Below are 66,532 nucleotides of genomic sequence, written 5' to 3'. Positions count from 1 at the left end.
CTCCACCCTCAGGACCTCATTATCCCCCAAAGGCCCCACCTCCAGATACCATCTCACCGGGAATTAGGTTCCAACATATGACTTTGGGGGGACACAGACATTAAGTCTGGAACACATTCTAATCAAGAATGGACAGTCTAGGGCTTCCCTGGTGGCGCAGTGGTTGAGAGTCCGCCTGCCGATGCACGGGACACGGGTTCGTGCCCTGGTCCGGGAAGATCCCACATGCCGCGGAATGGCTGGGCCCGTGAGCCGTGGCCGCTGAGCCTGCGCGTCCGGAGCCTGTGCTCCGCAATGGGAGAGGCCACAACAGTGAGAGGCCTGCGTACCACAAAAAAAAAAAAAAAAGAATGGACAGTTCTAAGGTTGGTGCACTGGTGTCCTTATCAGGAGAACCACAGCCCACGGGAACTTCTATCTGTATTTCGATTGCAATGGATACTTAATTAGCATCCTGAATTAAAGAAAATAGATTTTGTTGGTGCAAATGGTAACGTGTGCAACACGAGTTAGACGGGGGCCTCGTTGAAATTGTGTGTATTGGCTGAGACGTTTTAGGGACCCCCCCTCCCCACCAAATGACCAGTAAAGGGTCTAGAGAGACCGGCCTCCATCCTCGGGGTGCTGCTGGCCGACACTCGTCTCTCTAACAGCCCTCCATCCAGCCGTGGGATTGGGAGGCCCTCTGGTTGCTCCTTGCTGACTGTAAAGGAAGAGAACCCTTCCTTTGGAACATTTGCCTGGAGGAGGGAAGCCTTCCTGCGAGGTGGTGGTGGAGGCAGAGCCGCACAATGTGGCGGAAGATTCCGGGTCCCAGTCCCAGCCTGACCCTTGCTGCGAGCTGTGTGTCCCTCGAGTCACTCGGCTACAAGACGAGGCGTCAGGTTCATCGGGGGTCGTTAGGGTCATGAGACGCTTGTGAAAGCTCTTTGAAGATTGCACTTAGCTGCTAAGAAGTCTCCCTCATCTCAGAGCTTAGGCTGGCGGTATTGAGTGGCTAAACCATCGATACCTGTCTGGAAAATGAACTTTTGAAAAGACTGAATTAGGTGCCTCTCTCACACTCCGCTTTATTTATTTATTTTTTAACTTTTTATCTTATATTGGAGTATAGCCGATTAACAATGTTGTGACAGTTTCAGGTGCACAGCAAAGCGACTCAGCTGTACACATATATGTATCCATTCTCCCCCAGAATCCCCTCTCATCCAGGCTGCCACATAACATTGAGCAGAGTTCCCTGTCCTGTACGGTAGGTCCTTGTTGGTTATCCTTTTTAAATATAGCAGTGTGTACATGTCAATCCCAAACTCCCTATCCCTTCCCTGCACCCTTCCCCCACTGTTAACCATAAGTTCATTCTCTAAGTCTGTGAGTCCGTTTCTGTTTTGTAAATACGTTCATTTGTATCATTTCTTTTTAGAGTCCACATATAAGCGATATCATATGATATTTCTCTTTCTCTGTCTGACTTACTTCACTCAGGATGACAATCTCTAGGTCCATCCACGTCTCCACAAATGACCCAATTTCGTTCCTTTTTATGGCTGAGTGATATTCCATTGTATATATGTACCACATCTTCTTTATCCATTCCTCTGTCGATGGACATTTAGGTTGCTTCCATGTCTTGGCTCCTGTAAGCAGCGCTGCAATGAACATTGGGGTGCATGTATCCTTTTGGACCATGTTTTTCTCCAGATATATGCCCAGGAGTGGGATTGCTGGGTCGTACGGTAGCTCTATTTTTAGTTTCTTATGGAGACGCCATACTGTTCTCCATAGTGGCTGCACCAATTTATCACACTCCGCTTCAACCTTGACAATGGCTAACGTTTATCAAGCTCTGGCTCTGTGCCAGGCACCGTGGACGTGTTAAAATGAGTAACTCAGGAGGTACTGTGAGCGTTGGACCCCATTTCAAAGATGAAGAGACCGAGTCATGGAGGGGCTCAGCAGTGATGCCCAAGGTTACGCAGCCAGTGGGTGGTCCAGGGGTGGGAGGGGAAGGGGGGGAAGAGGGGATCCCAGAGCAGGCACTTGTGTTCGTTACCACTGCATGAAATAGCAGCCGTCCTGTGACTCCTTGTCTGTTTCTGCAGGGAGTGCAAAGACATCGTACCTGGAACACTAGGTGCCGGAGACACATTTGTCGAATGGGGTGTTTGGTGCAGGATATGCCCGGCCCATGACCAGCCCTCACTTATTGAATGAACAAACAGTGCCCGAGAGCCCCACGCGTAGGAAGGGGTGGCGAGAAGTCATCATTGTTGATGGTTGGGATGACTGAAACAGTCTTGGGATTTGTACTTTTCAACAGATCCAAAAATCTCACAGGTTTATCTTCTTATGGGGTGAATATAGTGGTAGGAGAATTGAAAGTGGCTCCCCAAACAAGCAACAGAGAAAAAGCTGATCTTTAAGCTGGAGCACCTGCAGACCTCAGTGTGGGCTGACTCGGGGGTCTCAGAGGAAGTTCAAGAATCTGGCCCAGCTCCTGGTTATCTGGTAACTAATAGCCCATGAAGAGATAACAGAGCAGAGATGACAAAGCCTAATGAGGAACGCAGGTCTTTTTCACTTGGGGTAGAAAAGTAAAGGGAGGGTCCCAAGCCTGCTCTGCTCCCCCTGGGACTTATGGGGGTCCTGTTTCATAGCTGGAGGTGGGACAGGCCGCAGAGCTGCAGACTTCTTGGGGGACAGGCGGCTGACGTCAGTGAGGGCAGCAGGTTCCACCGGGGTGGGGGGGGAAGGGGTCAGACTGTCTTCAGCAGCAGCCCTGACTGCCTCGCAGGCCTGTCTTTTGCCAGAAATGTATTTCCCAAGAGGAGTTAAAATCCTTACTTTTACGGGAAAGTTCTCATCTCATATTGGCCCGTAAGTCATGATGAGAGTCAAACTGAACACGCCCGCAGGCTGGACTTGGTTTACAGGCCGCCGTTTCTATCTCTGAATTAGACACTGAAAAGAATGGCAAGAAGTCACGAATGGCACCAGCCCCTCCCAGGTGGAGTCAGGATGTGGCAGTGCTGACAGGTGCAGGAGAGGGAGCTGCCGTCCCGCTCACCTGCGGGAGGTAGGAGCCACCCTACACCTGGCTGCCCCCCTTCTCTCTGTTGAGTTGCTCCCGCCTGTGGCATTAGCGCCACCTACTGGACTTTCCAGGAAGTGCTCTATGTTGACACCCACCAAGGCCAGAGGGAGGAAGGAGATGGGGTTCCAGGGCAAGTCGCCAGCAATGAAATGGAAGCTGTGTTTTGGATAAGCATAAACGCCAAGCTCCCGTGGGATGCTGAGGCACGGTCCGAGGGAAATCCGCGGGGCTGTCTTGCTGTGTCCTCAGGCCGCCCAGTTTTGCTTGCCCACCCGATGGGATCTGACCCTCCACGGCAGCAGGAGGCCTCCAAGCCCAAGCCATCGGCTCAGAACGGCCAGACGTATTTCTCAGGAGGAATTAGGCACGTGGGAATCGACGTCTGTGGCCAAGTTCATCCCGTTTCACGAGGATAACATCTGTGTTCATGGTGTTTAAAATCCGTTATATTATGCATACTCTTCAAGCTCTGAGTATTTTCCCGTCACTTTTAAAATCACTTCCCATCCCCTTATTTTTGGAAAAAAGTCAAACTCTGTTTCCAAACTCGCCTGCATCTTTCCACACGTGTTTTCCTAAAACTCATTTGCTTAAGGGAAACCATCCCATCTTGTCAGAAATTGCCCCCTGCCACCCAGGGCACCGGCGTTTGCTGTCAAGAGCTGTGTGCAGTCTTGGGGCGTGTGTGTGTTGTGTCCCATGGAAAGCCTCTTAAACCAGGGGGCATGGGTTTTGTCTGCTCTGCTCTTCCTTGCCGGCCCAGTGTAGACCCTGCACACGCGTGTTGGCTGTGGCCAGTCAGCTCTTTGCGATGTGCTGACCCTTCCCCCCGGCACGTTTGTTGCCGTTGCTGCTATAAGAGCAGGGCAGAAACGATCTGGTGTAATACCCAGCTCTGAATGTTCGCCTCATGGCAGCAGGTTGAGAACATCACTAAGGCAACTGGACCTTTCATTTTGGTGTGACCTCTGTGTCCTGACTTAAAAGTCCCAGATCTCTGCAAAGTCGTTAGAAAAGTTAGTCACTAGAGCACAAACAAAAGACCTGGGATTTCGAAGTCTCCACTCCATCACTAACTTCCACTCGCAGAAAGGGCCCTTCTGTCTCAGGTTTGAGGTTTTCCACTTATAAGATGAAATGGATCTGAGAGTGTGTTGTGAAGGGGCCGTTGGACTGACCCAGAGCCAGCTGTGTGGGATGGAACACGTGCTTCTTCAGCGTCCTTCCCACCTGCAACACCCGTAGCCCCGGATGGGAGAATCCAGCCTTTCTGGATGGAACTTGTTATGGGGCCGTGTTGGAGTGTTATTAATGGACACGGCACCAACACTGCAGGGCGAACAGATCGGGAGGGGAGGGAGGGAGGGAACTGGCTGGACAGCAGGTCATGCAGAAGAGGATTCCAAGGATGGTTAAGAGTGGCAACCAGAGGCCTTGGAAACTCCCGAGAGGTCCAGCAGACTCCACGAGGCAGAAACCCAAGAAAAAAGTTATCCCTACTTTTCCCCGAGAACACTGGAAATCAGTGGGGGATGGAGACAGAGGGGAATTTCCAGAGTCCTTGTAAGATGAAACATCCTATAAAGTGGAGCTCCTTGGGAGTAACAGGGAATGTTTTCATCTGGACTTTCGCACCGTGACCAGTATTTATCTTCCCACTTGCAACTCAGGTCAGAATGAAACTGGAAAACAGCCTTCAGTGACTTTTTTCTTTTTCCTTAGGAACTAGGTTATTATTTTGTGTCTCTGTAGCTTTATTTCCTTTAATATTTCATTGTTTAACGCTCACAGAAATTCACTTATGTTTTTACTTTTATTTTCACATTAAAAAAAATTTTATATTGGAGTACAGTTGATTTATAATGTTGTGTTAGTTTCAGGTGTACAGCAAAGTGATTCAGTTATACATATACATGCAACTCTTCTTTTTGCAGATTCTTTTCCCATATAGGTTATTACAGAGTATTGAGCAGAGTTCCCCGTGCTCTACAGTAGGCCCTTGTTGATTGTCTGTTTCATATAGTGTGTATATGTTAAACCCAACCTCCTAATTTATCCCTCCCTACCACCTTTCCCCTTTGGTAACCATATTTGTTTTCTAAGTCTGTGAGTTTCTGTTTCTGTTTTGTAGATAAATTCATTTGTATCATGTCTTTAGATTCCACATGTAAGTGTTATCATATGATATTTGTCTTTTTCTGACTTATTTCACTTGGTATGATCATCTCTAGGTCCATCCATGTTGCTGTAAATGGCAATACTTCGTTCTTTTTTACGGCAGAGTAATATTCCACTGCATATATGTACCACATCTTCTTTATCCATTCAGTGACTTTGAAGGAGACAGGGAACTACAGAGAAAATGAATTTTCATAGTAACATCAAAAGGGCATGACTCATCACTCTTGGGAAAGAGGCTGGTCTGAGTTGCTGAGGTCGGGGAGCAACGGGCAATTTTTTCTAAGTGTGGACTTTCCCACCCCTTTCCCAGGCTCTACCTCACCACCCTTCCACCAAGACAGTGGGAGTCCAGTCCTCACAGGAGGGATACAGAGAGGGAGGGTCAGGAAGCAGGTGGGAGCCGGGAAGAGCTGCAGGCCACCGGGAAAAGCTGCAGAGCTTGGGTTCTCCAGAGACACGCCCTGCCCTCCCCTCCCCGCCGAATCTAGAGGTGGTACCTCGGAAGCCAGGAGATACTCACACCCAGGAATGAGTAGCTGGCAATAATCAGATTAGCATCTGAGGTCTGGTCAGGACAGCAGTGACTGACCCACCTTCTGAAGGTGGCCTGAGGCTTCTGGTTTCTAAGAGGGTTGTACGGGTGACCCAAAAGTTAAAAAAAAAAAAGTCATCAATTGGTTGCACTGCAATGACACACAGAGATGGCCCTCCAGGTTAGGATTTGCATTTCACCCCAGCACCAACTGCGGCCAACAGAGTCCTGACGCAAGAAAGTTGTGTTCCACGCTGAGGACTGCTGGTCAAGAAAGAAGTCAAAAGAGCCAGAGAATTTAGGTCAAGGTGAGTTTATTGTCCAAATAGCATAACCTAATTGCATCCAAAACCATTTTCAAATCCATCTTTAAGCTAGTCAGAAAAACAGGTTATTATTTTTAAAAATCACTTAACACTGAACAGATAGGACCTCTGAAAAGGCAGCTTGACTATACCATGTCACCATCATGGCCAATACAACATTTTTCTCCCATACTTCCTAAAAACCTTCCGTGTATACTGATCATGCTACTTCAGCACTTGCTCGCATGCCGACCAAATAAACACCCACACCTCTTACAGAGTACATGGTGAGAGAATAAAACTGACGGGATACGGCATCACACTCATTTTAAAGCAAAAAAAAAAATTATAATAATAATAAAAGAAAGTCCAAGACGAGAAACTGTAACTGAGAGAGAGAGAGAGAGAGAGATCTGAGGTACATGGTAATGAACATAATGGAAAAAATCCAATGGCCTGGTGATCTGCCGGGGACTTCAGAGCTGGCCAGCAGTAAGAAATACAACCAATTGAAAAAAGAAAACAAAAGAAACCACGAGAACTTTTTTTTTTTTTTAAAGGATAGGCACCTGTCAAAATACACTGGCTACTGTAATGGCTACAGTCAGTAAGGCACTTTTTTCCCCAAAGTAGGCTGCAGGCGAAGGGATAAATGCGGCAGCTCCAGCATGCGTGTGTATGTTTGCCGATGGCTTCTGGAAACCTAAGCCAGGCATCGGGTCTGACAGCCCAGCCAAGTCTAAAAGCAGAGACACACGGATACAGAACGGTGGTCCTGGCTGAAGTGACGGTTCTGGGTCATTGAGAATCCAGAATCATGAAAAGCCAAGTGGGATGAGGAAGCCATACACGTCCTCTCGAATCTCCCGGCCCGATTTTGTACCAACGGGTGACAGGAACTGCCCCGAAGCTACAGAGTGTCTGCTGGCTGAAGGGGACTTTACCATCTCAGCAGTAATTTCCCTTTTAAAGCTATTCTCAGGGTCGGACTGTCTCAAAGATAAACAAAGAGGAATCCTTTTGGCTTAGAAGCCAGCTGGCTTACTCAGATTTCCCCCCCATTCTTACTTCCCATTTCCACTCTACCAATATTCTCTTCTTGAGCTAGAAAATTATTTACATGAGATAAGGTGCGAGTCTATTTCTTCTCCCAGCCCTGACCCCTGTGGCCCGTGGAGGGAAAATGCCCCTGCCCTCTTCGAGAAAGTCATCCAATCCTGCTACCGTCCGCAGCCCCTTCGCAAGGGAAGCCCCCGATGCCCGCAGCCGAGGTGGCGTCCCCTCGGAGCCACGCGTGCCCGACTCGGATGCTGAAGGAGGCCGAACCGGGCCTCCGCTGCAGCACACGCCCCAACAGGGACCCGGCTGGGGGACGCAGTGGGCTGCTCAGTGGGGTGGGGCAGTTCCAGAGGACAGCCTCCCCGGACAGAAGCCCCTTCTCTCAGCCTGGGGGGGGGGCGTTCTGCTGAGGCATCGGTGCCCTGCCCCCGCCTGCAGGCTTCTCGGCTGTCATGAACCCGCATGGAACTGAATTATGCTTAGCATATATTTTTGGCATACAAGGATTTTCCCCCGTAGGATTTGGCCAAAATTTGGCAGGTGAGGGGAACAACTTAGCTCCCACTGATGGAGAAAAACATAAACGAACAAACAACCAAAAAAAACCACCAAAAAAAAACCATACAGAGGAGGAAGTAAAGAAGAGAGAGAAAGACAACAAGGTAGAAAAAGACCAGAATAGGTTTGGAACCCTCTTAGCGGGAGGAAAGAGAAAAAAAATGCATGGGGAGAAGTGAACTCCTCTGGGACAAAAACTCCTACCGAGGAAACCAATCCAGGGAGCGGGTATAAGCCAGTTCAGCAAAGCCGGGATCCCTTCTTCTGTGTTAAGGAGAGAGCAGGCAGAAAAGCTAAACTACCTGGCGCGCTCCTCACCAGCAACCCTACACCTCCCATCACACTAGGCCCTGAGGATGGGAAGGAGACAAAGCCGGAAGGCCCCAGTGGCCCCCTGGGGGCTCCAGGGCTGGGAAGAAGAAAAAACCAGAAGGCCCCAGCGGCCCCCTGGGGGCTCCAGGGAAAGTGGAAAGTGAAGGACTCTGGGGGAGTCTGTTGGCCTGTTTCCTTATTTGTCAGGTTCTCTCATTTGCTGCTTCCCTTTGAGCTTAGCGGCTGGTCACTGTTCAAGGGATCTGTACCTGGCTTTCTCTTTAGGTTCCAAGACCCCCAAGAACTCTAGGGTCCATGCATTCCTCCATCCTGTGGAACCCCTCAGGGCCTAGAAGAGTGGCCTGTGCAAAGTGTGCTCCCGATAAAACAGGCTGCTCAGCCTTCCTCTCCAGAACCTCAGGATACAGCACCCACTGGCCCACCAGGAATCCCTAGAATGTCAGGGTCATGTAACTCACCAAGTCCCGAACCCTTCTCACACACTTCAAGGGAGACTGACGCACCTGGGGCTGCATATCTCTGCAGAGAAGCAGCCTCCCTACCTCCCTTCGACCACCAATCCAATACTCATCTGACCCATCTTTCCAACCATGCCAATTCAACGCACGATCTAAAACCTGAAAACCATTTAGTGCCACTTAGCAAGGACCTGGCTGCGCTTGCCTGCCGCAGGCCGGACAGGTGGGAGCAGTTGCCGTGGCAACCCTACCTGCTGCAGGTTCAGACCTAGGAAACCCTCCGAGATCATCCTGAACGGGGGCTGCCCGTATCCGGGAAGGGGCCAGGGAGAGGGGAAACGTTCCAGATGAAAGGACCCAAAGCAGATGAGAGCCCTGCTTTAGAAAGGCCTGCAAGATGAGACTCTCCAGATAGCCTGCTGGAATTCTCTAGTCTGTGTCCTGATCGCTGGTACCCACGTGGTACCTACTCCACTGCATCAACCTCTGTGCTGAGTGTCAGCCTTGCGGGGGAGGGGAAATCCCTTGGTTCAATTGCATTTTTTCCATCATGATGAGGATACCAGAGTCAGAATGGAAGCCTGATGACCTTCACCACGGAAGAGGTCCCTGGGCGTGAGACACCCTGGGGCCAAATCCTCCACCTGCCACCTGGGAGGGGCCGCACAGCCTCCTCCCCGCCTTCTGCCTTCCCTGACTAATGGGCTCCCAAGCAGAAACTGTCCGGTTGTGAGGTATTATGAGAACAAAAATGTGAACCATTTTCTTTTGTAGCTATTGATTTTGTCCAGTACACCTGAGGTAAAGAATACTCTGTCTTTGAAGGATGTGACCAGAGAGGAAAAAAAAAAAAAAAAATCCATGAATACGCTACCAGAAGAAAACAAACTATGTATGGAAGGGCTTTTCCAGTACGAAGAACTCCTATCTCAACCATCTACTTCAGGACTTGGAAATTTAAGCGGGAAAATAATATATTATAAAATTGTTTAAAAGATAGCAGCACACTCGGTGAAACATTACAGCTATAGGTACTGTTAACGTGGATAACAATGAATGATCTCAGCTTCTTAGCAGCGCAAAAAAAAAAATAATAAAAAACTGAACATAATAAAATGAAAAATAAGAGACCCTTAGATTTTTCTCCATCTTAAACCCTTATACTACGAAACAAGGCAGAATCTGTGTATAAAACAATTCTTCAGAGTAGCCCTGTTCTGATCTTTTTTTTTATTTTTACTTAAAAAGGCAAATATTTTAATAGCTTCATTACCTGTCAATTATAATTGTGCAAAAAAAAAAAAAGTTGGTGCTTCAACCTCTCTGCTAACTGAATGCCTCTAAGACGTGGAGAGGAAAAAAAATTCAAGTACGCTGAATGCAACCTTGCAATGAAATCAACAAAAAAACGGAAACGGGAACGAAATGCCACACTGATGACCCGCTGTCTGTCTTTGCACCAGCAATAACGCTTTTTTCCATGTCCAAAGGAGGAGTATAGAGGTGGGAATTAAGATCCTTCTGTGCCACCAAAATGGTAACAGAGCTTTGTTTTTAGGAATGTTGTGATGGGGATTTCAGCGGAAGAGGGTGTGTCTTGAGTTCCGGTGGGGATGCCAGAGAGTGTCAGATACAGGACAGCAACCCAACTGGGGGCAGGAGGGGAGGGGGCACAGGAGGAGAAGGGAGGCATCTACTCTGCATGATTTGCATAAACCATCCCATCTATCCCTCGGGAACAATTTTTCAAAGTGCTTTTCGAATGGAATGGTTTATACCAAAACGCTCACCTGTGGACCAGACACGCCAATCAGCACCAAAGAATTCGTTTGTTTCCTAATGAGGGATGCCAAGGTCACATTACTCTCTTGAACACATCAGGAGAAAAGTTTCCATTCCAGATCCCACCCTCGGGCTCCATCTGCCTCCATCTCATAGGAGTTTTGGGGATGGCCCGTAGCTAGATTGCCCCTTTTCGATAAAAATTGGGTGGTGTCTGCAACGAACCGTGTTTGGAAGAAGAAGCAAGATGTCGAAAAACGTGAAACCCCAGGATCCAATCACCTGTGTCCAACGGGCAAACATCACCTCTTTTAGGTAGCAGCTACTGTAGACAGCGAGAGCTGTCACGAGAGGCCCAGCAACGCTCCTGACTTAGTAACAAACAGGTGGTCGGGAGGAAGGGCGCTTCTCCATCCAAAACGGTTCGATCGCACTGAGATTATTTTGTAACTCCCTCCCCATCCTGTCCCTCCTTATTTCTAACTCCTTCTCGAGTTCATTGCTTTGCAATCTAATCCTGCCATAAGTGGCATCTGCAATTCCTCGAAAGTATCCTACCAGGGGTACATACATGCTAGTTCATAACAGGAAAAAAAAAAGTCTCTAATTTGTTCCCATAGTGCAGGCATACATTTTCGCTAGCTACTCTGCAGGTTTTCCTGTAAGCATTTTACTATGACTTTTAACATCATCAAACAATAATAACTGTTCGCATATATACGGGATTCCCTTCTGTTGTACTTCAAATAGGCACCAGATGCTGTTACTGATTCCGTGTTTATAGGACCTTTATCTCTCACTTCTAAAAGATCTTTCAATATGATCTAGGTGGGGGCAGGTTTTTTTTTTTTTTTTTAAGTTTCATCCTAAAACATTAAGAGAACAAAACACAACCAGAGAGAAGGAGAGAGCAGATTGGACGCTTCTCTCCCATTCGGCCTGCCCGACATCCTCACAGGTCAATATCCCGCACGTCTGTAGGGGTGCTGGCTTGGTCCAGCTCGTCCTCCGACTTGGATCCGTCGCCCTGGTCCTGACGGTACTGCTGCAGGCTGTTTAGCAGCACCACCTCAATCTGCTCCTGGCAGGCTTTGAGGCAATCCTAGAGGAAGAACGGTCCAGACCAGAGCTGTTAGCAAAGGCAACAGTACGCAGAGCAACTGACGAAGAGAACACACATGATTCAAGCCCCGCCTGAGTCTGCGCTCGCTTTCCAGCAGAAAGAAAGCTGAAATGTACAGGAGATGCATCCTTCCGGTGCCGGAACCTCACCACTCCAAGTGGGGTCCACGGGCCAGCAGCATCAGCACCATCCGGGAGCTTGTTAGAAATGCAGAACCTAGGACTTCCCTGGTGGTCCAGTGGTTAAGCATCCACCTTCCAATGCAGGGGACGCGGGTTTGAGCCCTGGTCGGGGAACTAAGATCCCACAGGCCGCGGGGCAGCTAAGCCCACGGTGCCGCAACTACTGAGCCCGTGCTCCGGAGCCCACACGCCAAAACCAGAGACAAGCCTGTGTGCTGCGATGAAAGATCCCGAGGGCCACGACTAAGACCCGATGCAGCCTAATTAATTAATTAAAGAAAGAAAAAAGAAATGCAGAACCTCATTCCTCTCCAGACCAGTCAGATCAGAATCTGCATTTTAGCAGAAGCCCAGGTGAAGTGTATGCACAGGACCTGGGCACCACTGGCCAAGATGAGCAGCTGTTTGTGGCCACACGGTGCCTGGTAATCCAAGGGCCAAGGAGATGCTTCCCGCTTGGGGACACCGGGAGGTGAGAAGGAAAAGGGGAAGGCCAGCCGTACAGACAGTGTGACCACACTAGACCACCCAAGGGATAGATAAGAGAATGGACTGAACTACACTGATCCTCACAGCGACTGCGGAACCGCTTAAAAACAAGCAATCTGTTTTTCGCTTATTTACCGCTCCCTTAACTCTCATAAAAATACAACACAGAAATGTTTTCAAAATTCTGGACACTTGAGCCGTCTAATTTGGGAATAGGCAAAAAAATCCCTGCAGCATTGCTTTGATATTAGTCTATATTTGGTAGGGAAGATGCACCATGTGTTGATCTCAGGCAGATGTTTCTGTTAGCTGGGTGGCGTGGGACACAGCGGCAATTCGTGGGTGTCACTAGGGAGGGATGGTGGTTGGTAGTAGCAAGTGGGAGGTGAGCTGAAGAAATTGCTCTTAGGAGCTATTTCCCAACATCTCTCCTTGGCAAGCCTGCTTTCCTGTGCCCTCGTGAGCAGCACAGACACATGGAATAGGTTAAATCCACTCTGCCTGGGTCTTTCCACAGTTTAATGTACGTTTCCCTTGTGCTTGTTTCACCGTGCAACTACCCAGCGGTTACTGTCTGCCGAGCACCAAAGCGTTATCTCTATTTTCCCAAGATCTAAAAATAAAGTTGGGGTTCTCAGGAACACCGTTTCCATTCCTTTCTCATCTCTCATCCATTTCAGCTTTGTATGAAATTCAAGATCGGGAGCAATGGCAGACCGAGCACTAAGGGCAGAGATGAAATTTCACCTGCAATGAACTAAGAGTGACTAGAAGGCAGGGGTATTTGCTGTCGCCCCACCAGACTTGCAGGCAGCCGCTAAGTTATCTTCCTTCTCTGACCTCAGTTTCCCCACTTGTAAAATAAGGCTCAGGAAACGCTCACAGACGGAGGACCAACTGCGATCATTTGGACAAAGTGCTAAGTTCAACACACAACAATCATTTATTACGAACAGAAAGAAGTCCATCCTGGACTGTGAAAGAATTCCTGAGATTTCTTTGAAACGAGGTACGAACGAGCATTTGCTCAGGACAGGTGAGGCGGGCAGTGCAGCGGGCACAGTGGATGGAGCGTCCGGCAGGGCAGACGTACCCCGGCCCAGAGCTCTCCGTCCCCAATGAGAAAGAGCCAGGGACTGGCCACTGAGGACCCAACAACGTTTCTCAGACTGGCCTGTGGCCTCGCCTGGTCATGTCCTCTAACCTGCCTGACCCCCTAACTGGTGAATTAGAAGCTGACGGGCCTCGCCCACTGCCTGCTCTGCCCGTCCAGCACTCCTCCTCCAAGGCCCGTCCTGCAGTGGCCGTGCTTCTGGTCACTCACCACTCACGAAGGTGCTCGGTGGTGAAGGCTAAAGGCAGGATGCTTCTAAGGGCACCTGCATTTCAGCGGAAGGCACTAGAGGACCCGAAAGCCTTATGATCTCAAACAATTAATCTTAAAGAACAAGGTTTACAACGTAAAAACTGGCGAGAGTCAAAACTCCTCTGGCTTGTCCCTGAGGAAGCTCCTGGCCAATCCTGTCCGACTTTCCTTCCCCAAGGCTCTATTTCTGGGTCAGCACATCTGCCACCCCAATAATACGACAAACTCAGGATGCCGTGACCATCACTGCCTTAGCCACACCAGCAGCCGGAATGGATGGTCCTCCAAACAGGGAGATCGGGCTCTGGAGAGCTAAAGAATTTGATTCGGGGCCACGGGCAGTCTCCCTTTGGGTCACCCATGTTCCTACTGTTCCCGGTATTTAGATTTCCCTCCCAGCAGCCTTAGACCCTAAAGGAACAGTTCTGAGAAAGGCCTACAGGGAGGGCTGGCACACTGGGCAGTGACTTCTACGGGACTTCAAGAGAACACAGGCGTCGAATGTCATATTTATGTAACTTCCAGCCAAAAACAGCTTTCCCGAATAAAATGAAGAAAGAGTTCACATTAAACACAAACTGTCCTTTCTTGATTTTTCCAGTCCCACTTGAATTTCAATCTAAATCATTCCTGATTATGGCCAGCTCTTCCTCTTTGATATCTCTTACTCCAAGGGAAAAGGGACGACTATAGCAGTTCCCCCAGAAACGAGGGACCCTGAAGCCCATAGGCTCAGCTGTGACAGCAGGACGCTAAAGCTCTCGGTGGACCAATGGTGTCCCTCATTGCTGGAAAGCGCTCTGGGGTCTCCGTCTAACCCTCCCCTGGTTCCACTGCTTCATGACTTGGCTGTCCTAATCTGAGTTTCAACTGCGAGGACCTCTCGCTCTCGGCTAGATGAAAACCTACTTAAGGGCAAGAGCTTGTCTTGCATAAAGGATGTTGCACGTTCTACTCTGACAGTGGCAGGAAGGAAATCGGCATCCCTCTTCCTGGAAACAGAGCTCACTCCCTGCATTTTAAACCTTCCTTTAGGATTGCAGGAGTCCTTCTTGGGCGTCCCAAGAGCGTGTGGATTTCCTGTGAGCTGGTGGAAAGTGAGGTCCGAGGGAGGGCGGGCTGGTGCCCCTACCTCAGCAGACACGCCCCTCCACCCAGTCCACCCGGCCCCGGTCTTGCCGGAGGGGCTCCCAGTCTCCCGAGTGGGTAGGAGAGCGCCGGGGGGACTGGGGTGGGAGGGGTGATCTGGAGGAAGGGAGGAGGCCAAGCCCAGAGAAGGAAACAGAAGGGGGGACAAGTTGCAGAGCCTGAAGGGAACCCAAAGCGAAGCTGGAGAGAGTGATGGCCATGTGTCCACGGGCGGAGTTCTAAGGCGACACACACAGACCCTTACAGGATCTGAGAACTGGGGGCTCTGGGGGGCTTTTGGAGATCCAACAGCCAGCTGCGCCCACTTCACAGCTAGGGAGCCGACCCGAAGCTGGCTCCTCCCCCAATCACACCTAGTTAAAAACGATCCCTGGCCTTCAAAGGGCGAGACTCCAATTCCAGAACTGTCTTCCCTGTGCGCCTCTCCGCCTCTTCCGGGCTCTAAGGAAAGACAGAGCAGAGAATCTCCGAGAAAGGGAGACACAGCCCAAGTGGCCTGGAAAACCCCCGACAGCGCCTGCGATGAAAAGATGCTGCGCGCACGGCAAGCGCCGGGGCTCCGGGCCCTCTGCTTCTCCGCAGCCTCCAGAAGCACCAGCCATTGTGCCGACATGCCCCAAATTAAGCTGCTTAGAGGGAGAGCCATAATGCTCGTCTGTCAGCCTGGACAGGTGGCACTCCAGTGCTGGGGGTCGGACAGGCCTCCAGCCCGAGGATGCTCGGCCCCTCCCCCGCCCACCCCCGGCCCGCAGCCCTGACAGCGGCATTTGTGATGCCCGGCTCCTTCCCCGGCCCGACTTCCTCCGCGTGCTGGCTCCAGCCCCGCGCCCCGCACCCTCCTCGGCCCTCTGAATGGGCTGCGGAACTGCTACCATCAGCCTCCAGTGTCACTGCATCACAGCATTGTCACCACACACGCACTGCACTCAACAGGGGCACAAAGGGCTGAATGAGCCCCAGACCCGCGGCCAACTCAGGCACAGACAACTTAGGAAACTATCTCATTCTTCCTTTCTTCACAGCCTGTTGGGCTTATTTCCTTGAATACCAAATGAGGCCCGCGACAAAACTCGAGCTCAAGCAGGGGCGGGAAGCATCGGCCTCCGTTTCTGTTTCCTCTGCCGTCCCGCCCCCGGCTTCCCGTCCAGCGACTCTCCTGCGGGCTTCTGACCACAGGCCCTGTTCGGGGCACAAAGGACAGTCTCGGGGACACGGGGGCCTTCAGGAGAAGGTGTGCTGTGAGGGCTCCGGGGACCAAGGCAAGGGTGGGGACCCTGGGGTTCTGACATGCAGTCACTATCGAGTCTTCCCTGGCGCTGCGGATGACCCTAGGGGAGGGATGGCCTGGAATCTTCCTGGGCAATAGTTAAGAATTCAAGGGACTTCCCTGGCGGTCCAGTGGTTAAGACTTAGCCTTCCAATGCAGGGGATGTGGGTTCGATCCCTCGTCAGGGAGGTAAGATCCCACAGGCCTCCTGGCCCCAAAACCAAGACATAAAACAGAAGCAATATTGTAACAAATTCAATAAGGGCTTTAAAAAAAAGAAAAAAGAAGGCAACAGACAGTTTTGGTGTAATCTAGGTAGAAAAGGATACATGTAATGACAGGACGACTCCCATCTATACCTGTCCTGTTAAATACCTTCCAGTAACTTCCCATCTTCATGGCCCGTGAGCCCCAATTCTACTTGTTCATTAGTGACTTAGGAAAATGGTGTCACGTGAAAACAAAGTGACTTGCTCTAAGATAAAGTCAGGTAAAACTCAGGGGACCCTGACATATTGTTAATGTTAAGACCTATCTAGCTTTTCCAAAAGACCTGGGGAGACCAAAGCACTAGAAACACACTTGAAACCCACCTGCCCAGCCTTTGTCCCCCTTCCTTCCTCCCCCGCCCTCCCTCCATCATTCCCCAATGACTCTGCCAGGGGATCTGGAGAAAAGGCTGAGTCAAAGTTGGGCCTCGTTCAAAAGAGTCTATATACAAGTGAACAGGGAGATAAAGGCTGGCACCAAGCTCTAGCAGGATGCCGAGGGGACGGAAGAGGAACCCCGATTCTGCCAGGGAAGTGGCCCAGTCGGTCCCCCCCTTCGCAAGCGGACCCTTGGCAACGGAAGCCCCGGTAGACGTTCCCCCAAAGCCAGAATGGCCTCTCTGGCTGGTGTCTGTTTTTAGCAACACTTAGGAGTAGAAGGAAAGAGTACTTAAAATACACCACCCTCTGAGACTATTCCCTGTAAAACTGTCAGGCTTCTCACTCAGCTTTCTCTTTGGAATGAAGCGTTCCGGTTTATTTTGACAACCAGAGCGAACAACAGAGAGCAGCTTTCTCAGGGCCGCGTGGGTCCCTCCTATCAAAGCTCCCTGCCGCCGGCCAGAGAGCCAGAGAGCCAGAGAGATGGCTCTGGCTGTTTCAGGGAGAAAGAGGGGATCCTCTTTCTACAGTCATATCTCTGACAATCGACGGAAAAAGGACACCGTCAGCTGGCCCAGGTCTCTAGGTGCGAGGGGCAAGGGGCAAGGGGCACAGGGCTAGCACACAACTGTAGGGACTCTGGGGTCAAAGGCCGGCACGTCCCGATTCTCATCTGCCCGTGCACCAGGGCCCATAGGGCAGAAGGTGGTCTGGGCACTGGGCTTCCCTGTGGGAGGGGGGCTCAACGCAAACCCCTGGGCACTTCAGTGTGGCCCAAGGACATTTTACGTCTATGTGGGTATCTACAACTTTTTGTTGTAGCAATATATACGCCACCCAGCCCTGAGCGTCTTCATCAGTTTTAAGTGTACAGCGTCAGCTCTGAGTACATTCACTGTGTCGTGAGACCACCACCCTCTCCAGGACTTTTCTTCCCAAACGGAAACTCCATCCCCATTACACAATCACTCCCCCACCCGCTGGGCCCTGGGAACCTCTATTTCACTTTCTGTCTCTATGGATTTGACGACGTCTAGGGGCCTCGGGACCTCATGTAAGCGGCATCCCACGATATTTGTCTGTGTCTGGCTTATTTCACTGAACACGTCCAAGGCTCATTCACAGTGTAGCATGTATCGGAATCTCATTTCTTTTTAAGGTTGAATAATGTCCCATGGCATGCACATACCACAGTTTCTTTCTCCATCCCAAGGCCATTTTCAACCACCAAGTGATGGCTTCTACTCTGCATTTTACGTTAGGCCCGGAGAGCTCCTTCCCGAGGGCTGATTTCCTACTGCACGTCTAGTTCCAAACACCCGCTTAGCATCCACTCATTTGATCTTCATTTGCTGGGGTTTTACGTGCTTTACCGTGGATTCGCCATACAATCGCTACGTTCCTTGGTGACAGGAACCTCATCTTTTATTTTCCGTGTGCCGCCCACCCCCCACCTTCTTCCACGCTGTCTGTGCCTCGCTTGTTCGTGGGCCTTGCTCACAAGGTGACAGCCTGCCCGAGAGCTCTCCGGAGAACACAGGCTGATGGGTGGGAGGACTTAGCGCCCGACGTCCGGCACACACAATAGCTGAGGCACCGAGGACGTCCCCAGGGAGAGTGGGATGCGGCTCTGGGGACCCGAGGTAAGCTGGGAACTTCCTGAGCTCTCCAACTGTTCTCTGAAACGGGTACATGCATGCTTGGTTTTTCACATTAAAATGTTTAACCCGGGGCCGACTGGTGAGAACGAGGCAGATGTGTGCACGTCCAACAGCTGGCGACTTTTAGAAGGAACCTCTAAACCAGCTTTGCGTCTAGTTGACCCAGTCTGACAGCGACCAGGATGGCCTGGCTACATAGTATCTGACAGGGGCAAGCAGCGTCTCCCATATGAAACGAGAGACTAGTTTGCGGACTTGAAAAGCAAGGCACAGCCCACGAGCTCCCCTGGCACCCCAGGAGCGACCTCTGTCCATCTGAAGCCTACAGTAACGGGTGACAGAGAGATGCGGGAGAGAGCTGGAGACCCCGTGGGACAATCGGCCCATCAGGGCACATCTAGAAATATCCGAAGGAGGTTACTATGCTGGCGGGGGGTGGGGTGGGGGGAATCAAACACTTGTCACTGACATTTTTGTCCCCGGGGGTCGAGGAGGGGCTGGTCTTCAGCGGGTTGGGAGTCCTTTTGGCAAGGCAGCCTCAATAGAAGATATTCAGAAAAGGAGGGAAGCATATCATTTCTATAAATGCTAAGTTCCGTCCAAGATTTGCCTCTAGAGGATTCGAAGAGCATTCTTCCCAGGAAGCTGCACTGGAGGGTCTTTTCCATCTACATTTTGGAAACCACGCTTCGGAAGCCTGTTTGCAGCCAGCGTTTGAAAAGCATCTCTAAGAACTGTTTCAGAGGAGAACCCCTCCCTGTGCCACGTCCTTGAGATGGTAATGAAGGCCGAGGCAAAATCTGGGGGGGGTCGGCGGGGAGGCCAGCCAACTGCAGTCTTAGGCGTGCTGACATCTACCCTTTTGCCCAGCATCCCTGGTGGGGGCACTGGCCCCAGGCCTGTAAACCACATTATCCCTTATAAGTCAATATATGCCCACAGCAGGGCATTCAGAATCCCCCTGACCATCTAGAGGGGGTCATCACAAAGTTCCCCTGCATTCTTGAGTCTCTCCATGGTGACTTGAGAGGGGCCTCAGAGCTGACACCCCTCTCTCGAGTGGCTTTAAACCAAAGGCCTTTTTCAAACAAAAAGATCCCAGGAGCTGCGGCGAGGGAGGAATGCAGGGTTCCCAGGCTGGGCGTCAGAGCCCCCAGGTTCTGGTCCCAGGCCGGTGACCCCGGCTTCTCCCCCTCTCTGACCTCGCAGAATCAACCTTCTCAGGACCACGATTTCCAGCTAGCTGAATCAGAGCCTCCCTGGCCCCTGGGCTGTCCCCCAAACCTCTCTTCTTCTAAGGAGCTCCAAATGCTGGCAACCAGAGTTCCAGCCTCTGCACTGTCCTGTCCACAGGGCACCCAGAATGGAAAAATCTATAGCTAATAATAGTTCCTTGCATTTGTACGGCACTTAACTCTTCTTAAAGCGCTTTTTAATCCGTCATCACGTTGAACTAAAGGGAAGTGAGAGGCAGGCGGGGTGGAGAGGTCTGTGGAGGTGGACGCCTCCTGACGGCGGGGGGCCCCTCCGTCTCCCAAGCCCTGAGGTGCAGGAGGGGCTCGCTCGGGCCCTGCCTGCCAGCCTCAGCGCCCGTGAGCAGGCGAGAAGGCTCCACGCCGGAGGAGAGGCCGCGGATTGTACATAAATGGAAACAGGCAACAGGCGACAAGTCAGACCCATGGGGAAGCCCGGGCCACACAGGAAACTGGTCAGCAGCCCTCCCTCCCCCCTCGTCTCTGCTTGCGAAGCTCTTTTCTCTGTTTGATGGCATGTGGGGCCTCACCTGCTGAATTCTGTATGACCGCGGGTGCCGATCTCAGAAAACAGAAACCAACAGACAAAGAACCTCGGCCACCTCCTCACTGAACCAACTGTCTCTCTCCCCGAGCTGAGGAAAGAGAGGTCTGGTCACAGCCAAGGGGATGGACGGGGGCCACCTACCACGTCGGTGTTGGTGATCTTGGCCAGAAGGTCCACCAGGGCGTCGCCCGTGAGCGAGCTCACATCCTCGTCCTGCTGGAGCCCGCAGATGGCGGCTCCCACGCTTCCAGTTGCGATCATCGACGGCGGGTACATGGCGAACTTGAAGTCTGAGAGGACGAGAGGCGGAAGGTCAGGACCCCCGCGGACGCACCCTCTCCTAAGTCTTTCCTTCACGAGATGCCCTTCATTTATTTGCCCGTGACCGTGGCGGTTCCAGATTTAAAAGGAGGAGACCGAGTAGAACAGGGAGGTCTGAGACCAGTACAGACAAGATAACCCACGTGCCACACAAGCGACACGAGCCAAGGGCTCCACACGTTCGAAGGAGGGGGAAGTACGAGCAGGTGAATCTTAGGAAGGACGACAGCCCTGACGTGACTCTGCCACGCTCTCTGGACAGGCATCAAGGACTGAGACGGCTCAGAACAAAAGAGATGATTTGATTGAAAAAAAAAGAAAAGGACGGGACTTCCCTGGTGGTCCAGTGGTTAAGACTCCATGCTTCCACTGCAGGGGGCCCGGGTTCGATCCCTGGTTGGGGAACTAAGATCCCATGGGCCATGCAAGAAAAGTGGGAGAAGCAGCCATGGGGGGCGGGTGCTGGGGGGCAAGTTTCACACAATTCCCCACTTCTACCCAGCGTCAAGGGCCCTCAGAACGTTAGAAGAGAGGACAGGAAGCCAATCACACTCCCACTATTAGCCGTCCTAATCAGAGGAAGGACTTGCTTTAGATTTTATGGCTTTGAGGGCTGAAGATCCCATTTTCTTGCTGAGGAAAAAAAAGAGTGGTTTGCTAGAGACGAGTGGAAAAACGATGATACATTGGATGGGCTCGAACCCCCTCATCTTCCATTTCTCCAAGAGCAACTACAGAGGATGCTTTTATGTACCAGCCTGGGAGCCCAAACACCAGTTTCTTCTGGGGCGGGGGGGTGTCCCCCAGAAGGGCCGGCAACCAAATCGGCCACCGCTGTCCGTGGCAGGGAGGTAAGGATACACACCCCTTAGCCCTGCTCCTGCTGCTAAGGGCTCCCACCTGCCGACACGGCCAGGACCTGACTCATTGCAGCCTGTGTGATACAGCCGTCAGCCACGGAAGCTGGGTACAATCAGTACCTTAACGTCGTGGATGAGAAACCAAGCTGCCTGAGTCTCCACTGCCCTCCCCCTGTCCTGTGCTGATAGGTGAAAGAGGCGAGAGCTTTGTCCCTGATCCTGACCGCAGCCCCGGAGTGGAGAGCATCTTCCACAAAGGGTTCTCTCCAGTTTTGCCATCATCGCAGTGAATTCACTGCATGTAGAAGTGGAAAGTTGGAGGGAGGGGGATCGCTGTAGAGGGAAGACGTGGGTCACACTTCCATTCCCAGCATAAGCACCGCGTTTAACCTACAGAAACAGTTCAACCTACTATCTCCCCCTCTTGCTATTCTATCAACATAGTCCAAGGACGCACTTCTATCAGTGACCCCACTGTCCACATCAGGTCAGTGGCATCCTCAGAAACTGCGCTGGGTTGCTCAACCAGGCACACACCCTTCCCCTCCTGGCCGAATCCCACGAACACAGCAGGCCTGGCCGTCTGTCTGTCTTTCTCCATGGTCTTCTGTTCTTAGCCCACGCACCATCTCCACCTCTCGAGGGATGTATATATATTACGCCATTCCACCCAAAGCCTGCTGTGTTCTAACTCGTCCAGAGCCTCTTCTCTGTCCCCGGACAGTGATGAAGCCAGCCTCCCTGCCTCCCGCTCTGCTGTAGGTCTCTTCGCATGGGGTCACACAGGAGTGTTTCTCTGCCCAGTAACCTCGTTAGCTCCCCCTGGGGACATTCACAATGCAGAGGCAGCAGCCAGCCCGTGGCCCTGGGCCCACACAGGCCCCGGGTGGGAGCAGCTGGCAGGGAAGGGCAGGGCAGGAGGGGATCCCCGGCCCCCCTGCCCCAGGCCTCAGCCCAGGAAGCAGAGCCCACACACACCTATCTTTGCATCCCGCTGCCTGCAAACCCAACTCCCACTTCCAGCAAATGAATTAATCCTGGCAGTCAGGGCGTGTGGATGGATGGTCCTGGGGTTGCTGAGAGGATCGTACCTCCCTTCTCGTTTTGTGGGAAAATGCCGAGGGACACTGTCCCCTGCCCCGCCCCCCAGAACTGGGGAGCAAGGGCTGCATGAACACGGCAGCCTCTGGGCAGCACCGGCAGGGCCAGGGAAGCTAGGCTGGCGCTGCTGAGCAGCAGGGCAGTGACCCCCTCTAGGGCCCCGACAACTGCCCGACTCTCCCACAAAGCCAGGTCCAGCCCGTGGGACCCTGGGCGAGTCACTTCCTCCCTCCCAGCCCCTTGGAGTCCCAGTTATCTATGGGGAGGGTAGAGCTAGAGCAGCGAACTAACTAGTTTTTCTAACCTCCACCTGCAACTCAGTACAGGGTCATGAAATTCGTTTGTAGGTGGTGACCAGCATTTTTTGTTGTTGTTGAGTTGAACAAAATGTTAGCATAGAAAGTATCAGGAAGTAATGCAAGCAGTGAGAGTCAATACTGTCTTAAGAAACATTTGTATCGATTTGACGTATACTGACAGTTATCCTGAATTGCTTTATAAAATGTATTTCTTCCTTTATGGTTTAGGTCCAAAAAGTTGGAAGAAGGTAGGCTGGCTAATCTTCTCGGGGCCTTCCGGCTCTAACTGGCTTTTTACTTAAGGCTCTGGAGTAAAAACGACTCTCAAGGAAAAGAATAAGGAAGAGACACTAGAACACAGCACGGCTTCCCCCAGGCAGCAAAGTCACAAGACATCTCTCTCCATGGAGCAGTTCTGCATGGCCTCAGGGGCTGCCCCAAGACCACACCCAGGGACACCCCCTCTCTGCTGGTAGGGGAAATGGCAGAGAGAAAAACACCTGAATAAAACATCTGAAGGGTCGTGTCCTTGTACTAGCTCTTGTTAACTAACCTCCACACTCACCTGTGGAAAGTTCCATCCAACCCATTCAGCCATTTCTGGAAACCTTCAACTTTTGGCTACGGAACTGGATGGATAGATTCACGATATTTACTTGAGGGAGGGGGCAAAAATAAAATCAGGCTTCATGAGCACGTGCTATGATCAAGATTGCAACTGTCCATAAATACGTAAATAGAAATGCATCAACATGCATGCACGTGGGGATATCAGGAGAATACAAAGATGTATGTAAATGTCCCCACCATCCAGTGGGGGAAACGCTATTTGCAAAAATAAAATACAAAGTAACGATCTCTCCCAAATCTCTGAATCTCTTGGTCAAAAAACGCCGACAAGCTCTATGTTGGTGCTGAAGGTGTGCTCAGGGGTGAGGGTCTCTCTCCACCCTCAGCTGCCCACCTGGAAAGCTAAAGTGTGTGTGACTTAATAAGAACCCGCCCCCCAGAGTGAGAGGCAATTAGCTGAGCAGGGACCCGTTCTGATCGAGTTACGACGTGTTCCTCCCTGTTCCAGGCAGCACCATGATGATTCCCCCAAGACACGGGACATATGATCTAAATGGCTAGGTGACTTCTAAAGAAATGTCTCCAAGAAAGGATAGGAGCATTCGAGACACACACTTAGGAGGATTCCCCAAAAGGGGGTGGGAAGGGTTTGGGCCAAGCAGCTCCAAGCACTGGAAGGTGGAGGCCACGGAGGCTGGTGACCTTACCACCTACCAGCTGCGTGAAGGTGGGCAAGTTACCTGACCTCTCTGAGCCTCCATTTTTCCACCTACACATGAGGATAATAATTAGACTCTCATAGGGTACTTCTGAGGATGCAACTAAGAGAACAGGGCCTGGTTCTCGGTAAACAACCCATGACACCCACCAGCAGCATCGCTGTCATCACCCCACTATCCCTACCCCAGGGGCCCGCTGTGGGATCGGGGTGGGCAATGCTGACCGTCGGCGATTCTGTTCAGCACCTGCAGGGATGCGGCGAAACAGCAGGCCCTGCACAGCAAGGCCAGGAGAACGAGGGCTCTGCTCTGGCCGCCCTGAGGCTCTTTCTCTCTCTCCCTCTCCCTCTCTCCCTCTCTCTCTCTCTCTCTCTCTCTCTCTCTCTCTCTCTCTCTCTCTCTCTCTCGCAGAACCGGCCTCATCGCGTCCCCACTGCCTCCTGCTGCTTTGTCAGCAGTGGGGGAAGCTGAGGCCTCCCAGGGGGATGGAAAGAGGGCACAAGCACACAAGGAACGAGAGAGAAGTCGGACTATTCATTCAGCTGGGGTCACCCAGAACCAAGGAACAGGTCCCATAGCTCAGCAGCCCTGACCTGACCTCCACCTTCTCCACCGACCAGCCCAGGCAGTGTTCCTACTGTTTGCTTACTTGGCAAGGAATTAGCAAAGAACAAGGTGAAATTCACCTGCTTCAAGACACTCCCTTTTACCGGTGAATCGATGAAATCTTGAGAGGTTAAGTGACTTGTCTAACGTCTGATGCCGGGCCTGGGCTTAAGATGGAGAGAGGCATCTGGACGTTGCTCTCTGAGACTCACCAGCAGGTAGAGAGCTCTTCAGAGGCACCGCCCACGCCCCACTGGGAATCCACGGCCATCTTTCCCATCAGAGGCGGGAGAAAAGGCCAAAGGAAGGAACCCTGGCTCAGGAGTCCAGGAGATGGGAACGCCTCCCGTCTGTGGCCCCAGTCCCCTGTGGGATCCTGCAGACACTTCACCACCCAAGGACCTCCTGGGGCCCCACTGGGCTCCTTAATCTGGACAAGGGCAGGAGAGCTGCTCCACAGTTCATCAACTTAGTTAAGATTTCACTGAAGGAAGCGTTCTGAGCTAAGCGGGTTTGAAACCACAGATTACACGGCCCTGGGGGTGGCTTTATCCCCGTTGTTTTGACTATGGTGGCCGAGGCCTTGACCGGCAAGCGTGACCACTGTGCTTCTGTTCACCACTAGGGGGCGAGAGGCGCTCGCTCCGAGGGGAAGAGAACCAGGGATGCCCTTCTCTCCCTCTCCTCCAACCTGCCTCAGGTGGGCCTTTAAAAGGCCAGAGCCGGTGGGGGGCTGGACGAGGACCCTCAGCCTGCTCCCCACGCACCTTACGGCCTGGTGGGAAGTGAGATGGGCCCTGTCAAGCTGCCCGTGTGGAAGAACTGAGACTCCCGTTCAACAGTCCACTTCCCTGGGGCCCCGTGGCCGCTCCTCGGTGGAGGGAACTCAGAGAGTCGCAGATGGAAAGGGCTTTCCACTCTTCCTTCCACCTTCCAACCACCCAGGCAGACCTCCCTTTCTGCATCAGGGGCCAAGTCATGGACCCTCTCTGGGCCACCACTGTCTGGCTGTAAACCAGGGATGAAGCGTCGCGAGACACGTCCAGGTACAGCCAGGAGGACGGGGAAGCTCTGGGGTATCGCCATCCCTGGGGCCCAGGCCCGCTGGGCAGGCAGCCTGGATAGCTGAGGGCAGCACCTCGGGGTGGGGGGCTCCTAGGCACAGAGGGAGATGCAGGGTGCCGTGGGAAGGGAGGCTAAACACCCCCTCCCTCACCCCCGCCCGCGCCAAGTTCAAACTCAATGCCACTGGCTCTTCTAAACTAACTGGAATCATCTGTTCAGCATGATGTCATGCGTCAGGAATCTCCCCCACGCCGGCGCGATCCTGAGTCATCCCAATGGTCTCTTTCCTCGTTGGCAGACTTCGGGGCTCTGCCATCAGAGCGGCACCAGGGGGATGCTGAGGACAGTGTGCTGCCCAGCGTCCAAAGCTCTAGGGAAGGCGGATATGAAGGGCTCCCCTCACCCCACGGCCTCCACCGACCGGCACCAGCCGAAGTCTCCACCCCAGAGGCTGTTCAGGGCTGGGAAGGGAAGAGGACACCTCTCTCGGTCTCACCACCATGTGAAGCCTCAAGCCCCCGGAAGGAGGACTGGCAGCCCTGCCCTGCCCGCGTCTTCCCCTTTCACACACAGGCACTCTCCACGGACCGCGGGACCACCGCCAGCTCTTTCACAAGCAGCTTTCCCCCTCAACTACCACACAGCCCCAGGGTCGCGGCTGCCCCTGAAAGGCCGGGATCCCTGAGCGGAACGGAGCAGGACCTGTGCTGCTGTAACTCGTGCCGGCTACCTGCCGGCCTGGCCCGGGCACGCGCCCATTGCTCACACACCCTGGCCCCAGAACGAGGCATCTCATCGTGGTCCCCTCGAGAAAAGCGGCCCCTTGGCTTTTACTCCGTCAGGCCCACGGCCCTAAAACCCCAGGCAGCGGGATGCCACGTGACTCGGCCATGCAGACACACTCGAGGGCAGATCAGGGAAAGAAATGCCTCTCAGACGGGCTCATCCCCTCTAGACCCAGAAACGTGTGAAACCCTCCTTGTGCTCTGAGCTGTCCATGCGTGGCGCTCAGTACCCAACTGGAGGTGTTCCTATTCCCATCCTTCCCTGCCCCTGCCCCACGCTAGCTCCTCTCTCAAAGGGCAGTCTTCCCGACTTCCCCCGCCTCCCCTCAGACCTCTATCCCCGGCCCCTGAATCCCAGGCTCCCTCCTCGGGCCCCAAACGTGGCAGCTGCCCCAAGGACCTGGCCAAGAAGGCCAGGAGTGGCGGACGGGATCCCCAATTTTAGAGCATGGGCCTTTAGGCAATCCGGGGATCTGCTTTTGGCCTGGGTCACTCCACCCACCCTCCCGACCCGAGTCAGAGATCAGCGAGGGGGAGTGGGCAGATGGACCCCAAAAGATACGTCCGTCAAGAGACAAGGTCAGAGCAGAGCACTGGCTATCGACAGCTGGGCGATGGGGGAGCGCAGGGTCAGGGGTCAGCTGTCCTAGAGAGAAAAGGGCTGGTTGACCCCTTCTCCACAGTGAATCATGACAATGGAGAGGAAGGGACAGCGGGGCCTGGGAGACAAAATGACAAGTCAATGAGGGGCTGACCTCTAGGGGCCAGGCCAGACAGCAGAAGGGGAGGAAGCAGAAGAAGGGCTACGGTGTGCAGGGCAGCGAGAATCACGGGCAAACAATGGTCCCCCAGGGCTGCAGGAAGGGCACAGGGCACGGACACTCCACGAGGCTGGGCCTGGATCTGGGAAGCTCAGGGACGGGAAGCCTGCTCTGGGATCCACAGTGGGGGGGCTGGACCCTGCATCTGAGCCCACAAAGGCTGAGCACGGCGTCCTGCTAAACTCAAATGGGGGTAGCAGGGTTAGGGTTAGGGAAGTCATTGTATCCACTCAGTAAAAGTCAGAATCGGAGACATTTTCACATTTGGTACCAGGGCACATCGCCTACACCTTGCCTGGTTGACAAAGGACCTCCTTGTACATCACCTCTCTTCTGATGTCCGTTTTCCTAACCACCTGAAAAGGCTGTAGGAGCGTCATGTGTCAATAGGCATATTTTACAGATGAAGAGGCTGAGGTTCAGAGAGGTCGCGGGCTGGGAAGTAGCAAAGCCCGACCTTTTGACTGTGAACAGGGCACGTACGCTACATTGCAGATAACGTGCTCATCTTAACAGGTAACAAGATACTGAAAGAAGTCAAGCCCCAGGCCCACCTTTGCAATTCCAGTACATGCTCCTGGCAACCGTGAACCCCGCCCTCTCCCCCGGGGCAGGGGGGAAAGGTCCACCCAAACAAGTTCTTTCCCTAACACTTCTGATTGTGAAAATATGAACTCCTGACGCTCCACCCTGGCCAACGATGGGTCCGGAGTTTCTCCCATGGCCACTACCGTTAGGGGTGGGGGGAAAAAGATGAGGGGAGGGGGAAGACGGCAGAAACTGGCCAAAGTTCAATGTGATGAGACGGTATCAAACCGCTGCCTTTAGTTTATCAGTTAATTGCAAAGCAAACGGGCCAACGAGGACTATGTATCCATTGCGGGATCAATGGGGTGGGTGTAGCGCTCTTAACGTGAAAAGAAAAAACGCGGTTGCAGCGTTAAAAAGGCTGCCATCAAAACCCCAACACGTGGAGGGAGGGCAGCAGAGCCCAGGCGCAGGAAGCAGTCCTTGCTGAAAACCCCACATGTTCACCCGAACCCTGCAGAAGGAGCTGCCGGAAGGCAGTAAATGCCCTGCGGCCAAAGAATTCCTCTGGCCTCCCCGACCACTTATCAGGGCAGGCGGTATTTATCTTGACAGCGTTCCTCGGACCTATATTTGCATCCCGCCCCCCTCCAAATTTCCTCTTGGGCTTATCTCCAAGCCATCCTTTTCCTCCAAAGATGAAAGATTGAAACACGACCAGAGGGCAGTATATATAATCTTCAAAGAGCACTTTAGACACCATAAAGAATATTTTAACAGGCACTGTTTTTTTTTCCCCCCTCACCACACCTGTCCTCATAAACCATTTATGAGCTTGGCAGAGAGAGAAAATATACCAGCTGAGATAAAGGAACGAAGAAACAGTCCAGGAATGAAACCTTGGACTCTAGATTACTTGGGACCCCCTCCCCTCGACCCCCCAATCCCTGGAAGTTAGGGCTGCGGTCCTCCTCCTTGAATCCACCCCCCCCAAAGCCCTCCCCAGCACCAGGCCCCCACCGGGCTCCAGCAGCTCCTACCAGTGGCGCACAGAGCGATGAAGGTCTGAGCGTGCTTGCGGATCAGAGACAGCTTCTCGCTGGGCTGAGGCAGTTTGCGAAGGATGTGCTCGATGAAGTCGTGGGGGGTGACGGCCGCCAGGTTCCACTTCAACTTGCCCAGCACCACCAGCTCCCACTCCTGGGGACGGAGGGAGGAAGGGAAGAGTATAAAGCCCACAGGCTGACCTGGCATCCGGGACTGGGGGCTTGGCATCCAGACCAATCTTCGGAACGATTCTCATTAGATTGGAAGGCGGGGCCGTTTATCAGAGTGGCCCTAAAGCTTTGAAGTGGGTGACGGCTCTTCTCAGGCTTCAAAGGTCAGGCTCCACTGAAAATAATGAGCGCCCAGGTAGCTGTTGCCAAGATGGTACCTTCTTCTATTTCTCTGCCTCTCCAGCTCCCCGACCCGCACCCGACCCTGACTTCCATTCCAGGGGATGCTTCTGCCCGCCCACCCAGAAGGTTGAATCTACGGTAAGATACCACCAAGGTCATTGTAGCCCTTTCGTAGCAATTTATTGTATATCTATCACCAGATTAATGGTCTTTTTAATCCTCGTGGAAAAATGATGTACACAGAATAAAGCTCAAAATTAGGCTTCTTGGCCCAAATCCTTGGCAACCAATTAGCTTGCTCGTAGTTGGTGCCAAAATGTACCATTTTTCTCTCTGCTGCTAAAACTTCCCCCATGACACGTAATGCAGAAATCTTGGGAAATGATACTCAGACACGGGGCACCCTTCCACTGAAATGTTTCACCGGCCTTTGTTACCATGACTGAAGGACCTCATGGTCACTGGCAACCCCCTTGTGCAGCTGGAGGTGATTCAGGGCAGGGTGAAGGTCCTTGTTCAAGGTCATAGAAGCCCGCAGCCCAAATGCTGGCACTGTGCAACCCTGTCTCTTGTGGGCCTCTCACCAGCAGCCCACCTAGTGAAAAACCTTGTTTCTCTCCCTTATTGGGATACGTTGGGGGGAATTGTGCTCAAAGGAAAACAAGCCAAAGAGAGAGCCTTAAAACTACGTGCAGTCAGAGGGAAAAACAGGCCCATCGATCTATCGTCATCAGCAGAATGAGCGACCAGCTTACCAGTGTTAGTCCGTTCCCCCATTCACCCCAAGATACCGACTGTCTTCCGCCTGCCAAGCCGGCCACCAGAGCCCTATTCTGCCTGCGACCCACAGCACCGGCTGGCTGTGTGGTCTGGGCCAACTCCCTCCCCTTCCCTGGCCTCGGCTTTCTTGTTGGTAAAATAGGAGGACTCCTCCAGTTCTCAACTTCTGGGATAAAGAGACAGAGACTGGAAAAAGGCAGATTTGTCTGCAGCAGTACAAATTAGCTTGGCAAGCCCCTGGAAAAAAATTGGGGTGCTCTGAAACATACCCGAGTCCCCCACCATGTTGAAACAGTGAAGCAAAAGGAAGATTCGTTTTCCTCGTCTCCCGTGAGACATATAACTGGATCCCAATTTTAACCATGCTCTCTTTACCTGCCTTCAAGTCTGCCTTGGTTTTTTTACGGGAGGTTGGCGGTGAAAACCCAGATAGACTACTAAACAGTCAGTGTCTTCCAAGATGGCTTGAAATTTCAGCTCTCCTTCTCACGGGGGAATGTGAGTATAAACCACTCGACTTGTACCATTATTAAAGGAAGCAGATCTCCTAGAAGAAAGCACCTTTCTGGGCCTCTCGGACCAAACCAGAAGCAGCTGAAATCTGGCAACTGTTCAAAGGTGAGGTCATTCATGCCCCTCTGCATTCTCGGAGATTCCTCCCCATCCTTGCACATGTCTGCCGCTAGGTGGCAGCACAGCCTCAGGGAGGAAGGCCTCTCACAAAGAGCTCAGTTCAGGCAGCCAGTCCCGGGCCCTGTGGACTTAGTGCAGGCCTGGCCAGCGGGGAGGGGGAGGGGGAGGGGGAGGGGGGTGGTAAGAGGGGGCCCCTTTTCCAAACAGTTGGGAGATAGGCTGTGCAGATCACTGAAGGTGGGCCTCTGGAGCCACCCAACCAATGCCACGCTGCTGCCACATGGCCGTCTTAAGTATGAAGCTACGGGGGCAAAGAGTCCTATCGGGTGGGAAAAAGGTTTGCGGGCAGAAAACCAGAGTCCAGACAGGACCCCGTGTCTATGTAGAGGTAACAGCCCCACCGGAGACAGGAATTCAGGCCTCCCAACCCTCTGACAAAGGGCCCAATTTGACTCTGCTCAAAAGCCAATGAGCTGGTATTTAAGTGAACAGCTACTATGTGTGGGTATCTTGAGACTCTAAGAGGTGCCTAAGACCTACCTTTGAACTCCCGGTTCTTAGGAGACACGCCACACGTGTATTTGAGAATCATGTGAGAGGTTGATTTCTGTCTCGGAATTCCGTGATTGAAAATTTGGAATTTAATTAAAATATTTTATCACTGTGCTTCATGCCTCCTCTGCATACGTAAGCGGCTGCAAATGAATCTCACCAACACAAACCTCCCTGAGTGAGGACGTTATTCATGGGTGGAGTCTCGGTACTTCGCACAGAGCCCCGCACACAGTAGGAACGCAAGGAGCGTCGTGTTAAAGAGTTCCCAGAAGTGTGAAAACGTCAGGGATGGGTAATTTGGGGTCCTAAGGATCTGTTCTGGGAGCAGCGGCATCAGAGTATATTATTAGGATAGGGGACAGCAGAAAGGCAGGGGGGAAGGAGGCAGTCATTACCAGCAGCTCCTGAGGCTTGACGGAGTTGTCCGTGTAAATGCACAACTTCTCAGCGGTCAGCGGGATGGTCTCTTTGAGCTTGGAAGCCAGGAACATGCACACGGCCCCCAGAAGCTGCAGATGGGTCTTCGGAGTTGGGACTCCGGCCAAGAAGCGGTCCAGGTAATTGATGGCCAGAGGAAAGACCTCTTCTTCGCACTTCTGCTCCTCACAGACCTATGACACGAGGGGACAGGGTCGGGGTGGGGGGAGACCATAATATCAGGAAAAGAGGAAAAAAGGGAAACCGCACAATCTAGGAAAACGACAAAAATATTGAATTTGTCGGGGGGGAGGGGGAGGGGAGTAGAATAAGCGATCAGAGTGAAGGCGAGGAAATTGGGGTCAATCTGAATGGCCATCCGCGCTGGGGTCCTCCCCGGGAGCCTAAAAACTCACCGGAGAGGTGGGTTAAGGACCCCGAGGCCGAGGGCGCAGCAGCTCCGGCCCCGCCGCCCCCGTGGGCCGCTCACCGCTCCGCTCGCTCGCACTCACTCACTCTCTTTTTTGGATTTCGTCATCTTTTCAAAAAATCAATAAAAATATTCCGGAGGCTCCGGGGGTCTCGTTCTTGGTCTCATTCGGACCCCCAGACCCTGCTCTATCATTCCCGACAATTGAAAAAATTGTCGGGGGGAGTCCCCGCGGCCCAGGCGCCTCATTTGGGGGGGTGGGTGGGGAGAGGTGGGGAAGCGGGGGGAGGGCGGAGGGAGCCAGCGCCGCGCAGCCTGGGCGGCCGGAGTCGGGGCAGGGGAGACGGGTTCAAAAAATAATTAAAAATCGAGGAAATACCCCAGACAAGACCTTTCGCCGTGAAAACCCCACAGAGGACCCAGGCTACCCGCAACGGAGGTTTGGGGTGCCGGGAAGGTCTGGACCGCGACCCCTGGGGCTTTGGATACCGAGGGGGAAACTTGCAGGGGTGAGCGCGGCGGCGGGAGTGTCCGGCCGCGGCCCACAAGGGCAGAGGCCGGGGACGGTGGCGAAGAGCTGGGGGACAGACGAGAACGGGGAGCCGCCGGAGAGAGGCGCGGGGGTCTCCGGCCTCTCCTTCGGGGGGGACCCGCTATCGCCCCTGCACACACCTCCTCCCCCCTCCCACCCCACCCAGCTCTCCGCACCCAGGAAACTGAAGGCCGAAACGTAAGTAACCTTCGTGAGGGAGGGGGGGATCGGGGGCGAAGGCGCCATCAGAAGTGGGGGGCCGGGATAGTGGGGTGAGAGGGGGAGCGGGCGACGCGTTCCAGCCTCTCCACCCCGAGTTTACAAAGCAACATGGCGAAACCACGGCAGGTCCGGAGCCGTGCAGACGTGGGCACACGGCTCGCTCCGCAAGGGTTCGGAGCGAGGGGAAAGAAGTGGTTCTTTTGGGTTCCCCGAAAACACACGTTTCTTCAGTGTGACTTCCGGGGCTCCCGAATTCCCCGTTTCTCTTCTCCCTCCGCCCTCCGCCCTCCCCCCTTAGTGCCAACGCGGAGTCGCGACCACAGGCGAGGGGGGGGGGTACCCGAGGCTAGGACGAATTTGCCCTGGCCTTTGGTGGGGGGGCTGATTTTTTAACTTTGGGGTCCCGGCTTCCCGCTCCTACTCCCTTCTTCAAGGCACCTAAAGCAGCCTCGGCTTCGCAAAAGACAGGTCGGGGTGGGGGGGGGGGAGGAGGCAGCCACAGGCAGGCACCCGCGCGCGGGATGCTCCCCCACCCCCGCCCCGGGACAGCCTCGCTGCTCCCAGATTTGCCTCCTCCCTCCTCCCCCCTCCCCCCGTTAATCTTGCACCCCGCAAGGAACAGAAAGGAAGCCACGCGTCTCGCCGAGGGCACGGGGTAACCTCTCGCGCAGCAGCGGGGAGGCGGGCGCGGAGGCTGCCCTCTCGCAGGTTCAGGGTCCCCGCGTGGGGTCTGGGGTCCAGGCGGGGACGGACGGTGCGCCTGCCTGCAGACCTACCTCCAGCATCCAGGTGGCCACCATCCTGCGCATGTAGGGCTGGATGTCCTTCTGCACGCACTTGAAGTAGGAGCACTGGGGAAGGTAGCGCTCCTCGATGGTCAGCAAGTTCTGCAGCACGCGGTCGTCGTGGAGCAGGTTGGCGTCCGGCACGGCCCTGCGGACCGGGTCCACCTCTCCGCACAGCAGCTCCATGGCCAGCTGGGTGCCCACTCGCGCCCCTGCGATCTCCGGACTGGAAAATTGGGGGGTTTTTTTGGAGGGGGGGAGGGGAGAGGATTCCCCTTACCTCCTTCCTTTGGCTAAATAAGGGGTTTTCGGGGAAATAGCGAAGGGCAGAGAGGGAAGCTGGGGAAGAAGAGGGGAAAGGGATGGGCGGTGGGAGAGGAGCGCCCCGGGGGCTGCTGACTCTGCCTGCCCTCCCCTTCAAACTTGTCTGCTCTCCCCAGCTCGCTCTGCTCTCTGCTCTCCGAGGCAGTGACGCAAACTGGCTGGGCAGTTACTTCTCCTCCCTCTCGCCTCACCCCCCTCTCCGGTTCCTCCTCCCTTTCCCTCCCCTCCCGGTCCTCCCCTCCTCCTCTCAGTGTCTCCCTCCCTCCCTCCTTTCCCCTCTTGTTATTAAGGAGAACAGCAGCTGGCCCGACCAAACTTCAAACGCGGTCCCCCGCCCCCCGGCCCCCTCTCCTTAGCTCTCCGAGGCCCTCTCCCTCTATGCAGCCCCGCAAGCCAGGGGCCTCGGAGAGGGGAACCCACAAAAAAAAAAAACCCCACCGATTCCTACTTATTTCCTCTGATTGCGCACATTCTGTAGGTGCATCCTGCCAAAATACGACCCTCCGACTCTGGCTACTTCAAAACTGATCCTAATACTACCGCCCATGTATTTTAAGATTCAGGAATGACGGGTGGATTACTTGAAGATGAGGTGGGCTCAGACAACTGAGAAATAGATCCCTTACGTGAGAAAGAGGGAGGGCGATCTGAGAAAACAGCAACTTCGCATACCCAGAGAAAAAGGTTATGTCCCTGAAATTTATGTTCCTGATCATGTTGCTGTTTCCAAAACCCGATTAAAGGGACCAGAACTTCGGCGCCCACTCCAACCCCCGCCCCCGCCCCCCCGCAGATGTGTTGGGGGGGAGGGGTGAGTGTCCGGAGGGAGGGGGCGCTTCTCCGACGTGATAGAATGTGACCCAGGAGCAGAAACCATCCCGTTCTTGGGGCGCCGCAGGCGCCACTGGGAGACGCGGGGAGGCGCCCCGAGCCGCCGCAGGCCGGGGGCAGGGCTACCAGCGGTTCCGCCGCGGCCAGCGGCCACGCAGGAAAAACCCGCTTCCTCGCCCTGCCTCTGCTGACAAGCCGCCCGAGGTGCCTGCGCGGAGCGTGGCCACACTGATACAGCTTTCTAGGAAATAGCCCGGGAGGAGGAGGGGAGAGGGGCGAAAGAGGGGTAGGTTTGGCTCCCCCTCTCTCCCCGGGCGCCAACGACACCACCCCTTCCTTTCCTCCGAGGCCCAAGAGTTCCACCCCGGGTCCCTCGCCTAGCACCCTCGCGGACCCTCCGGGTTCACGCGTCGCTCGCAGCCAGGGCTTTCCCCCCGCGAGCGGAACTACGGTGGAGACGCAGCCAGTGCGGTCGGCTCTGACACGTGCTCCAATGCATCCTCGGGTCAAAGCCGCTTTTAGAGGGGATCTGATGGCGTTTCCTCACCTCCTTCCTCCCGCCACCCCCCACCCTGCCCGTCTGTGCTATTTCACTCCGGGAAGAAAGGGAGTGGGCCCAGGGCCCGCGGCGCGCTGGCGGAGCTGGCATGTGCGCCGAGCGCGGCGTGGGTAGGGTCTCTGGAGAGACACCGAGGTTGGCCCAGGACCTCCCTCGCGGAGAAAGGGGGCCCGAACCGGGGCGCGAGGGCGGGCGGGGGGAGGCGGGGGGCTGGGTGAGCTGTGAGCTCTGTTCCCTGAAAGGAGGGGGAGGTGGAATAAAGAGGGCGGACAGCGCATAAACCAGAGGTGCGAGCGATTAACCCTGGCCCCGGGGCCAGCCCCTTTCCACGAGGGTGGGGCGGAAGGGGTGGGTGGGTGGGTGGAAGGGGGATATCGCTTTAAAAGGGTGAGTAAGAGTTTGGGGCGCCGTCTCCCCTCCCTCTATTTGCATAGCCAATAGCTCTGGGTCTCCTGCTACTGCGCGCTGATTGTTACCGGGCAGATTACTTTTTTTTTTTTTTTTTTTTTTTTTTTTAGTAGGACGCGTTCCCCGCTACATCAAAAGGAAGCCAAGGAAGGGAGGGCGGAGGGAGAGCGGGGACTGGGGCGGGCGAGGGCTGGGGAGAGGCCGGGGCGCGGGCGACCTTATCAATAGCCTCGGGAATTAGTATCCAATCGACTGTATGTAAAGAAAGGGGAGGGAAGGGGCGGGCGAGGAGAATGTCTAATTGCGGTGGAAGCCATTAGCTTTCTGGAAGAAAAAAAGCTCGCTGAAAAACCCAAGTTGCAAACTCAGAATGAAACAGTCCCGCGCGGCGGATGACAGTCGGGGCCGAGTACGGTGTTCCTCGGAAGACAGCGGGTGCCTAACAATCACCTCTTGATTTCAGTCAACGTGGACTTCCCGACTCAGGCCTTGAGTCACTCCGGATAAATAAGTGAACTTAACATTTTAAAACCCCATAAAGGACTTACTCAAACTTCAGCTCAGCCACCTTTGAGCGGATCAAAGAAAGCTGTAGGGGTAGGGGGTGGGGGGCAGTGTGGGCGAGAGAGGTATTTTTAAAGTATAAATCTGCCCCGACAGGCAAGGACAGAAGCCGGCGAGGGCTCCCAGCCTCTTGACATCACTTGGTAACTAACCCAGCACGGCCTTTTCTCCACCTCCCTGCAGGGAAAGCATCCCGAGCCCTGGGTCCCCTGAAGAGGGGCAGCTGGGGGCGGGGAAGAGGCGGGTGGTCGTCCTCCGGGCCTCGCCCACCCTGGGGAGAAAACCTGGGTGGTGAGGCCTCAAGTCTCGGGAGCGGCGAGCCGAGGGGCCCCCTCTCCCCTTCCCTCCCCCTAACCCCAAACCCGTCTGGCTTTACGGAGAAATTCCGGCGGGGAGCGGGGCCGGGGGGCGGGGGACAGACGGCTGTGAAGAGGAGGGGCGCGGGCGGATGCCCCTCTCCCCGCCGCCCTCTCCGTCCACCCAGACCCGCGGGTGCGGGCGCTCCCCGCGTGGCAGGCTCGCCCCTTCAAGTTCCCCATTGACTTCCCCTTCCGATTACGGACTGTTCCCGAACAGCAACCTCGCAGCGAATCCGTCCCCCAGTGGTTCAGGCTCCAAGGCTCGGGGTGGGGCGTGCGAGGGTGCGGAGGTTGGCAGGAATGTCTCCGCGAGGCTTGGACTGGAAACTGAGTTTTCCCTTTTGGTCGCCACTCCGACCATGTGTTAAAACTTTAATTTTGCTTGCTAAAAAGCACTCCTCCTCGCACGCGGGAAAAGGCACGTTGCCTTCTGAACAAACCTGCGCATTTTCTTTTGCGTGTAGCCTTAGGTTTAGAGAAAAAAACCAAACGTCTGTGCTCCGGCTTTTAAGTCAAAACTGGTCACTGTAGGGAAAAAAAACAAAACAAAATATTGGCTCTTCCTTATTCCTTTTAAACCCCTCAAGGGGGGAAAAAAAACACCTCCTTCCCTTTGTAGGATCAATGATAACCTTTAGCGAACGTCAGTTTTACTGGACTTTTATTCCCTCCCTGGCCGGCTCACCACCCCTCGCGTTGTGGAGTTTCGGTTGGAAAGTGTACAAACCCCTGTAGGTGCAGGGTGTTTATAGGCACATTTCTGCAGGAACCTGCAACGCTAAGCACACTTACGCCCCAGCTCACCTGGCGGATGCCGCCCAGCCAGGTGATCCCGCTGTCGGCTGCAAGCTTCGTCCTCCTAGGGGCGCTCTGGCGGGGTGGGGGGAGGGGAGTGAGTTCGGGCTCAGGCGCCCCCGCCACCCCTAACTCCCCCCCCAGAGCAGAGCGGTGTATTTCTCCATTTAGGGATGGACGGGCAGTCAAAACCGAAAACCCGACGGTCGCTTGAAAGTAGATGGCCAAGGGTCCGAGTCTCGGCTCTAGGAGGCCGGAGTACCAGGAAGGAAGCCGAGGAGGTGCAGAAGGAGGGGACGGGAGGGAGTGGGAAGGGAGTGGAAGCAAATTAGAAAAATGTGCGAAAGGAAGAGGGACAGGTCGGGAACTGGAGCTCGAGGAGACAGAAGGTGGGTGGGGACGAGCCGCCGGGTGGCTCCCCGCGCCAGGCACTGGGACCCAGGTGTGAGAGCGCTTCCGGGACCCCGCACGGCCGCCCCTCGGCCCGTGGCAGCCCCGGGGCGCCCAGACCCTGCGGGGATAGACACGGGCCGGCCTGCGCTCTCCAGCCGCCCTCCCTGGGTCCGAGCTTGAACCCGGGCTGCGTGCCTCGGGCGGCAGATGCGACAGGCGTGGGTCAGAAACGCCTGCCGTCCGTTCGCCCCCCTCGCATCTTCCTCCCCTCCCTTGAAAAAAAAATAAAAAGTAAAGAGACCCGAAATTTCCCCCTCTTCCTGTCTGATTCAGCTGCCTCACGCGGCCGAAAATAGCCCTGGAAGTGTCTTCGGTTTATAAAAGTGACTTTTCCAGTAAGATCTGGGGCGGGGGGCATCTGCCCCCCGGCGTCGGTGGGGCCCGGCCTCCGGGAGGAAAGGGAACCGGCCGGCTCGCTCCTTCGCCCTCCCCCCGGCGCCCGGGAGGGGCCCGCTGGGCAACGGAATCGCGCCTCCGCCGGAGGAGCCACCACGCGGCTTTTTCGCGGAATTTTGACGTCACCCACACGTGGGGGGAAGGGGCTGGGAGAGCGAGAGGAAGCGGCGGGGGAGGGGGCGGGCGGGGGCGGGCGGCGGCGGTGCGTGGCCCGCCCCTAGCGGACGGCGCTCCGGCCTCGCGCCCCCGGCCGCCCGGGTCGCTGGGACCGCCGCGCGCGCCCGCCCGGAGCCAAATGGCGACCCCCTCCCAGGCCCTCCCTGCCGCGCCCCCGCACCTTCCACCACGAGGAGCTGAGTTTTCTCCCTTTGAAATCGCGAGCTGCTCTCAGCTCCGGGAAAAGCTGATTGCTTTGCGTTGCCGTCCAGTTGCGCTCCTTGGCGACGTCAGATTGAATATCGCGATTGCTGGTCGCGACGCGCCACCACCTAGCTCTCCGCCGTCTCTCCAGCGGGGGGTGTGCTTTCTGTTGCTCGGTAATGAGTTCTGCACTTACTTGGACGCCAGTATTTTACGCGCGACTTATTTCTCCCTGGTCCCCCCGCCCCATCCACTATTTCGATACCAGCTGGGTTGGCTGACTTTGTGAAAATTACATGTGACAGTCCATCTCCCGAGGATGCGTAGAAGCAGTTTTGGACGAATTTTACCGTGTTAGGAGCAAATCCGTCTAGAAATAACGCCCGTCCAAAGAGTTCCACAAATAAATGGGCAAGCGTTTAGGGCGACTCCCCTCCCACTCGCTGGATACCCCCAGGGTGTCCGTGCTCGTGGAGGACCATTTAGACCCCGAGAGCTAAACACTGCAGCTGCAGAGTGAGTCCGCGCACCTTCATTTCCCCTCTATGTGGGCAAAGTCTTTTTAATCTTTCAGTCGGGGGGGGTGATATCAGAAGTGTGCCATTCTTAAAACCCACGGTGATAACGCTGAGTTGATACTGAAATTTACAAGAAGCTCAGTGGGACTCTTTGGGAGGAAAATAGTCAATGTGAACTGGGTTTTACCTCGGTGAGGTATAGAGAATGTTGCAAGAATCAGATGCAGAAAGCTAGGGGCTTCTTTGAAAATGTGCTTGTGAGGTGGAATTACTTGTTTCAAATGTAAAGGAGAAGCTTTCTGTTTGAATCAGTCATGAAGTGTGGAACTGTTTCTTTTTGAAGATGACAGACTTTGGTTATGACCATTCTTCCTTCGTTTTAACACATTCCCTCTATTTTTAACTTATTATTTATTTCTTTTTCGTTTAATGGTTGCTGTTCTGACCCAAGAGACTTTGTTTTGTTTCTTCTGGGGGGAAAAAAGAGTTAAAATTAATGAAAATGTCAATACTTGCTGTGGAAGGTCAGTCTGAGTGAACTATATTTAAGAGAGCTTGCTTTTCTGGTGCCTGATTTGATGGACACTTGATTTGTATGTACAAAGGTAGAAAAACAGAATAAATTATTGAAGGAAAAGAAAAGGGAAGGAACCAAAGAAGTGTTTGAAAAACCAAAAAGACAAATGTCTTTTAAATTTTACTCCTGCTTCATTTTAGACATTTAAGTTCGGGGAGGTCATGTTAAACGTTTTGTAGATTTAAATCCCTAGTAAAATGTCAAGACTACCCCTACCAGAAATGTTTCTGGAGCAATAGTCATTTTTATTTGTTTTATAAAACTTAAAAATGTTTTTATAAACACTTTGCCCGAGTTCAAACGTTCATTTGCCTTTAAAATGTCCACTTTCCTAGCGTGATTGAATATTCTTTCGATTTTGTGACTTTATTCAGCTGTGTATTAGTTACAACCAAATCGAAGCAATGTAAACTATTTCTAACAAATAGTCCGTATTTCATATTTTATTTTTCAGCCTTTAAACACAAGGATGGCCGGCATTTGTTAGTATAGTTTATAGCATAACTCTACAACACCCTGAATTCATATTCTCCAAACTTTAAAAAACTCATTAATAAAAACCGGAGACATAATTTTCTTGTTGAGGTTTTGGGTTGCTTTTGTTGTTGTTTGTGGCTTTTTTCCCTGGTGGCACAATTCAGGAGGGAGAGTGAACATTTTTCTAAAATTATTTTCTTGGTGGTCTTTGGTTGGCATTTTTCATTTGAAATGTGAAATAGATTGTTTTTAAAGTTTTATCATCTTTAAAATGTGCACCTCTGGAGAGAGATGTTCTTTCTATTTTAGGATTGACCTGAAAGCAAGAAGTTTGTATAAGTATGCTAGACAATCCAAGCTAGGATGGAGTTAGACTCCTAGGAGGAATGCATTTCCTTTTTGTTCAGCCTGAAGTAAGGGCATCTGCTCTTACATGAACTTGAAACAAAGTCTGCGCCTATGCACTGTGTAAACAACTTAGAAAAGCACAAATTCAGAGGAGAGGGGTTTATGTGGAAGGTGAAGTTAGAACAGAAAATCCTAATTTATTTCTGCTCTTAGCCATCTCAAATCACACTTGCATTGTGGTCCCATCAGCTATAAACCAAATAATTTTTTCTTTATGACATATAGAGGTGTGTTCCTTCAAGCCCTGTGTAATAATGATGATGATGATAATAGATGATAGTAATTCCGCTGTCTTCTCTTCCAATGAGTGTGTGTGAGCCTTCATCTTACGTTTCTTTAACAATTGTGATCGAATTGTAAGGAAATGGATTCTGAAGTTAGGTTTTCGTCCTGGGAAACAGCACCAAAAGGGCTCAGTTTTGTGCTTTTGAAAATAAAAAGTCACCAAAATTTAGTAGACGTATTGCTTAAGGGAAGAGAACAAAATGCACAGGATTAAAAATGAACAGGAAAATTCCTTTGCCTAATTTACAAATCCCTACCTTCGTCGTGCCCACATATGTTTCCATTTTTGAGAGCAGCCAGGCGGTCAGTCTAGCTAAGGCAAACTCAGGACCTAAAGCCTTTCCTGGTGTCAAGGAAGATGTTCTAAAGCGAATGCTATGGGTTTACGTAAGGTTTTGGAGGAAATGTCTTACATCTGGCATCTCACAGTCACCAATTATTTCAGGATCATGAAATATCATTTTAAAGAAATATTTTGAGAGAGAGGGGAGTCTAGATCATGCATTACATCTGGACAGCCATTTTGTGTGTGAGGTCTTCCTGAAATCATTTAAACTCAGGAAATTTAGTTGTTTCAGGTAGCAGCCCATGAGCTCCCTTTTGTATAATTCCAATAAACTGGTGAAGAGCAAGTTTTTCTACCCCCTACTTCTGAATATATATTCTTCTAATGTTTCTCTTTTTTAAATAAAATGGTGTACCTAATTTAAAATTTCCCTAACATAATATAGACCAACGCTCCAAGTGACGTGCCTTTGTACAAGGAAATTATTCAGATAATTACTCTTTGTAGTGTAATTACCCGCAATTTTATGTCATCTAGCAAATGAGTTAAGTAAGTTGGTAATCGAACTCCAGTGAAATCTGCTATACTTGGGATGAAAACCATACTTTACCTCGAGAAATCAAGGTCTGACCTTCCATTTAGACACTTAAGACTTTACCTAGGCTGCCTGTATGTTTCACTCAGTGGAACTCTTTTCAGATTTAGGGAAGCCTGGCTCTCTGTTATAGATTAGATGTAGTCTTGCTTGGAAACAGGGGAATGGGCTGTGGACCCTCATGACATTTTGGCCCGTCACAGAATATGCCTTCTGTGTCTGGGAGTCTGCACTTGAAATTCTATATAGTATTCATCAAGGTATTCATGCTGAGCGATCACATATGTGCTAAACTGATAACATCACAGGTCTCTGCACAGACACATCAGAGCATGTCGGGGGCACGCTTCAGATTTGTAAGGTAAAATTCAAATGGTTTTAATGAAGGAGTCAAACATGCAGGGGTTTCTGTGCTTTGGAGATCGCCTCTGGCTCTTGTGTTTTATTCTTTCATTTATTTGATACAAGCTGAGTCCTTACCAGGTGCCACACAGCGTGCTAGGCATCGGGGATGTCGTGGGTATGTAGTTAGACACTCAGTGAATGTTTTGTAAGGCTGGCAGGAAGGAAAAAGAGTTGAATAATACAGTCCCTGTCCCTAACAAGCCCGTTGTCTAGGGATCAAGCCTGGGAAAGAATTAACATCCTATACATGAATGCTTTAAGAAAATAATAAAACATAGAACAAAAGGCACAGAATAAGATGCCATGTTTTACCCATCTTACACCACCTACCTTAACGCAGGGGCATGGAAAGTTATCTTTTCTTTAAAACTCAGTCTAGGCAAGTAATTATTCCTTGGATTGCATAGTCGTTTTTAAAATTATTTTTCTTAAATTATTCTTGAATATTGTTCTTAATAAACTATTGGAACTTGTTGATTGGATGTCTGGGTTACATGTCTGGGGTTTGGTCAGTCCTTTTCAAGTAGCCAAACCTCTTCTTGGTCCATCAGACTGCGAGAAGTCCTTTCTTTGAGTAGCTGGTTTTCCCAGAGCATCTGTTTCTCCTCAGAATGAACCCTCCCTGAATCTGACAGACTATTGATCAGCATTTCACTCCTTTGGTTAGGGAAATTGAGGTCAGAGTGGATCATTTCCTTGTCCTGAATCACCCAGATGTTCACAGAGCAGAAGGTAGACCTCTGATTATAAGCTCAGACGCCTCCTAAAATAGATGCAGAAAACATTGTCCCTGTCATTGGCACCACGGTGGTGAAGTGGCACCAGTCTAGGAGTGAGAATGCACACATTCTAGTCCCAGCGCTGTGACCTGGGGATAGCTTCAATGTTTCCATTTCTTTTTTTTTTTTAATTAATTTTTATTGGAGCAGAGTTGCTTTACAATGTTGTGTTAGTTTCTGCTGTACAGCAAAGTGAATCAGCTGTACGTATACATATATCCCCTCTTTTTCGGATTTCCTTCCCAGAGCATTGAGTATAGAGTTCCCTGTGCTCTACAGTAGGTTCTCATTAGTTATCTGTTTTATACATAGTAGTGTATACATGTCAATCCCAACCTCCCAATTTATCCCACCCTCCTTCCCCCCTTGGTATCCATACGTTTGTTCTCTACGTCTGTGTTTCTGTTTCTGCTTTGCAAATAAGTTCATCTGTATCATTTTTCTAGATTCCACATACAAGCAATATTATGCGATATTTGTTTTTCTCTTTCTGACTTACTTCACTCTGTATGACAGTTTCTGTCCATCCACGTCTCTGCAAATGGCACAATTTCATTCCTTTTTATGGCTGAGTAATATTCCACTGTATATATGTACCACCTCTTCTTTATCCATTCCTATGTCGATGGACATTTAGGTTGCTTCCATGTCTTTGCTATTGTAAAAAGTACTGCTGTGAACGTTGGGGTGCATGTATACTTTCAAATCAAGTTTTTCTCTGGATATATACCCAAGAATGGGATTGCTGGTTATATGGTAGCTTTATTTTTAGATTTTTTGTTTTGTTTATTTTTTGTAATTGGGGTATAGTTGCTTTACAATGTTGTGTTAGCTTCTGGTGTACAATGAAGTGAATCAGCTATATGTATACATATATCCCCTCCCTCTTGGACCTCCCCCGCATCCCACCCATCTAGGTCACCACAGAGCACCGAGCTGAGCTCCCTGTGCAATACAGCAGGTTCCCACTAGCTATGTGTTTTACACATGGTAGTGTATATATGTCAGTCCCAATCTCCAAATTCATCCCACCCCGTCCCCCCACCGACCATGTCCATTCTCTACATCTGTGTCTCTATTCCTGCCCTGCAAATAGGTTCGTCTGTACCATTTTTCTAGATTCCACATATATGTGGAAAATCTCAGCACAAAAGTTCAACTAACCTAGTGCTTATTCCTACAAGTCAAACACAATCCCCCTTACAGCACATATCGACATAGAGTTTTGGACGGACCCTAACTTGCAGATCCTTCTTTAGGTCTGACTAAGGGACAGCTTAGAGACTGTGGGCCTCTTTCAATCAGGCTTACTCTGAGCTACATGGAACTCATGGAGCATCAGGTAGCTTGTTGGGTGAAAAGAGAACATTGCAATCTTTAGACAAGATCTCCCTCCTTGCTTTCTGGCACGTCCTAATAGCTAGGAGTAAGCAAGGAAAGCTTTCTGCTCTGTCGCACTTTTCTCCCTCGCTTTTCATTGCTTTGAACATGTGACACATTTCATTCATTGGGGTTCTTTGTACTCCACCAAGATCCACTTAGGTGTAAATTATTTGCTTTATAGAATTACATGTTTGTAGACATGTTTCCTTCTTAAGAGTGTGGCTACTGAGAAAGAGAAACTGGTAGTCATTAATAAGCAGTTACGTTTGGGAGAGTTTCTGGACAGTGTTCTATATAATTTTTTTAAACATGTGGTATATAGGGTCATGGAGAAAGCACTAGACTTGGGGTTGGGAGAGGTGGGATCTAGTCCCCATTATGCCATAGGCTGTGTAACTTGGGGCAAGACCCTTATGGGATTACCACATTTTAAGGTTGTCAGGGAAACCATGGGTCTCCCAGTCCATACCCCCATCTATCACAGAGGAACACCTATAGAGCATCCTTGACAGATAAAAGTGATGTCTTTGCTCAGATATTCTACTGATGAGGAACTCACGTCCTCTAAGTTATCCCCATTGTCTGTTCTAAGTTTATACGTTCTTTCTTATTGAGCACGATGCTCCCTCAGCATCACTGGTGTGTGTCTGCTTACTACTGATGGACCTTGAGCTAGGTGCTTTGCCTTATAGGATCTTCCCAAGAACCATGTGCCATTAGGATCCTGAGGGACAGAGGGGTTCGATGACTTACTCAAAGTCATGGAAAGCTAGTCAGGGGCCCCAAACCGCCTGCTTCCAGGCAATTTCTTCCCACATATGTTGTCTCTGGCCACTGGGACACGAGAGAACTAGCTATCTCCCTCGTTTGTACTGACAGTCGGTCAGATATTTGAGGGCGCCGTCCCTTCATCCATTTCTCTTCAGTTCTTTTATTGGATGCTGGCCCCTCATCAGCGGGCTACCCTCCTCTGGATCCTGACTAGTTCATTGACATCCGTCTCAAAGTGTGGTATCTTTCTTAGTGTGTCACTAATGAGCTGGAGCGGCTCGGAACAACTTCAGAAACCTGCAGATCATCAAGGGGGTCACAGGAAAACACACACAGCCATGGACCACCCTTTGGCTTCTCTCACTCCACTTACCTGGTACCAGTGAGGCATCCCCCAGTACCACGGAGGACATACTAGTCTAGACAGGAAAGAGAAAATGGTTATCTCGTCTTCTGGAGGCTGGTTTTGTTAATGAAACCCCAGATTGCGCTCCATTTTCTCATCTGTAAGTTGGGTGACTTAAACTATGGATGGTCTTACCTTATGTATGTTCTGTGGCCCCAGGGAACAAAACAAGTGATTCTGATGAAACGTTAGAAAGAGGCGTATTTCTGCTCACTTAAAGAGCTTCCTCTGTAATCCATTGCAACATGGCAAGGGTTACCTTTAGTAATCAAATAAAGGACCTATAGTAGTAACTAATTAGGGATGTTCCAAGGAGATGGATGGGTCACTTATTGACTCTGAGCCTAGATGTCCTCCTCTGTAACCTTGGGATACTAATATCCATAGCACAGTGGTTGTAAGGAATAAATGTTTGTAGTGTACTTAGCACAGTGCTTTGGCGTGCTATTAAGCACTGAGATAAAGATAAGTGGAGTTATTATTATTGTTAAACTCTACTCTCAGAATCAGTGCAGCTCTAGGAGTCCATGGAATTATTAATGCGTTTCATACACTCTATGAAAGTATGGACATTTCTGTACCAGATCATGGCTCTGGGGTGTCTCTACCCACCGTTTACACCACTATTAGCCAGTTACTCAGTGGCTTCTGCCAACATGGTTTAATCTCAAACCAGTTAATTCTCAACTTCCTGTTACCGCGTCCTCAGAGAGACATGTACTCAGAGGTAATCTTCCAACCTTAGTAATCTTCCAACCTATGCAAGGGACAAGGGAAAACGCATGTACACAGTCACAGAAGTGGAAAGAACCTTACACGTCGAATCCATTATTTATCAAAGTGAGGTAGTTGGTACCTGGAGGAGCATTTGTATTTAAATGGTTTGAGGTTTATTTTAATGAGTATCAGAAAAAAACGCAACATATCAAACTCATAGTTTCACAAATATTATAATGGTATTTAAGTTTAAAAAAAAGAATCCATTTTTTAAAAATTAAGTAAGTTGAAGAAGTGATATATAGATACGGGTTCTAAAAATCTGGAAGGCTGTATGAAATTATTAAAGCTTAGAAAACAAACTGCAGTTCTTCCTTAGAAAACTAAGGAACAGCATCTCATTTATACCCATAATCATACAGCCTGTCAGTGGCAGTCTGGGACTGAAATAGCACCCCTCACTTCTAAAACTAAAGAAGTTAAGACTTTGTGTGGATTATTTTCATGTAAACTATATTGTTACAATTTACCCATTCTTCTCGTTTCTTCTGTCAGTATTTTATTGTGACTCACAAATGTATTCTGTTTTCTGAATGGCTTTAGACACTTCTTATTGTTCATCGTTTCTGTTTTAATGATTTTCCCTACTTTGAACTTTTGGACTGGCTGCCTTGCTTTTTACCAGACCACCACTGCCTGTTACTTTTGCCTCTCCAAGTAGGTTTTCCTTCTGTCCTATCACCTTTCCAAACTTCTCTGCCTTTTTAAGGGCAGAGAAATGTCATTATTTGACTTATCCATCAGTTCTCTGGAAAAGCTTCTTTCTCAAGCTTGTCATTATTTGACCTCACTCAGAGGTTGCTCTCTGTGAGCAGCCTTATCCCCAGTGTGTTTGCCCAAAACAATCAGCAGCAATTGTTTAGCATTTCAGCTACCTGAGGTGGTGATATCCATTGGGCTAACAAGAAGCGACTAAGAAAAGTAAAAGGAAACACTGGGAAATGTGCTGTCCATATGGGCTTTGAACAGCTCTGACATATTCTTGGGGATCTAGAAGGTCACGTGCATGTGCATGACTTGGCATGTACACAGGAAAGACCTGAGAAAGCCCTAATTACTCACTACCAGTGGACCTTGAGCCTCTGTGCAGACAGAAAGTGATTGTTAAGAGTTTTAAACTGTCTGCCACTTGCTGAAGACACGCCCCCACCCCCAACACACACACACACACACACACACACACACACACACACACACACACACACGCTGGATCTCTTGGCAAAGTCTAGGAGATAGGAGACACACTGGTTCAAGGCATTTAAGGAAATCTCTATGTAATCATTAGCTGACCATGAAGAAAACGAAACAGAGACTTCAGTGGTTATACATGACCAAGAATACAGACTTTATGGAATTAGCTCACGAAAGGCACTAAGTAAACAAGCAACAGCAATAACAACAGCAATAAAAACAACAAACGCTGCTCTGTGTGTGTGTGTGTGAAGCTGATTTGCAGGGTCGCCACCTTATATTATTTAAAACATCTAGTTTTCAATAAAAAATTATGAGACACACAGAAAAACAGACAAGTATGGCCTAAACACAGGGAAAAAAAGCAGTGAATAGAAATCATCCCTGAAGCAGCCCAGATCTTATACTTACTACACAAACACTTTAAATCTGTTATTTAAATAGAAATATGTTCAAAGCAGTAAAGGAAACCATCTCTGAATAAACTATAAAAAGTAGAGAATATTGGGACTTCCCTGGCAGTCCAGTGGTTAAGACTCCATGCTTCCACTGCAGGGGGCACGGGTTTGATCCCTGGTTGGGGAATTAAGATCCTGCATGCCGTGCGGAATGGCCAAAAAAAAAAAAAAAAAAGGAAAGAAAGAAAGAAAGAAACAGAGAATATCAATAAAGAGACAAATTATTAAAAAGAATAAAACATAAATTGTGGATTTGAAAAATATAATGACTAAATGAAAATTTCACTGCAGGGGGCTCAGCAGCAGATATAACTAGCAGAAGAAAGGATCAGCCAGTTTGAAGAGAAACCAATGGAGATTATCCAGTCTTAGAAACAGAAAGGAAAAAAATCATGAAAAATGAACAGTCTCAGAGACCTGTGGACACCATCAGGCATACCAACATACATGCAACGAGAGTTCCAGAAGGAGATGGGAGAGAGAAAGGGATAGAAGAATATTTGAAGACATAATGGCTGAAAACTCCCCAAATTTATTTAAAACAGTACTCTACACATTCAAAAACCTCAAATTCTAATTAAACTCAAGGATAGTCACATTTATACACATATTAGTCAAACTTTCAAGAGACAGAGAGAATCTTGAAAGTAGCAAGAAAAGAGCAACTCATCACATCCAAGGATTCTCAATAATTTTAACAACTGACTTCTCATCAGAAACCATGTAGCCCAGAAGGCAGTAGGATGACATGTTCAAAGTGCTGAAAGCAAAAGACTGTCAACCAGGAATTCTGTATCTGATACAATTATCCTTCAGAAATGAAGGAGCAATTAAGATGTTTTCAAATAAGCAAAAACTGCGAGTTTGTTGCTAACAGACTTTCTTTACAAGAAACACTAAAGGGAGTTCTTGTGGTTTAAGTGAAAGGACACTAGATAGTAAGTCAAATCCACACAAATAAAATGTACAAAATAAAAAGTAAATGTAACTACATAGGTAAATGTAAAAGGCAATATAGATGTAGTTTCTTTTTTGGTAACAGTTTTCTTCCCCTATCTAATTTAAAAACCAATTGCAGTAAGCAATAATTATAAAACTTTGTCGATAGGCTTATAGTGTTTAAAGATGTAATTTGTATCACAATAATAGCACAAAGGAGTGAGAGGGAACAGTGCTGTACTGGAGTAAAATTTTTGCATATTAAGATGTTAACTGTAATCCCAGGACACCCACCAAGAAAATAATTTTTTTTTAAAGGAAATGAAACAATAAGAGAATTTAAATGTCACACTTGATAATACTATTCAACACAAAAGAATCTGTCAATGGAAAATAGAAGCACAAAAATGGCATAATAGATATAAAAAACAAAGAGTAAAATGGCAGGTGTCAGTTCTACCTTACAGTAATTACATTAAATGTAAATGAACTAAACAGTTCAATCAAAAGGAACTGTTTGGCAGAATCAAGAAAACATGATCCATCTATATGCTATCTACAAGAGACAAACTTTAGATTCAAAGACATAAATAAATTTAAAGTAAAAAGATGAAGAAATATTTATCATGCAAACACTAACCAAAAGAGAGCTAAAGTGACTATACTAACACCAGACAAAACAGACTTTAAGACAAAAATTGCTACTGGAGACAAAAAGAACAACTGATAAAAGGGTTAATTCATCTGGAAGACCTAACAATTATAAACATTATATGCCCCTAATAAATGAGCCCCCAAAATACATGAAAAAAGATCTGTTTTATATTGAGCAGGAAACTGCCTCTGTTGCTTTTACTCCATGTACTTATTTCTGCCCTCTGGAGCCTCACGAAGTAAGTCTAACCCCTTTGTGACTAGAGAGTGCTCCAAATATTTGAAGCCAGCTCCCACGTCTTTTCTCACTTTCAATTTTTATGTGGTTTTGCCTCATAAAAATTTCCCTAGAACTCAATTATGTTCACTTATAAGGAAATCTACTGCAGTGTAGAACAACTGCAAGAGCAGAACCTACTTTCACAGAATTTCAGGGTTGGAAGGAAACTGAGATGATTTTTTTTCCAAATCTCTAATTGTATAGATGAGTAAGCTGGGGCTCAAGCTGGTTATATCACTGAGCTGGTTAATGGCAGACTAACATTTATAATCTTGGTTTACAAACCCCTTGCCTAGTAGTTATTCCAACATCTTCCTTCCATGATAGTTTCCCCCACTTGGGTACTGAGGAGGGTTGCTGGCTTTGGGTGAGAGAGAGGCTAAATAACTCTTCTTTCTTCGTACCTGGCATCCTTCATCTTGAATGTGCCATAGAAGAAGAAAGCTAAGAGTAATGGAAGGAACTGTACTGGGTATTAAAATATACGGATTCTCATCTTTTTTGGTCACTAACCTATTTCTGATACGTTGGATAAGTCACTTCAAAAACTAATAAGAAATACTGTCTATTGAGCACCTCCTGTTTACCAGGCCCTGTACTAGGCACTTCATCTACAAGCCTCATATATGTGTTCAGATGTGTTCCTTTCTTGTCTGTAAGATAATCGGGTTATACCGTATGTTGTCTGTTGTCCCGTCAAGCTCCAGAGTTGTGTGATAGTGAGGAGCTATTAGGGTGTTCTCATGTAATAGTTCCTGAGGGTTCATCCTGATCCCCCTCCTTCCTGTTTCCTAGCTGGCAGCGGTATGGTTGCTGTAGAATAGTTGCTGTAGACTTCTCTCTACAGTGAGTCCATGAGTTGTGACGTCCTACTCTAACCTCCCGACAGGCTTTCCATTTTCCGTAGGATTTGGCTGGACTCTTACTGGTCCCTTTCAGGGTTTCCAGGACTGTATTCTCTGCCCTCTTCTCTCTGTAGATTCTCGCCATGGACCTTTGATTCACTTTGGTGGCTTCTTCTTTTACCTGTGGGCTCGGAGAAGTCGAATAATTTAGAAAAGGTCACTCAACTTGTATGTAAATGGCAGACTTAGCAGCTGTCTGACCCCACTGCCTTTGTTATCCCTGGTATAACACGATTCCTGTCTCTGACAGTTTACTTGATCTAATTTTCCCACCCTTGCTTAATACCTTGCTCAAGCCCTGCCTTCTCCACCAGCTCAGCCTGGCCAGCTGCTCATTCCTGTCAATTTACCCAGCAAGTGTTGTCTGAAGTACACATCAGGCACCACCTTGGGACTTATGCCTTGGGAGACCCTATGGCTTAGTGGCTATGAATGCGAGGTCTGGAGTCAGAGGGCCAACATCGGAATCCCAACACTACTACTTATAAGCTGTGCAACCTTGGGAAAATTACTTAACCTCTGTGGGCCTCGGTTTCCTCAATTACAAACGAGAGATGCTAGTAGCACTTACTTCCTGGGGTGGTTGTGAGGATAAATGTGAACTGATTCCATCACCAGCTCTAGGGGTAAGCCCTGATTGGCCCAAACTGATGGACATAATCCCATCCATCTTGCCAGAGTGATGGAGTTAGACTTGGGTACACGAACTTGACTAGGCCAGAGCGACCTTCAGGACTGAAGTTTGACAATGTGGCCTCAAAGGTGAGGCCTGGAGTTGCTAGAGCCGTTTTGTTTTACTAGCAGGAAGCCAGCCTGAGAACAAAGCTGACACAGAGCGTAAAGCAGAGCTGAGAAAAATCAAAGAGAACTAGAGCTGCAGGCCTGATTAGGTATCTCCTGAAGTCCGTCCGACCTCTGGAATTTTCCATTGCTTGAGCCAATTAAAAAATTTAGTATTTCAGCTACTTTGCTAGGTTTATTTTATCATTTGCAACTGAAAATATCCTAACCGATACTTATTATTATTACCTTCCCGTGTATATACAACATTTTGTCATTAGACTGTCATGTCCTTTGGAGCAGAGACTAACTTCCCCAAGCTCTGTGTTGCCGTGCTACCTGGCACGGTTCTGGCGTATCATCTGTGCCTCATATCACAAATCCTCACTCCCCTCTGGTAACTCTGTATTTTGAGTATCTTTTTTTTTTTCCTTTCTGATCTTCAGTATTCTTTTTTTTTTTTCACATCTTTATTGGAGTATAATCGCTTTACAATGTTCTGTTAGTTTCTGCTGTATAACAAGGTGAATCAGCTATACATATACATATATCCCCATATCCCCTCCCTCTTGAGCCTCTCTCCCACCCTCCCTATCTCACCCCTCTAGGTCATCACAGAGCACCGAGCTGATCTCCCTATGCTATGCGGCTGCTTCCCACTAGCTATCTATTTTACATTTGGTAGTGTATATATGTCAACGCTACTCTCTCCCTTCGTCCCAGCTTCCCCTTCCCCACCACCCCATGTCCTCAAGTCCGTTCTCTACATCTGCGTCTTTATTCCTGACCTGCCACTAGGTTCATCAGTATCATTGAGGCAGAACGAGAAGGTGGCCAGAGTCCCAAATAGGGTGGTCCCCTGCTGCTGCTTCATCTTCTTACTTTGCTAAGATAATACGAAAGTAAAATGCCTCGTAGATTAGCTAAACCTTATTGAGCACAAGGCATTGAACACGGAATCATCCTTTTTCTTCTCGGTTACCGACGGTTACTATTACCATGCCCTGTGTTACAAATGAGAAACGGAGGCTTACAGAGCTTATTCAACTTGTATAGGACACGCAGGTTCTACGTACCACAATTTAGGGACCTGCACTCAAATGACTGCATCCGTGTCTTTAAGTTCTCATTCCACTTCACAGAAAATGAAACTAGCAATCGTAGACAGTGCTTTATGGGTGTGGCTTGCCCAGGAAAGATGAGGGAGAACTCCATCATCAGACCCACGCTAAAAAATCGGGTTTGAATGGACATCAAGAGATTTGTAAATAAAGGTACATTCACTTCAAATAAATGTTTAGGGATGTATAATTCATCTTTTAATGATTTCTCACTTTCCTAACATGTTCAGATAACCCACCACCTTCCCAGTCACATCAGAGAGATCTTTACTTTTTGGTTTTCTTTTCTTTTCTTTTCTTTTTGCAGTACGCGGGCCTCTCACCGCTGTGGCCTCTCCCGTTGCGGAGCACAGGCTCCGGACGCGCAGGCTCAGCGGCCATGGCTCACGGGCCCAGGCGCTCCGCGGCATGTGGGATCCTCCCAGACCGGGGCACAAACCCGTGTCCCCTGCATCGGCAGGCGGACCCCCAACCGCTGCGCCACCAGGGAAGCCCGGTTTTCGTTTTTTGATCATCAGAATTGAAAAATCTAAGTAGGATCATGACAAACATATCGTTCTGTAACTTGATTTTTTTCATTGAACAGTAATCTCTTGGAGTCTTTCTATGCCAGTTGGTATAGATCTGCTTCATTCATTGTAAGTACAGAATGATTTTAATAGTTACAGTGTATCGTAATTTAACCACTTCCTACAATTAATGGGCATTTGGGCGTCCTCCCTCACCACTGTTTTTGCTTTTATAAATAATGTGCCATTAAGCATCATCGTACTCTCCTTCCTCGTGCATTCAGGTGTCCATGGGAGGAGAAAAATATTGAGGTCTTGATTTTGTGACCTCAAAGGAGGTCCAAGATAGAGAATATGACCTCACAGTCTATAGGGGAGCAGACATGTACACACATAGCTTTCCTTTTAATATAAGAGTGAGGCAGATAGGAATCCCCTCAGTGTTACAGAAGTGCAGGAAGAGGGAGACTGAGGGGCTCAGTTGAGTGGATGACTGGGAAGGCTGCATGGAGGAGGTGGCACTTGAGTCCAGTCGTGGAGGATGGGAAGGCTCTGATGCTTGGTCTGCCCATCTTCCTATCATGGTCTTAAAATATGCCTGCCATTTGGTTGGATTCTTCATTAGGCCATTTGGTTGGATGAATAACGGTGGGGATGGAGGGGAAGGATGCTTTGAGCAAAGGCGACATAGCCCGGGAACTAAAGTGCCCGCTTTCTCAGAGGGCCAAGAACTGACTGCTGTGGCCGGAGCACACGAGCACAGGCCACCTCCAGGCAGCGCAGGGATAGAAGGATGTCACAGGCATGGACTGAAAGGCACCCAGGAGGGATTTCAGTTTGCCGGAAAAGGAGTTCTGTTCAAGATGCGTGCTGAAGGTTGGTCAGAGAGTGTAAGGACAGAGCAGACAGCTCTCTGATGGGATGATGGGAACCAGACAGATGGGTCCACATTCTTTCTAAGTGACCCCGCAGCCCCAGTTTTAGTGAATCTCTTACTGCGGCATCTCTCCGCTTCGCTTTGGGGGGTTGTCTCTGCTTTGAATTCAAGTGAAATAGCCACGTGGAAGACAAACTACAAAGTTGTTGTTTTTAAAAAATAGTTATTTATTTGGTTGCACCAGGTCTTAGTTTTGGTTTGCGAGCTCCTTAGTTGTGACTCACCGGCTCCTTAGTTGTGGTATGCGAACTCTTAGTTGCGGCATGCATGTGGGATCTAGTTCTCTGACCAGGGATCAAACCCGGGCCCCCTGTACTGGGAGCACGGAGTCTTATCCACTGCGCCACCAGGGAAGTCCTGAAACTACAAAGTTTTGTGGGGGGGGGGAACTCTCCTACTTTTAGCTGCTGCTGTGTCTGCATCCGTAAAAATTCTCTCCATGCCCCATGAATTTCAACAGGCAGTTTATCTCCTTTGTTCCATAAAACATTAGATGTGACTTTAATGGCCTAACCCCCAAACGATAACCTGACAGCCATCAAACATTCAGCAGCGTTCCAAATAACCTTCTGCTGGAGCCTGCCTTCTACGGGGCCATGTGGATGTCAGACACACACAGCTGGAGTCACGCTGACATAGCTGGCATGCCTGGACCGCGGTGGAATCTCGGGGGTACCAATCACAGGCCAGAGAGAAGCCATCGGCCAGAAGAAACGTCAGCATGCTGACATCTCTGCAGAAGGAGCTGTGTTGATAGTGATGGAAATGACAGTTGCAGCCAGAGGGGGACCGTGACCCTGAAGCAGCATGGCCACACACGTCAGTGATGCTGGCACTGTACAGAAGCATTCCGGGGGTTAGGGCCATGGCCACACACTTCTTCTCCTGACCCCCAACCAGAAACATTAAGAAGAGAGCAGATTTTCCCCAAAAATACTTCCTGAATGGAATGCCCTGCCATCTTCAGGGGTTTGAGAAATCCAGAAATTCATGAAGCACTTAACATCTACCAGACAGCGTGCTGGTCGTCTTAGGAAGAATTCATTTACTTCTCGCTGCTCCACGGTGAGGTACTTCTCATAATTCCCACTTTAGGAAGGTAGAAACTGAGGCTAGAAAGGAGGAAGAAATGTACCCAGATTCCTTAACCAGTAACTGACAGAATCATGGACTTGAACCACAGTCTTTCAAAAGCAAAGCCTGGGTTCCTGACCACGGTACTCAAAGCCACGTGGCAGGTCCACACTCTCTGTGGCACCCACCGCAGCCACTGTCCCAGATGGAGGAGGTCTGTGTGTTGACCAGGTACAGGAAAATCCTTCGAAGGATTCTTTTTACTCCCCTGGTTTCCTGGGCGTTGGGCAGGCATGCTTAAACATGCTGTTCATTGAACCCTGGTTTTACTTCAAGACCCCTGGCTCAGCCCAGCGAGGGGACGTAAGGATGTAGGGGATGAGGCCACTCCCTTGGGGGAGGAGGGGGGCTGAGTTGCAGGCATTTTTTACATCTCTCTTGAGTTTGGTCATTACTTTTCTAGCCAGGGTTGATCATCCTTTCTTTTTTTCTTTCCTTCAAGATTCTTCTTCTCTTTGTTTTTACGCTATAAACCTTTATCTGACTTACTACATGTCATTTATGGTGCTAACATAAAACCACTAGCGGGCAGCATCTCTTTGGTCCTCCGACAGTCAAGTGAAGTAGGTGCTGTGATTATCCTCATTTTAAGAAGATGAAGAGGGCTTCCCTGGTGGCGCAGTGGTTGAGAGTCCGCCTGCCGGTGCAGGGGACATGGGTTCGTGCCCCGGTCCGGGAGGATCCCACATGCCACGGAGCGGCTGGGCCCGTGAGCCATGGCCACTGAGCCTGCGCGTCCGGAGCCTGTGCTCCGCAACGGGAGAGGCCACGGCAGTGAGAGGCCCACGTACCGCATAAAAAAAAGAAGATGAAGAAACGGGGGCTCAGAGAGGTTAAGTGATATCTCCAGGGATGCCTGATTCAGTTCTCTGCTCTCTTAACCACACGGTCACAACCAGACTGTATACTAATAGGGCCTTCACTCTGCACAAGACACCGTTCAAATACTTCTTTTATAGTAACTTGTTCAGTCCTCACAACAACACCGAGCAGGGGCGCTATTATCCCTGTTTAACAGATGGGGAAACTGAGGCACAGAACGGGTATGTCATTTGCCCAGGCTCACCCTGCTGGTAAGTGGCAGAGCTGAGATTATGCTTCACTGCTTATATTTTGTGATGAAATAGGAAGACATTCCTCAGTTTGGGTTTTGTTTTTCCCTTGAAATCTTCTGCGAGGGCCGGGGGTGGGATGCCAGGGTTCTGAGAATAGAGTCTCTGAGCTGCACTGCGAAGGGGTGCCAGGGATGGCCAAGCCCCTGCAGCTCTGGAGATGGAGGGCGGTGGGGAGGGTGATGAGACAGCAGCCACAAGCCTGGGGTTTTGCCAGGGAAGACCTCAAAGCCCACTGGCGGGTTGGCACCCCTGAGCTGGGCAGCGCACCAAAACGAGTCGTGGCTTCGAGGAGACCAGCAGAACATGGTCCTCGGGAGAAGAGAAAGCCTGGGGGAAGGGCTGGCACGACCTCAGCCTTCAGATCTGAGAAGGGCTGTTCTGTGGACGAGGGGACGTAGGGAGCAGCTCTCCCAAGAGCCAGCCAAGAAAAAGTAGGTTTCTGTTTGGGCAGCACCAGTGGGATTTCAGGGAGAAAGAGGAATTCAACCTGGCAACCCTGGCAGAGCGTGGCCACGGGACCTTGCCCAGAGGAGGGGCCTCTAGAGACAGGACATGGGCCACCCTGAAGCTGACCTCTTCATGTCTCTGCCTTCTGAAACCCTACCCATCTTTGAAGCCTTGGCTGCACGGGCACCTCCTCCATGAAGCCCTTCCTGACCAACCCGTAGAATTCCCAGTTCTGTTCCAGGGGTATAAAGCCTAGGTACTCTGAGGTCCAGGCCAGTCCACGTTCATTCAGAGCAGGGGTCCCCAGTGGGCTGAGGTTCAGACCAGACGTTCCGGTGACAAAAGCCTCAGATACTCTGGAAGCCAGCCTAGTCAGTCCCGGGACCTCTCTCCCTAGAAACCCCGTTCTTACAGCAAACGTACCCTCCCTACCATCCAGCTGGCCTTGGGCACTGATGTCTTGCTGCCTCTCTGGTACCGTGTCTCCTGGCCATAGCAGCTTCTTGCACGAATGCATCTCTCAGAGGCTCGCAAGACAGTTAACGGAGCACCTAGCGTGTACCAGGCACTGTGTCCAGGGATTATCTCATTTAATCCTCCCAACAGCCCTACGGGTCGGTGTGATTATTGCCGTATTACAGAGGAGGAACCCGAGGCCCCAGTCCTCGGTAGCTAAGGAGCCAGCTGGCCCTGGACCACAGTGTCGAAACCCCAGTCAGGCATGAGAGTCTGGGATTTGCGTCCAACTCGTCCTCAACAAGACCACATCAAGGACCTTCTTGGTACCTCCTATAGCTCCTAGTGAGTGCCTCTGCGGAGTAGTTGCTCAAGAAACATTGGCTAATTGATGGTTCAAAGACGTATCTAGTCTGCTTTTCTAGTAATCCGTGAGTTCGGGTGCTTTTGAGAGGAGAAAATAGCGTTGAGCCCTTGCTAGACAAAAACCAGGTACTTCTTGGGAGAAGTGAGAGGCTTGCAGGCAGAGTCCTAGAAAATTTTATTCCAAGTCTTCAAGGTGACCGTGACACAATAAAAATATATGTATTTGGTCTCTGTCCCTGATTGCTGACACAGAGCTCCTAACTCCCTTGGAATTTCCTGAGTGATAAGAGTGTCTTTTGTTCGGATGAGGCCACTCTTGGTGGGTCCCTCGAGAGCTTCAGGATGGAGGCTGGTCACCAAGAAGACCAAGGTCATGGTTAGAGGGTAAGAACTTTGTGTCCCATCCCCCTACCTCCTGGGAGGGGAGGGGGCTGGAGACTGAGTTCATCACCAGTGGCCAATGATGTAATCAATCACGCCTGGGAAGGTGGTGCGTCTCAGCTCCAAGGGGACAGAAGGTCCTGTGCCTGGGTTCCTTCCAGACCTCACCCTCTGTACCTCTTCTTCTGGCTGTCCATTTGTATCCTTCATAATATCCTTTATAATAAACCGGTAATAGCAAGTAAACTGTTCCTGAGTTCTGTGAGCTGTTCTAGCAACGATCAAACCCGAGGAGGGGGTCATGGGAACCCCTCAATTTATGGCCGATTGGTCAGGAGTCCCGGTGGCAACCTGGGACTTGTGACCGGCATCTGAGGTGGGGAAGTCTTGTTCACCTTCGGGGTGTGCGCTAAGTCTAGGTGGTCACAGTCAGAGTTGTATCGAACTGTCAGACGCCCAGTTGGTATCCAGAGAGTTGGAGAGTCGGTTGGTTGGGGGATAAAACCCACAGATTTGGCATCAGAAGTGCTGCGGGTGAACAGTCTATAGTAGCAAAGAGAAACGTGAGGCTTTCAGGAAGACAGCGCACATCAGTTGACTGAGTGAGGCAGACAAAATCCAAAACATTTTATTAACTGCTGTCCTTTTCTTCTGTCCTCCACTTGTAGGAGGACATATGACAAAACTGGCTCCTACAGGATTGATGTTGAAAATTCACCTTCCAGAAGATGCCCGGGCATCCGTGTAGGCTGGACTTGGTCTCTACCCTCTCTGTCCTGGGCAGTCAGACCTGGTGCCTGGTGGTGACCTCGAGCCAGAAGAAGCCTCTCGCCAGGATCACCAAGAAGGAGGCATTTGTTTCTCCGTGCTGGCTAAGCTAGGAAAGCCTGGCTTTGAGAGGTTATTTGTAACAAGAATTGAAACCTAAAGGATTTTTTTTCAAATTATCCTTCAGGGGCTTCCCTGGTGGCGCAGTGGTTGGGAGTCCGCCTGCCGATGCAGGGGACACGGGTTCGTGCCCTGGTCCGGGAGGATCCCACATGCCGCGGAGCGGCTGGGCCCGTGAGCCACGGCCGCTGAGCCTGCGCGTCCGGAGCCTGTGCTTCGCAACGAGAGAGGCCACAGCAGTGAGAGGCCCACGTATTGCAAAAAAAAAAAAAAAATTATCCTTCAGCTGCCAGAAATGGAGTTTGGAAGAACTTCTCCAAACTCCGTGGGCTTTGGCCAATGGACCTTTTACTGTAACAAGTACATCAGAAGCCAATAAATTGGGGAAGAAGGTACACACTTTACCAAAAGATTTCTTGCTGAGCGAGACACTCTCCCACCGTGCATCTTTAAACAGAGCAATTCGGACACATTTTAAATGGCTTCATTCACTTGAAAGTGAGAGCTGTCTGTTGCATTCAGAAAATGTGGCAAAGTGTACTTGATTTTGAAATCCTCAAAAATCATATCACGTTCAAGCTAAAAGGGGCACTTGGGTCTTATCTCCTCCGCTTAAAGGAGATGCCACAGCGACCTGGAGAAATTAAGTGACGTGGTGGCGCCTCAAGGCTTTGTCTGTGGCAGGCCATCCGGTTTCCAGCTTTCTCCCGTGACTGGACGCCTTCTTTGCATCCCAGCTACCCGACCGTCCCTGGTTAGGACTCTCTACCTGGTCCTCAGCTGCTGTCATGGATGCGTAATCATCGATCCCCTTCTGGGTATTTTTGGTATTGCTTTTTCCTGTTTTCATGGAAAATTTTCAAACATAAAGGTAGAGAATATAATATAAATAACTCCCATGTGCTCTCACCCAGCTTCTACAATTATTAACATACGGCCAATCTTCTTTTCTGCATACCTCGCCCCAGATTCCCCTGCTGCACAGATGATTTTAAAGCAAATCCAAATATCACGCAATTTCATCTGTAAACACTCCAAGTGTACCCACAGAAAAACCCTCTCATACATACGTATATATGTACAATATAGTGATCACAACTAACAAAAATGAACGATAATTCCTTAATATCCAATTTCCCCGATTGTCTATCTGTCACTCTTTTGCAACTGATTTGTTAGAATAAGAATCCAGCGGAAGGTTGGGTTGCAGGTATCGGGCAGAATGATCAGCTGCTCATTCAAAGTTCTTGCATGAGGATGTTTGCTGAATGAGAGGGAATAAGTTACATAAGAAAAATACTTTATGATAATTATAGATCACAGTTATCTATGCCTTTATACTTCCTAAGCTTCTTTGACCCATGACCTGCATGTCTGGAGATGTTATGGGATCCAATTAGGGGTCCAGCAGAGACCACCTGATTCCTGAAAACAGCAAAGCACCATGATAACCTCCAGCTCATTAAACTTCTAGCTTCTCCTTTTAAAAGGAGAGGCTCAAGAGATTCTCACCCTCGTCGAGACACTTTTTTTTTAGAGAACCTCCTGTAGCCTTCACAGGAACCCTGTAAAGTAGGTGCCTTCGTTCTCATTCCACTGAGGAATGCCAGGCACAGAGGGGCTGAGACATTTCCTCAAGGTCACCCAGCACTTAAACTCTGTAGTATACTAATATATGACACCACCTGTAATATACTAGTATCGATTACAAGGCATCTGTAATTTTCAGGTTGAAAAGTCACCTTGACTAACTTTATCAGTTTTCCCTTTTAGAATATGGCTTTGATTTATGAAATAAAATGCCGTTTAAGGCAACTTCGACTCTTCAGACATTTCATCAGTGCGGATGTGATTTTTCTTTTGTCCGAATTCATGAAATTTTATACGACTTCCGACTAAATCATTAAGAGCTGAAAATAAATCCTAGACTCTGGACCTGTCCCACCTCCCCCGGCCAATGGCTAAGGTCACAGCGTCCCCGCCTTAGCCTGGTCCTGCTTACTCTGTCTTGGGCTTTCAGGAGCAATCAAAGCCCTTTTTAGAAAATATTTCCTGGTTGTCTGTGGCCTTGGATGGACAGAGTTTTCCACTAGGCTTTTTTTTTTTTTTTTTTTTCCAGCCACACTGGCCCTTAAGAAGATGTTACTCAAGGCTCCACACCTACTTCAAACATTTTTAGGGGCCCTGGCTGGGTCCTTGGGTGCGACTGCCAGGAACCCTACGGGAGGTGGAGCCCCGACTTGGGACCCGGCCTCTGTCTCGGTGCTGAGAGCCCGGGGGCCCACTGTCGCTGGGGGCGACTTTCTCAAAGGTCCCCCCACAGCGTATCCTTGTCAGGCAGCCGCTGCTCCAGCTGCTTCTCCCATGTTTCTGTCCCTGATGGGATAACCCCCCCTTCTTTTTTTTTAAGGGTTTTCTCCCCAAGTCTGTCTGTCAGGGAACAGCTGTGCTCTGATATTAGATAGAATGTTTTCTGTGCTCACCACGAGCTTAGGAACAAAAGGGTTTTAAGAACCCTGATAAATGAACAAGGTCCTTGGAAAGATGAAATGTTACCAGCATTGCAGACAATCACGATCCTTGTGCATCTCGAAGGCTTTGGCCTTTGCAAAGCAGAGGGCCGGGCGGGTATTTGGTGGTGGAGCCTTGGAGACTGGAGTTTTTTTCAGCCTCCGTCTGGACCCGACATGGGAAAGTTGGTTGGAAGGTGGCCTTTTCGCTGTCATCAAAGCCCTGAGCTGCTTTCCCACCGCTGCTTGTCCGGGGCCGAGGCCCCGTTGAAGGGGGTGGGTTTTGGGTATTCTGTCTGCATGGAGGCCATGACTGGGGTTTCTGGTTTCTATGATCTTCCAGGTGGAGGTGTTGAGGTTCTATCCTCCCCAAAGCGTGCCCAGCATCCTTGCTTACACGCTGCCCGCCTGCAGGGGCCAGGCTGAGCGCCGGACAGTGGCCTCTTCCATCTGCCAGTGATGTCTTGAGTCCCCACCCCTGACTTTCAAATGAGAAAAATGAACCTTGGGGAAGGTAACGGACTGGCCCAAGGTCCTAGCAAGCAAGGGGTGGAGCGGCATTTAAACCCGGACTTGGGGGAGCCCAAAGCCTTGGCTTCTTTGGCAAAAGTGGCTTCCCTGGGTGTCTGGCCGGGGGCTCCTAGGCTGTTCTACGGAGGACCTCCTTCTCGCCAGAGCCTCTCTCCTTTCTCTAAACCCTTCTCCTCACCCCACCCTCCTCCATCCACACCCCTGAAGGATGTGCTGTGGTCCTTAATGCACCCTTTCAAGGTCATCCGACCCCAGCTTACTTGCTTTGGTTCACTTACTGCCAAGTCCACGGCCCAACCCAGACATTCACTCCCCAGCCCAAGCTTCTTCCTGGTACCGCCCTGCATGGGAACAGAAAGGTCAGGGCGTGAAGTAAGATGACAGATGGAGAGAAAAGCCTCTCTCAGCCCGCGAGCTCTGTGAAATCCTTCATTATGGGATTTCCCTTGTCGGGGCTGCAAGGAGAAGCCCGAAGGCTCACAGCAAAAATCTATAACACATAAAGGAACTGTCCACACGGGAGCTGCTCATCACAGTGGAAACATATGACAAGCAGCCCCCAGGGTGAGGGTAGTGGGGGGATGGGCAAGGAGGAGGGGAGTGGAGAGGAAAGAAAAGAGGGAAATGACCAGCCTCATGATTTCATTTCCTGCCTGTTGCCACCCTGCCTGCTCTCTCCTCTGCAGAGATCCGAAGGTCTTTTAAAAATGCAGCAGGAAGGATTTAGGTTAGACTCTAAGTAGCGCCTAGAGACCTGGGAATTGATCAAGGTACCTCCTTCTCTGGAAACTTGTAAGAGCAGGGTTCAGACTCACCACTGGGGGAGTTTAGGGATGGGCTAGACCCACAACTTTGGTTCTGTGGATTCAGGAATGAGCCTCTTGCCTTTGGAGGGTTCTCTTCTCAAGCCAGGAGGGGTCAAGTTAGTAAGTCCACCACACGAGAAACTACCAAGAGGTGGGCACGTAGGGAGCAAAGCCCAGAAACTCCTGTCTGCAGCCACACGCGTGCACATCTCTTCCTCCTCTGCCCTCCTCCTTCCCAAGTTTTCTAATTTCCTTTACTCTCTGAAGCTTACATTACTCCTATGGAAAAACACAGACAAAGCATCTTTCTTTGGGGCTTTTCATGTCGATCAAAAGATTTGCCCAGGATACAGAATTGATCACAAAGCACATGTCTCCAGCAAGTTGGGGAGAAAACGGAGGGTGGGTTCTGGGGCCCAGACGTGGTGAGGCTGCCCAAGAGTGACGTCCTTTCCCACCGCTGCCCCGCAAGAGCTCCCTACGCCTCCAGGTTCTTTTATGCTAAAGGGAGGCTGTGAAAAGTGCAAAGGCATTTTCACCGTGACCTCTGGGAGTATGTCGTGCCACCTGGAAAGGGTGTGGCAGTGGCAATGTGGCCTGGGGAAGGCTCCACGGCTTCCATGCCAGCGAACCAGCCGTGAGACCTTGGGCAAGTCATTTCACCCCGCTCTGGTCTCTGCTTCTCCTTTGGCCAAAAGGGGTTTATCTGAATTATCCTGCTTACCTCCTAGGGAACTCATGGGGATCGAGTGGAATAAAATTTAGAAAGTCCTTGACGAGGTTGAAAGTGACCCTTAAGCGTGATGGTTGCTATTCTGGGTTTCAGAGAGCGACGGGCGAGGAATAGAAACAAACAATAGGCCACCCACCCTCTCCTGCCAGGATTTGCCAGAGCCCTGTCGTGGCAGTGACCATGCCCTGCCAGAAGCCGTGGGAGGAGAGGGGGTGCTGAAGCCAGCAGCACTTGGAACCGTGGCTGGTGAAAACACCCACCTCCCTGCTTGCCGGGCTGCTCCCAACCCCAGGAAAGGCAGAGCTTCTGTGGAAACTTAAGCCGTGCCTGCTGGACCGGACTGGGGTGGGAGTTGGCCACACCTGCCAAATGGTGGGCTTGGAGGGGGAGCGACAGCTGGAGGGTAGAGAGCTGGGTGGGGTGGGGTCGGAGCCCTTCCTGTGCCAGGCCTGCCAGGCCTGGGCACTGCCGCCTGCTCCCAGCACAGCCAAATGGTAGCGGGGGCGGGGGGCCGCTCTGAGTGGGGCAGGGTGGGGCTTGGAGAGCCTGCGTGTGGGATGCTGGAGAGGTCTGGGTACTCTCCAGGTGTGCACTGCCCATCGAGACCAGATGGGGGACTGAGTCCAGCCTGCCTGTCTGGGCTGCGTGTTCCTCCAGTGGAAGATGCTTGTTGCTTGGCTAGAATCTCCTGAAAAGACCACGGACTCACGTGCTGCTCCTGGTGTACAGAGATCCCCCCTAGACCCACACCCTCAATCCTACTTCCCCTTCCTCAACGCACATCATAAGGCGACTCCTCATGAGACCTGGCCACAAACAAGTCTCAAGACAGACGACCCACGTGGAAATGTCTGAGCGGCTGTTCTCCAAGAAATCTTTTAAAAATCACAGGAATTGAGGAGAGTCTGAGTGCTGTGTGTGTTCAGTATTTTCTCTGCTTTGAAAACAAAACCAGAATCATAAATGAGCGTGGCTGGGAGCGTTCTTGAGACCACTGGCTCTGAGCCCCATCTGCGTGGGTGAGGAAGCCGGAACCCACAGGGTAGGTAGGGCCAGCGCTGCAGGACAGCCCGTCTCCTCTTCCTCTTGAAAACTTTGATTCATACGCCCTTTTACGCAGAAACCAAGCCACTCACTGCGCTCCCCTCACCCCATAGCAGCTCAGCTCCACACTCAGATTTCTGCCCAGTTGCTAGTTCTGTGTACCTGCTGCATGTGTCCTTTTTGTAGGTGTCACTATGTACGTTTTAATGACTTATTTCCCCTATTAACCTATAAGCTAGAAAAAATTGAGTCCTTTGGGTTTCTTCTTGTAAACTCCACACTAATGCCTCATTACCTAGTGGCCTCGGACTAAACGGCCCCCGGCACCCATCTCAGGGGTCCTCTGACCCCCCAACCAGGGTTCAAATCCTGACTCTGCTACTTCCCAGCCATGTGACCTTGGGCACATGGCTGATTCCCTCTAGAAGTGGCACCCAGGGAGGGCGTCAGTCCTCGTCATTGCCATACCCACCCCCAAACACACCATGTGTAAAGTGAAAACAGTGTGTGGCGAAACCCAGCTTCAGGACGAATCCCCTGGTACCTCCGCAACCATAAATTTCAACGATTAAAATCTGACAGGTGCCACCGCTCCCTCACTGTCAATTTCCTCATCTGTAAAAGGGAGAAGATGATATCTTCTAGGGTCATTGGGAAAGTTCAGTAAGACAGTCCATGTAAAGCACTTAGCACTTGGAAAACTGTTCAGTATGTGTGAGTTCACATACTCACTGGGGCTAGGGGTCCAATGACAAACAAAACCTGGTCCCCACCCTCAAATGCTCACAGAGGCAGAGAGGAGGCTGACAGGTGGTTCAATGACGGCTGTGTGGGACTTCCCCGGAGGTCCAGTGGTTAGGACTCCACGTTTCCAATGCACGGGGCGCGGGTTCGATCCCTGGTCGGGGAACTAAGATCTCCCGTGCCATGTGGAACGGACAAAAAGTTTTTTAAAAATTAAAAAAAAAAGGGGCTTCCCTGGTGGCGCAGTGGTTGAGAGTCCGCCTGCCGATGCAGGGGACACGGGTTCGTGCCCCGGTCCGCGGTCCGGGAGGATCCCACATGCCGCGGAGCGGCTGGGCCCGTGAGCCATGGCGGCTGAGCCTGCGCGTCCGGAGCCTGCGCGTCCGGAGCCTGTGCTCCGCAGCGGGAGAGCCGCGGCGGTGAGAGGCCCACGTGCCGCAAGGAAAAAAAAAAAAATAAAAAAAAATAAAACGTTCTTTAAAAAAAAAAAAAAATGATGACTGTGTGATGAAATGGATGGAGTAACAGAGGGATGAAAGGGACAGCATTAACCAGAGGAGGGGATGCTACGTCCGGAAAGAGGTCTGGGAAGATTTCACAGAGGATAACGTGCCTGAGCAAGAACGTGGAGCATAATAGGAGTTTCCTGGGCAGACGTGTGAGTATCGCACTAGCCCGAAAGAACATCCTGTAAGAGACCAGAGGCTTTAAACATCATGGCGCCTCCAGGGAGTGTAAGTGACTGAGGGGAGTGAGAAGCGGCCGGCAAGGAAGGCGACAGCTTTGGAGCCAGCAAGAGTTGGCTTCCGCTCACGGCTGCACCCCTGACCAGCTGCACGTGCAACAGCCTTTACCTCTCGGAGCCTCAGTTTCCTCATCTGTAAAAAAGGCAGGATAACAGGACAATTACGCGCAATAATAAACGCCGGTGGCGCCTACCTGGCAGCCTGTGCGCAGGGCGTTCTAAGCTTCCCCAAAGGTCCGGGCTCTGTCTGGAAGCTGTGGGATTGCGGGCTGGGCGAACCGCAGCGGAGATGGGAAGTCTTCAGGAAAACGCCAGGAGGGGCTGAACCACTAACGGCAGGGGTGGGGATGCCAGTGTGGATGGGCTCGGGGGCAAAATCGACTGTTTGTGAAACTTAAATGAGGTGAGTGATGGGGAAGAGGCTTGAGGGTGAAGCCCTTTACCAGCTAGAGTTATACAGGCGTGTGTGTGTGTATTAAAGGAAAGAGATGGAGGGTACAGAGCAAGCACACGGTAGACGTAGCATCGTCATTCCTCTCATCATTACTGAGTTTTCCTTCTGGAGGGAAAACTGGCCCATCCTGCTCCTTTCCAGGATGAATAACCTGAGGCCCAGAGAAGCAAAGCCATCCCCCCAGGACCCCGGGGGGGAGTAGGGCTGGGGTGCAATTGGCCAGCGGAGGGACTGAAACAAGTACTGGGGACTCCTTGGGCCAGTGACGCC

At 50.7% G+C, this 66,532-nt stretch overlaps 1 protein-coding gene across 1 annotated transcript; it reads right to left on the bottom strand.

Annotated features, from left to right (window-relative positions):
• Window positions 1-6,104: 6,104 nt before the first annotated feature.
• CCND2 (cyclin D2) lies at window positions 6,105-33,869 on the bottom strand. The gene is made up of 5 exons (XM_060024137.1): window positions 33,410-33,869; window positions 31,428-31,643; window positions 28,705-28,864; window positions 20,131-20,279; window positions 6,105-11,404 (listed from the first exon to the last, which is right to left on the bottom strand). Exons 1-5 carry the CDS (start codon window positions 33,602-33,604, stop codon window positions 11,255-11,257), a joined length of 870 nt encoding a protein of 289 aa, XP_059880120.1. The 5' UTR covers window positions 33,605-33,869; the 3' UTR covers window positions 6,105-11,254.
• Between the last annotated feature and the right edge of the window lie 32,663 nt (window positions 33,870-66,532).

Source organism: Delphinus delphis, chromosome 11 (assembly GCF_949987515.2).
Source record: "Delphinus delphis chromosome 11, mDelDel1.2, whole genome shotgun sequence".
NCBI lineage: Eukaryota > Metazoa > Chordata > Mammalia > Artiodactyla > Delphinidae > Delphinus > Delphinus delphis.
This window is presented reverse-complemented; position numbering and strand designations above follow the sequence as displayed.

Coding starts and splice junctions, on each gene's coding strand:
- CCND2 (XM_060024137.1), bottom strand. CDS start 33,604: ATGGAGCTGCTGTGCGGAGAGGTGGACCCGGTCCGCAGGGCCGTGCCG. Junction 20,280..28,704: donor CATCGCTCTGTGCGCCACTG/GTAGGAGCTGCT, acceptor TCGTCCTCTCAG/ACTTCAAGTTCGCCATGTAC. Junction 11,405..20,130: donor AGATCACCAACACCGACGTG/GTAGGTGGCCCC, acceptor TTCTTCCTCTAG/GATTGCCTCAAAGCCTGCCA.